The sequence below is a fragment of the Olea europaea genome, chromosome 14 (assembly GCF_002742605.1).
Source record: "Olea europaea var. sylvestris chromosome 14, O_europaea_v1, whole genome shotgun sequence".
Classification (NCBI taxonomy): domain Eukaryota; kingdom Viridiplantae; phylum Streptophyta; class Magnoliopsida; order Lamiales; family Oleaceae; genus Olea; species Olea europaea.
This window is the reverse complement of record NC_036250.1, coordinates 14,553,930-14,622,704: the sequence shown is the minus strand read 5'-3', so window position 1 is coordinate 14,622,704 and position 68,775 is coordinate 14,553,930. Positions and strand designations below refer to the sequence as shown.

The 68,775-nt window shown below is 34.1% G+C and overlaps 4 protein-coding genes and 1 pseudogene across 4 annotated transcripts; 3 read left to right on the top strand and 2 right to left on the bottom strand.

Moving 5' to 3' along the window:
• Positions 1-17,754: 17,754 nt before the first annotated feature.
• On the bottom strand, positions 17,755-19,377 carry LOC111409555 (annotated as a pseudogene).
• On the bottom strand, positions 17,755-20,984 carry LOC111409259 (wall-associated receptor kinase 2-like). Its single transcript, XM_023039276.1, has 3 exons — positions 20,049-20,984; positions 19,393-19,559; positions 17,755-19,176 (listed from the first exon to the last, which is right to left on the bottom strand). Exons 1-2 carry the CDS (start codon positions 20,826-20,828, stop codon positions 19,422-19,424), a joined length of 918 nt encoding a protein of 305 aa, XP_022895044.1. The 5' UTR covers positions 20,829-20,984; the 3' UTR covers positions 17,755-19,176; positions 19,393-19,421.
• A 10,683-nt stretch (positions 20,985-31,667) lies between these two features.
• On the top strand, positions 31,668-32,993 carry LOC111409258 (wall-associated receptor kinase 2-like). Its single transcript, XM_023039275.1, has one exon. It carries the CDS (start codon positions 32,040-32,042, stop codon positions 32,952-32,954), a length of 915 nt encoding a protein of 304 aa, XP_022895043.1. The 5' UTR covers positions 31,668-32,039; the 3' UTR covers positions 32,955-32,993.
• A 146-nt stretch (positions 32,994-33,139) lies between these two features.
• On the top strand, positions 33,140-35,853 carry LOC111409554 (wall-associated receptor kinase 2-like; the record flags this gene model as incomplete). The annotated part of the gene is made up of 2 exons (XM_023039595.1): positions 33,140-33,302; positions 34,444-35,853. Coding segments are annotated over 2 exons (1,371 nt in total), but the record flags the coding sequence as incomplete, so codon positions are not given.
• A 28,623-nt stretch (positions 35,854-64,476) lies between these two features.
• On the top strand, positions 64,477-67,879 carry LOC111409553 (putative wall-associated receptor kinase-like 16). The gene is made up of 3 exons (XM_023039593.1): positions 64,477-65,454; positions 66,258-66,333; positions 66,482-67,879. The coding sequence occupies exons 1-3, from the start codon at positions 64,537-64,539 to the stop codon at positions 67,687-67,689; spliced, it is 2,202 nt and encodes a 733-aa protein (XP_022895361.1). The 5' UTR covers positions 64,477-64,536; the 3' UTR covers positions 67,690-67,879.
• The last annotated feature ends 896 nt before the right edge of the window (positions 67,880-68,775 follow it).

Genomic DNA, 68,775 nt, shown 5'->3' with positions numbered 1-68,775 from the left:
ATAGATGAAAATGCTAGAAATTGACACGAATGTCTAAACAAGGCCTTATGGGCTTATAGGATGTCGCCTCGGTCAAGTACAAAAATTACTCATTTCCAACTTACTTATGGACAAGAAGCCATTTTGCCTATGGAAATCAACGTGCAATCGATCAGAATGTGTTTGCAACTTAAGTTAAGTGGTGATGAGTATACTGAATCACTAATTCAAAACTTATTAGAACTGGACGAATTAAAGTTAGACGTCCTAGATAGATTGCAAGTTCAAAAACGAAGAATGGTTAAATTTTATAATAAAAAAGTTATAGCCAAGTCGTTCAGCCTGGGCGAATTGGTTTGAAAAATAGTACTCCCTTTGGATAGCAAAGATCCAAAGTATGGCAAATGGTCGCCCAATTGGAAAGGACCATATAAAGTAAATAATGTGTTGCCTAATGGAGCCTATCATTTGGAAGATTTAGATGACACCAAGAATATGAGGTTCATTAATGGCAAATATTTAAAAAAATATGTTCCTTCCTTATGGGAAAGTGAACAAATAAAAGCGTAATCAAATCGCATTGAACGATTGTAGAGTAAAAAGGGCCAGAGCGAAATACGTTCAAAATAAATTCCTTTATTATCAAACGTTCATTACAAAGTTGCAAAATACAGAATAATAAATGCTCTACAAGTTACAATTAAGAGTAAATTAATCTCCCAGTCGATCGTCGAGTAAGAGGGTGAACTGGCCTTGATTGCCATCCTAATCGCACTGCTGCAAAGGCAAGCAGAGAGGCCGAAAAGCACCCCCAGCATGCAGAAGAGAAGAGAAGCACCCTCGCATCGCCTTCCTAAATGCATCGCTGTAATGAAGGGCAAGGACGCTGAGAAGCACTCTCAGCAAGCAAGATGGCCTGCAAGCACCCTAAAAATTGTCTTCCATCATCGAACTCCTTGTAGGAACGGAGACGATGGCAAAAACTTTGCTGCTGGCCAAAGAATATTTCCTATATCTCCCATACCAAAGGTGACATCAAGAAGGATGGCAAAATGGGCAGATCAGATGATCCATTTCCATGGAAAACGAAGATTTTGGATTGATTGTCAAAATGTTAAATAATGGCAGCAAATTGGTTTTTTGAAGAAGAAAATGGAAATGAAGATGGAAAGTGTGAAGTATACGTGCATTTATAGGGGGTGAAGGTGAAAAGACAGAATATGAATAGCCACATTCGTGCCTAGTAAATGGAATTAAGTGGCCCAAATTCTTGAAAAAAAAAGGCAGAAATATTAAGAGAAGATGTGGAAATTTTTTTAGCATAATGCAGTTAAATGCCTGAGCGATTGATGATTAAAAGACAAACGTCAATAAATACACAAGAAGTTAAAATAGTTATTCATTAACGATGATGGCTGCTGTTATGATCAAAATTAGCAATGAATATCAATACAAGGTTATAAAGGGAAAGTCAATACGAATTCTTTCCCTAAGTCTCCCCAAGTCCTCGCTCTGCCGAGAAGAAGTGATATTCAATTCAGCAACAACATCATCATCAACTTCCAGCTTCTTGTACTGCTCGACCAAAGACTTAGTTCGTTCAATTCCTTGGGAGGCATTACGCTTTTTAGCAACCCTTCTCGCCTTGCAGTCGTCCATATTGGCTTGAAGCTCCTTCATCTGTGCAGCCAAACTAGTCATCAAAGAGTCTTCAATCATGACTTCGGAAGAGATTTCTTTCAATTCATCCTCAGCTTTGTTGATCTCCAGAAGCAAGGAATCTTTTTCAGATACAGCGTGAAGATATTGAGTACTTTTGGCCTTCAGTTCAACATTTTTGGCCAGCAAGGAGAGGACCTCAGAATGGACAACTTTCAATGTCGCTTTAAAATCAGCAGAAAGATTGAGCGATGGAAGTGTCAGTGCTTGCTCCAATTTCGCATTAAAATGCTCAAACTTATCCTTATGCTTCGCAGCATTAGCCTTACCGATGTCCATATCCATGAAGGACACATACTCAAATATCGACTGCTTGAGGAACTTCATATCTTCCTCTGAAGAAGCAGAAGGACGACTGGCTGAAGCAAAGCGAGATGTCTTGACTTGCCCCCAGGAAGTGAACAAGTCTTGGATGGAACACACAATTTTATCAGCATCCTGCAAAGAAAGTTGCCAACATTGAAGGTTTCCACTACACTAAACAAAGTGAAAGTAAAGGTGAAGCAAAGGTTACCTCATCAGCAATCTTGGAAGGTGGCATATCCCCAGCCAAATCTACCACCTGTGGCTCCACCATTCGTGAGGACTTCCCCTTGTCTAAGTAAGAAGAGCTTGCCGCAACGGGCAGACTCATGGGAGCATCTGCAGAACTCAAAAAGCAACAAATCAAAGACCAATAGCACAAGCAAAGGTAAAGCATCAAAAAATGAATTACCTTCTGCTTCGATGTTTGGGGGTCAAAGCCCTGAGAAGAAGGTGGCTCATCCATTGGTTGTGATGAAGATTCTGAGACTGAAGATTTCTCTTTAAGCGTAGTCCCTTCATCAGCTGGATTGGACGAAGCAACCTCAGCAAAGGATGATGGAGCAGGAGCAGCAAACACCAAAGCCTTCAAAGGAGAGGCTGAACTTTTCTGAGAAATCCAAATAAACCATCAGCACATGGAAAAGTTTCAAGTATGGAAAGGTAAACTTGTGAGTAAACCAATTTAATTACCTTCCTCCTAATGATGAGAGGGGTGTCATCATCATCAGCAGCATCATCCTCCAAAATGGGAGATGCTGAGGCTGGCCGTTTACGGCTTGGGGCACTTTTAGCTGCAGTGGGCTTGGCAGGAAGAGAAGTCGATGGACGAGCAGACTGTTTACCATGAGCAGGGGAAGAGGGACTCCTAATGGACACAGGAGTGACCAAAACAGGAGAGGTGGAAGAAATGTTTGGCTAGTCCAGTGAATGGAAAGGGCGATTGGCATCAGTTGCAAACAATTTGCGCTTCACTGACGGCCAGAGTCGTTCAAAAAGGGGATGGATGGCACGACTAGGATTGAAGGGGGCTAATGAAAAGTTGCTCGTCAAAAGAATATTGCGAGCATCTATAGCTTCTGCCTCTGCCTTATTAATGGTGTGGAAGCGGTCTATCAAATTTCTTGAATAGCAAGGGGGAACGGGCCAAGTTTGGCCAAAACCAAGTTGGAGAGCAAAAAATTGGGAGCATATATTTCAACCCCAGCTTTGGCATTGGTCCCAGTCAAAATATCATGGAACAACTCCCTCCCGGTCAAAAACTGAATCCAAACGAATAGAGAGGTGTTCGCACTATCCAGAGTGGATGGAGGTTGCACATAATCTGGAGTCAAAAAGGGAGGAAAAGGAAAGAAGGAAGGGATTGAATCCAGAGTATAAAAGAATGAAAAAATGTCGTTTTTGGATATATTTACAGGAGTCAGGGGATCAATAGCTAGCTCATAGTAGCTAGCAGAAGGACTGGAAAAGGATGGAGCACCAAGCGATAGAAAATAGGCTCTCAGCCACATTTGAGTGAACCAAAGAGGCCCACTGCTAGTGGGAGATGCACCATTCTTCAATTGGGATTGAAGAGAAGCCATGCCTCTTTAGAGGGCAGCTAGAAAGAAAGAACACAAATTTAGAGGCCTACCACGCGCCAATTCGTGCGCTATGGGTAAATAGCTCATGGAGGGCTTCATGCTTGGCACACACAAAATGTATTTACAAAGCCAAATCTGAAGAAGGGCCACATGCTCAGCATGGAAAGGCTCAGTGCTCAAGTGGTTATGACAGGTTTGCAGGCTCAAATAAGACTCGGTGAGTTTTTTTATCAAATTTTGGGGCGACACCAGAAATCAAAATACCAGGAAAATGGTATCGCCCAAAGGTGGTAGATTTACTAGGGCCCCAACATCCCTTAAGATAATGGACATGGGACCAAGAGGGAAAACAAAAGTGTTATACTCAGAAGACCAAAAACTTAAAGCGATTGGAAAGTGCTGGGTCAAAAATAGGGGGTTAAAGAAAGATTTCTAAGAAATCAGAAATCCTAGCACTATAAAAAATTGCCTTAGTAGGACCATGGTCCACAAGGCGAGCATGCCATCTACGAAAAACGACATCAGATTTAGGCCAAGTGCGAATACCTCTTTCGCGAAATGGCCTTAGCGGCAGAGAGTTTAGAAACGGAGGGCCTTGAGTACAAGGGAACAGTTGACCGACCGCTGCTTGTTCGATGGCCTCGGCGTTGTTGAATGAAGGACCTAGTTAGAACTCATTGAGTTCGATATTGGCTGGTGCAAAGAAGTTCGGAGTTATATATGGCCGAGTGAGGAGTTTCTGGATGTCTTCGAAACTGAAGGAATCACCAGACTGGGATTGTGAAGCAGCCATTAGGAACGAAATAGAGTTTGTCGAAGTTTGCTTAAGAAACGTAGCAGAGAAGCAAGAAGATGAACAGTAATATTGTGAGAGAGAAGCGTGAAACAATGAGGCGTGATTGAGTGGTGCAATGAAATGGCGTATATTTGGGTGTTATAAGGGTTTGCAAATGTTGCACCTTTTCAGGCTATGGAAAAAGACAATGATTGAAATTCTTGGGAATTTCGAATGTTGCTGGGAAACACAAAGTGAATATGGCAAAAAATTAATAATTGGTATTAATTCTGCCAAATTGGGGGGTAATTGTTGACACACAAAAAGTTCAGCCCAAATCGAATAGCCCAAGGAATGAAACCCAATTAGAGGATCCCCAAATCAGATAACCCAAAGAACGGCCCAATCAGGCTATTCAGGATAAAGGCCCAAATAGGGAAGCCCATGAACACGGTAATACCATCGTCCAAACTTGCAAGTCACCCAAGATTTGAGCGAATGGATTGCTATGCAGTCGCCCAAAGCTGTGACCCTGTTCTCGCCCAAACTTTCGAGTCGCCCAGGATTTTAGCAAATATAAGATGTTATGGTTACCCAAAAGTGCGGTTAATGAAGCAGTTATTGAGTAGTCCTATGACGTTCCACGATTCAAGGAATTCAATTGAAGACGGTGGAACGACCAAAAGTAATGGCAACAGTTAGAGAAGGCAGTTCCATGACAAGTTGGCTATCATGAAGAAAGTGGGCAGTTATAAAGCGATCAAGCAGTTTTTAAGTGGTTGATCATGAAGAGATCATCCATGAAGTATAAAAGAAAGAAATGACATAGAGCAAAAGACCCCAAATCAAACACTCTTAAACAGAGAATATGTAACTTTCAATTTTTTAGTTTGGATTTAAACACTTCTTTTCAGTAACTCGTGTGCTTGCACCCCTTGGAGGCATTCTGTTTTATTTTTCCAATTGTAAAGTCATTGCCAATAAAAATACCCCTTTTTGGGACTTTGTCTCAAGAGGTTTGTCCCTTACACAATCGTCTGATCCCTTTTTAATTATTAGCGACTAACCCGCGCGAAACAGATTATGATAATTGATGAATACTGGAGTATATTATACATGAGAGATATGTATGAGAGCCCCCTTTGTGTATTCTCCTCTTGGGTATCTGTAATGGTCGAAAATTGGTGAAAAATCACGCCCAAATTAGTATCCAAAAGAGTTCCAATCGAATAAGGAAAGTTACATTCGTGCGCGAATTTTTTGTCTCTGCACAGCAGTCAGTATTTTGAACATAACTTTGTCTCCCGATATCCAATTGAGTTGATTCAAAATGCGTTAGAAAGATAACTAAAAGGAACACAATTTTCCTAGAAATAGATATTTTCCAATTCGGATGTTTACTATGCCAAAAATTGGTCGCAGTCCTTGAATAAAAATCTGAAAAATATATCATGTGATTGGAAGTCGATTTATGGTAATATTCTGATGATATTCCATTCCTTTTTTACTTCTAATTGCATCCAGTTGACTCCCATCAATCTTTAAAATATCTCTTATGGTCCAATTCAACCATTGGATATTTGCAATTTGGTCCTCAACTTTGTACTTCGCCATTTTTCGCTTCTTTCTTTCAATTTAGCTTCTAACCATTGAGTTTTACCTAATAAATGAAATATACAACAAATTAGGCTATAATTACTTTAAAGAACTATTAAATGTCTATATTTTTAGGTCTACATAAATGTATAACATACACTTATCAAATATCTCCAAACTTAAACATTTGTTTGTCCTCAAACAAAATCATAGCCTAACTTAACAAACACACAAATATGCAAAATATTTTGGTTGGATAATCGAGCTTTTTACATCAGGAATGGAGATCACCATATTAAATTTACAAACTGCTTCAAAGTCACAATACCAAACCAATATCCACTTTTTTTAATGCAAAAATCGACGTGTGTGTGTGTGTGTGAAGAACTAGGTAGACATTAATGACTTCACAAGTTTTTCCAATTTTCGACCTTCTATGGTCAAATTTATCCTTTCATCTCTCGTAAGATTCACATACCTACAAACTTATTTTTTCACTTTTTCCCCAGCGTATGATCTTAGATTGAGTTTTTCACTACTATCCTCACCCTCTCCAACTTGGGTGGACGTTACTAGTTGCAAGTCAACACATCAATAAATAAGTATTATCCAATTATTTGATTGCTTCGACTGCAAGACTCAACTAGGCTAATTATCCTTCATCGAAAGTCAAATTCTCTTGAACAAGTGTTAGGACTTAACAAGGCATTTAATGCAATTTATTATGATTTTATTTTTTTTTTTGTTTTTTTTTTTTTTCACTCTCCCTTAAACTTTCTAGATAACCCGTGTAGTAGGCTTTAGACCGATAACTCTCAAATCAGATAACTTTAGGACACCAGATTTTTAAACACCCCTTACAGGCTTAATAACCTTAGTCATAAAGGTTTCAAAGAGAACAATTATTATTATTTTTTCAATAGCAACTTCATCTCTAATTGCTTTCTAAATGACCCATGTAGCGAGCTTTAAGCCAATGACTCCTAAGTCAGATGACTTTAGGGCATCAGGTTTTAAGATACCCTTGCAAGCTTAATTGCTCGAGTCATAAAGACTTCAAATAGAAGTTTTAAATTCTAAAATATATGCCTTGATTAGTGCAATGCCCCTTATCATACACCTGTTCAAGAAAATTGACCTTCAACTCAAGACTTTCACCTAATTTTATCATGTTCGTCTAAGACAATCCACACAATTTTTTTTTTCACACAAGGAATCCCTGGCCACATCCGTATTTTCTTACAATAGTAAAATCACCCCAAACTGTGCTAAATTTGGTCTAAAGATAATTAGTTTAGTATAATTTGGATAAAGCATCTATGTCCAACTAAATCAACCTATCAAAAGCATGAAACAACTCATTTCATCATAATGTCAAACTCAATTCTAGTGTGCGTATAATCAAGTTTTACAAAGTTAAACTTCAATCACTCTAGCATGCAACATATCCACAGTTCATAAATTAACACTTAATCTCAATTTAGATTATCATTGCCGACCAGGCTATCCAACTCACACAAGTACACAACCTAATATTTTTTTTTAATTAGGAAACACAAAAAAAAAATTTGGTTTTTTTTTTCTTTTAACTAAACACACAAAAACTAAAAACTCATAGATTTTTTGCCACTCCCAAACTTAAACTCGACATTGTTCACAATGTCTTAAAGTATAATTAAGAATAAGGGGACGGGGGAAGAAAGGACGAAGGTACTCCCCGAATTTTTTTGTTGAGCGTAGAAGGGACTATGGGTGACGGCTAGACAAACTTCTTCATCATGCTTTTCCCTTGGTTTATGTTGGTTTGAATGTTCCACGACGTCATGTTTCTGCATATGGCAATCAAATCAAATTTTTTCAAAGAGAACAATTATTATTATTTTTTCAATAGCAACTTCATCTCTAATTGCTTTCTAAATGACCCATGTAGCGAGCTTTAAGCCAATGACTCCTAAGTCAGATGACTTTAGGGCATCAGGTTTTAAGATACCCTTGCAAGCTTAATTGCTCGAGTCATAAAGACTTCAAATAGAAGTTTTAAATTCTAAAATATATGCCTTGATTAGTGCAATGCCCCTTATCATACACCTGTTCAAGAAAATTGACCTTCAACTCAAGACTTTCACCTAATTTTATCATGTTCGTCTAAGACAATCCACACAATTTTTTTTTTCACACAAGGAATCCCTGGCCACATCCGTATTTTCTTACAATAGTAAAATCACCCCAAACTGTGCTAAATTTGGTCTAAAGATAATTAGTTTAGTATAATTTGGATAAAGCATCTATGTCCAACTAAATCAACCTATCAAAAGCATGAAACAACTCATTTCATCATAATGTCAAACTCAATTCTAGTGTGCGTATAATCAAGTTTTACAAAGTTAAACTTCAATCACTCTAGCATGCAACATATCCACAGTTCATAAATTAACACTTAATCTCAATTTAGATTATCATTGCCGACCAGGCTATCCAACTCACACAAGTACACAACCTAATATTTTTTTTTAATTAGGAAACACAAAAAAAAAATTTGGTTTTTTTTTTCTTTTAACTAAACACACAAAAACTAAAAACTCATAGATTTTTTGCCACTCCCAAACTTAAACTCGACATTGTTCACAATGTCTTAAAGTATAATTAAGAATAAGGGGACGGGGGAAGAAAGGACGAAGGTACTCCCCGAATTTTTTTGTTGAGCGTAGAAGGGACTATGGGTGACGGCTAGACAAACTTCTTCATCATGCTTTTCCCTTGGTTTATGTTGGTTTGAATGTTCCACGACGTCATGTTTCTGCATATGGCAATCAAATCAAATTTTAAAAATCAAGTAATCTAGAACATGTATTACTTAGCCCAAACAATCAAAATACCAACAATAAATTCAATAGCCTAAGTGGAGTATTATGGATGGTGATACCTTACAAATTAAAACGTGCCTAAATCTAATGCAATCTAGTAATCAAAGCAAATCTATATGCTCTGTGATACATAAAGCAAAATAAATAAAAGGGTTAGAAGATTGGGTTGCCTCCCAAAAAGCGCTTAATTTATAGTCTCTAGCTAGACTATACGGATGAATTTATTAAGGTGGCTTAAATAGGTGTTTTGAGCTTTTGCACTCCTTACAATTTTCGGCCTTCCATCCTCGTTTTGCCCTCCAAACTTTGAATTTTCCATTCTTCTCTCGTCCAACGCTCACTAGATGTTTAGGCTCCATTTCTCTTGAGCCTTGTTACACCTTTACAACAATATACTTGCACTCCTCCTTAGCCTTTTTGCTGATCTCTTCTTGTAATGGATTCTAAATAGTGTTGTAGATCTTAAACTTCTCTTGTTTATCTTCCACTCTCAATGTTAGTTCGCCACTTTCAAAGTCCATGACATCTCGACTTGTTGATAGGAAGGATCTGCCCAAGATAAGTAACGCTGCATCCCATGGTTCCTTTATATCTAGGACAACAAAATCAACTGGGAATATGAATTTGCCCACTTTAATGAGCACATTCTCAACCACTCCTCATGGGTATTTGATTGATCTATCTACCAATTGAAAGGAGATGGATGTGTCATTTAGCTCTTCCAATCCTAATTTCCTGTATACAGAGAAAGACATTAGATTTATACTTGCTCATGAGTCACATAAACAATTAAAATTCGAATCATTCCCTATTGAGCAAGGTATTTTGAGACTCCCTAGATCTTGCAGCTTAAGAGGTAATTTATTCTGTAGGATGGCACTACACTCCTCATTTAACTTCATGGTCTCAAAATCTATCAGCCTTCTTTTTTTGGATGAGATCTCCTTCAAAAACTTTTCATAGTTTGGTATTTGAGATATAGCTTCAATAAGTGGGATGTTGACATGAAACTTCTGGAAGATGTCCAAGAACTTTGCAAATTGTTCTTTCAACTTGCTCTTTTGTAATCTCTGGGAAAATGGGACCAGAGACGCATAAGGTTTGATAGGAATGGTTGCCTTGTCCTATAGATTTTCTAGGTCTTGAGATGGAACTACTTTGTTTAGTTGTTCAGATTTATCCACCTGCTCCTCATCTGTAAAAGGTGCCTTTTCATTTTCTATCACCCGTCTCTCAACTATAATTTCTGAAAGTTTAACCCCGCTACGTGTAGTGATTGCCTCAATCTCCGCACTCTCTATAACTTTTACTGCTATTACCTGCTGTTTAGGATTTGTTTCCATGTCGCTTGGTAGTGTTCCTTGCTGTCTTTCTGAGAGTCCTTTTGCTATTTGTCCCATCTGATTTTTTAAATTTTTTATAGCAACTCCCTGAACTTGTAAAGTCTTATCTGTTCTTTGCATGTGTTGAGTAAAGATCTCCGCCAATTTAGTAACAAGATCTTCCAATGAAGACTTATTTTAAACCTGCAGAAAACCTGGCGATGCAGTCTGTTGTGGTGTAATCTAAGCTCCTTGATTGTTGCTCCATTGAAAACCTGGGTGATTTCTCCAACTTGGGTAATAGGTGTTAGGATTCTGATTGTGCTGCTATCTTTGAAAATTTTGAGCATAATTTACATCCTCTAATGATTGAGCAAAAGGACTACCCACTGTGCAATAATCTCTTTCATGATTTCCTTCACAGTGCTTGCATTTTTGTCCGACTATTTGGATGACATTCATCTTATCCACCTTTTTAGCTAAAGCTGCCAGCTGTGTTGAGATTGCTGTTAATAGATCCATCTCATGTATCCCAGCTACTTTCTTTACACTTGTTCTTTCAATAGGTTACCGTGCACTAGTGAATGCTATATTCTCCATGATTTGATATATTTGATCAGCTGTTCTTTTTGTTATAGAACCATCGCATGCAGAGTCTACATTAGCCCTGCTAATCGGGTTCAAATCAAGTATTGCACTTGAAGCCACTTCTGCAATCCGTGTTGTGGGCACTGGCGAAGTAAACCATTGTATCGTTCTCAAGCCTCTGAATAGCATTCTAGGTCCATTTGCTGAAAAGTAGTGATCTCCTCCCTTAACTTTGCAATCCTTTCGGTAGGAAATATTTGTTAAGAAATTTTTGACTCAATTGTTTCCATGTTGTGATGCTTTGTGGTTGGCAAGTGTCTAACCATTCCCTTGCTGAATCTCTCAATATGTATGGGAAGAGCCTTAGTCTAATTGATTTGCTCGAAACTCTCGGATACTCAATTGTTGCACATATGTCCAAAAATCTCAATATATGAGCGTTGGGATTTTATGTAGCTTTCCCAAAAAATTGTAGTGCATTTTGAAACATGTTGATGACATCTGTTCTCGAGTGGAAGTTTGCCTAACCAAACGTCGGATATACAATACTGGACTGACTTTCCACTACCGGTGGAACCATATACTCTCACATGAGCTTTGCATTTTCATTCACTGTAACTATATTCGGTTCTGCTACTCGTTAATTAGCCCAATGGCTATTTGATTCGGATTTTCATTTGCTATGTCTTCCTCTTTCTATTTTTGGTGTGTTTCAAGCTGTTGTTTTCTTCGAAAAGTTGAATGTTCGTTCGATTTCTGGGTCAAATTGAGCAAGATCACCCATTCTCGAACTTCGCATACAAAGTCCTGAAAAAGAAAGCAAGAAAGACTGTAAAAAATTTATAAATTAATGAACTAAACTAAAAATAAAAATAAAAAAATTCAGATTAAAGTTAAAATTAACTAAAACTAGTCAAAAAAATATAGTCCCCGATAATGGCGTCAAAAACTTGATCGTTTGATTACCCGCAAGTGAACGGGATCGTGAACAAATAATATAATAGTGTGTAGAGTGTCGACCCCAAGAGGATCATGTTTTTGATCCAGTTAAAATTAATAATACCCTTAATCGAACAACAAAATCAAGTTGTGACTAAACAATATTAAATTTGGCAACTAAATTGAAAGCAAAGTAAAAATTTATCAAATTGGTGAGAAGTATTGCTAAGATGTGGAATCCCCCTTACTAATCCATTTTTGTTCGACAATTTAAATTGACAATTTGAAATCACGCTTGTTGGTCAATGTTCCAATTTTAATTGAAAACCTCTCTTGATAGTTATCAAATCTATTCCCCTCATGCGACCTTTCTATCCCTCGATGAAAGATGCGAACATGATAAATGCATTAATCGAATTAGAACATCTTATAAAAATCATATAAAATATAGATGTATATCTCTATCCTCTATCGAACCTCACAACATTTATTATTTTGTGCTAATAATCCTATTGTCTCTCTCGATAACAACAAAATTCACAAACAATTTAACTAGTTGTCAATTAATTGAAAAGCATGAAAACGATAATAAACATCCAAACAATTAAACAAATTAATGTCAATTAAATTATGTAAATTAAAAATTCATAACAAGGGTTCATTACATCCTAACAAATATGAAAAATTAGCCTAACATATTGAAATTACAAGAAATCATATATAAGTGGAAAGACATAACTTGAATTTTTGATAAATTGAGAAGATGAAGATAAATTTTGAAATCTTGAATCTCTTCAATGGTTTCTTAATAAATCTCTACTTGCGCTCTCTCCTCTTTGTCCAATACCAAGTATGAATCTTCACTTGATTGAATTCTTGCAAGTCCCCTTCAATTCCCTCACAAAAACAATGAATTTTCCTCCTTTGATGATGATAATTGATGAATACTGGAGTATATTATGCATAAGAGATACGTATGAGAGCCCCCTTTGTGTATTCTCCTCTTGGGTGTCTGTAGTGGTTGAAAATTGGTGAAAAATCATGCCCAAATTGGTTTTCAAAAGAGTTCCAATCGAATAAGGAAAGTCACATTCGCGCGCGGATTTTTTGTCTCTGCACAGTAGTCAGTATTTTGATCATAACTTTGTCTCCCGATCTCCAATTGAGTTGATTCAAAATGCATTAGAAATATAACTAAAAGTAATACAATTTTACTAGAAATAGATTTTTTCCAACTCAAATGTTTATATGCCAAAAATTGGTCGCAATACTTGACTAAAAATCTGGAAAATATATCATGCGATTGGAAGTCAATTTATGGTAATATTCTGATGATATTCCATTCCATTTTTACTTCTAATTGCATCCAATTGACTCCCATCAATTTTTAAAATATCTCTTATGGTCCAATTCAACCATTGGATATTTGCAATTTGGTCCTCAAGTTTGTACTTCGCCATTTTTCGCTTCTTTCTTTCAGTTTACCCTCCAACCATCGAGTTTTACCTAATAAATGAAATATACAAGAAATTAGGTTATAATTGCTTTAAAGAACTATTCAATATCTATATTTTTAGGTCTACAAAAATGTATAAAATACACTTATCAGCAATGCTGGTAGCTATGCACTAATGGAGATAGATTATGGTACTACAAATCAGCAAAAAGGGCAGCCTACGGCATCTCAATGTAGCAATGTAAGCATTCGTTGGCCCATATTAGTAAGGTGGGAGTGCCATGGCACCAATATAGGCACCATGTTGGTACCTATGGCAACTAAGTCAACAACCTATGAAACCCCCTAGGCATTCTTGTACTAGAATTAATGTTGAAAAACATAAGACCAAGACATGATGCATTTGAGGATCATGTAAATCTTTATAATTTTATAAGTATTGCAATACCAGGGACAATAATGGAATTTGTGGATCCAATAATACAACTAGAAAACAACCTTAGAAATAAAATCAATATTAGTTGGTATATTGAGCACTGGAGTGGCTTGTACAAAGGAATTCCTAGAGATCTCATGTCAATTACAAATGTTGTTACTATATTACACAGAATAAGGGCTAGTTTGAAATGATTTTTGAGAAGTTAAAAGGAGTTTTTGAGATTCAAAATATGCTTTTGGATTCATTTGATTAATTTTATAGAAGAGCTTTTAGAGAAAGTAGGCTAAATATAGCTTTCTCTAAAAGCTCTTCCACAAGATAAAACTCTTTTTAGAAATTAGTTTTCAAATGCTAATTAAGGTAATTTCTTAATAGGCTCTTCTATAAAAAATAGAAGCAAAAGCAAAAGTTCAGTCAAATGGACCATAAGAAGCACACGTCTAGCTGAAGGCTTGGGGTAATAGCTTCGGCAATCGCGTAGAGGCGACAACTAGTCGGGAACCAACTGACATGCCTAAATTATTTAGGCCAGCATGGGCCTCAGTTCGACTCGGGTCAGACGCGATGCCTTATAAATCATTTTTCTTGTATACAATTTTTTCTTCTTTTTATTAGTATTTGGACTAAACAGCAATGAACAAGATTAATCCACCATATGTTACAATATATAGTAGAGTAATTTACAATCCACTCTAACGAGTGAAAGTCACCGAATTCACAAAGTTTACTGTAAACTACCTCCATTAATTGATTCTATCTCTTTCTAGATATGCTAAAATGCCAGGGATAGTTGTATTTAGATCATCTGCCACCACCCATTGGTAGAATAATATGACCCCTCATGCCATCATATACAGTACCTATACTATTACCCTCACCATTTGCAAAGGTTTTCAATTCCACATAAAGAAGAGATTCCCTCTCTTCTGCATTGGATTTAGTTTATGTCCACGATATCATCTACTTGAACAAAAAAAATCTATAATAAACATGCTCTCCCCAAAACCCAAAGAATTTGCTTTCTCATACGATGGCAAAGTCCTATCATAACATCTGATGATACTTGATTAGTACATTTATGGTTGAGACTAAGACAATACTTGATCATGTTCAAACTCCTAACTTTCATTCTTGATATTAGTTCAATGGCATGTCCTGCACATTGATGAATTCCTTTTGCTCTCGAGTTTAGGCCAATTTTAACTTGATTGTAAACTAGATTCTATGATTGTTGAACGTTTTTAATGTTTGTTAATGTTGTTTTATAGGATTGTTGAAATGGTGAAAGACACGAAAGAGGTCGTCAGTTAAAGCTATTGGCATGGATTGAAAAGAAGTTGTGGATAAAGGGGTGAAAGAGGCAAAACAAAATTGTTGGACGAATAGTGGCCCGGTGTCGAAACAGTGACGCCAAGGCACCACAAAAAAAGTGAGAGAAACACATTTAGAGCACTGCGGTGTTATAGAAAATACAGAGCCTTGGTGCCTGGCTCATTGCATCAGGCACCGCGATGCCGTTGAATAACGCAACTAGGGCGCATTTTTGGCCCATTTGAAGTCCATGAAAAAACCTAATCTCTAGACACATGGGAAGGCACCTATAAATAGAAATTTCTCACACTTTTGGAGGATTCCACACATTGAGAGGCAAGATACACACTTTGAGATTAAAGAGAAGCAATTCAAGGGAAGAAAACAATAAGCAATTCAATGTTTGGAGCATTGAATGGAAGAGAGAGAAGATCTTGGTAGAATATTGATATTTTTTCTTCTACATCATTACTACAAATTTGGTGATATATTCTATGACGATTTATTACTTTCCCTCTTTCCTTATGAATATCTAAATCTCTTATTAGAGCGAATAATATAATCCAATTGGGATCCTTTATGTCTTTTAATTAAAATTCGTGTTCTTTATTTTTTTCATGTGTTGATATTACTATAAATTACTTGATCATTAATTTGATGATTTAGTGAATCCTTTACGAATCGAAATGTGAGTTTAGGCTCTAGACCATATAGTGAAATTCGATAAATTGGTATAACGTGTAGAGATACATATACTAATTAATGCGGTCATAATTGAATTTCTAAAACAAAGAACTCATTTAACTAAATTTGATTTGTATAAAGATATGGAATTAAATTAGTTAAATAGGTTTAATGAGAACTCGAGAGCGGTAAATTAAATACAATAGGAGAATTCAACCAAACACTACGTTAGATTTTCTAAATCTTGATTTAAGATGTAAAGGTGATCAATAGGTAAAATTATTCAACCCTAATATTTGTTCATTATTTAATTTCTAAACCAATCATGTATGCATCCAATTGTTTTCACGTATTTAGATTAAAAATTAAACCATACGAATTTTTATATACTTTCGTCAAATAGTAGTTAGAGAAAAATTGAATTAAGTGCTAAAGTATAATCTTGGTGGGAACGATAATCTGGACTCATAGGCCCATTATATTACTTGTTACGATACGTACACTTGCGGATATAAAATTGATAACACATGTTGCAATGCTTTGAGTGGGACTATGCAAGTGCTATGGCATGCCCATTGTGCTGCCATGCCATGGTGTGCCATGTGATTATGAGTACACAAGGACAGACCTGTACTTTATGTGGCACGCCATAACACCATGTGTTGGAAAGCAATGTAGGTAGCTATGCACTAATGGAGGTCGGTTATGTTGAACAAAATTGATGAAGAATGAAAATAAGTGCTTGTATGTCGTGATTATAATACACAAGGACATACCTGGTCCTTAGGTGGCACGCCACAACACCATGTGTTGGGAAGCAATGTAGGCAGCTATGCACTAATGGAGATTGATTATGTTGCACAAAGTTGATGAAGGATGAAAATAAGAGTTTGAAGACTTTATGGCAAATAGTTTGTAGAAGTAAACAAACCTTAATCCAAGTTTGAATCAAGCAAACAAAATTAAAAAAAAAAAGGAACTAAATAACAAAACTATAAAAACATGGTTTGATATTAGGTTTTGGATGCTATGGAATCAATTTGATATTTGTGATATAATTTCCAACATGAAAACCTTCAATATATATTGAACTACAATTACCATGCATGAAATAGTGTAAAAATCAAGCCAAAGGGTGTGAAACACTTCAAAACGACACCAGAATTCAAACAACCAATGGTTGGATTTTTATTATTATTATTATTCTTATTCTTTTATTGGACGACCGCCTAATATAAAATTGAGCGCCTATCCAATTCAAGAAAATGACCACCGTAATTACAACACAAGACTGGGTGGCCACGCAGGCCATTTTTCGACTTTAATTGTTTTTGTTTTCGCTTGTTTTTCTCATGGTTAACTGCTTTTATCACTTCCAAAATCACTCATCATTGTTAATTTGAACAATATCTAATGGATTATAGCATTGTAAATCTGCAAAGACGATAGCTTACAGCAACTTAATACAGCAATGTAGGCATTCCATGGCCCATAGCAGCAAGGTAGGGGTGCAATATCATCGATATAGGAATCATATGTGTACCCATGGCAGCTAAGTCGACAGCCTACGAAACCCTCGAGGCTATGAAAGGAGGTGAATATAACTATGGTATTCTTGTACTAGAATTAATGTCGACAAACATAAGACCAACAGATGATGCATTTGAAGATCATGGAAATCTGCATAATTATGTAAGTATTGCAATACCAGGCAGAGCAATGGAAATAGTGGATCCAATAATGCAACTAGAAAACAACTCTGTTAATAAGATCGCATGTTGATCACAAATGTTGTTATTATACTATACATAATAAGGGCTAGATTTAAACGATTTTTGAGAAGTGAAAATGAGCTTTTAAGATCTAAAAACAGTCTCATTTGATTAAAATATTATATAAGAGTTTTTAGGGAAAGCAGACCCAATATAGTTTCCTCTAAAAGGTTTTTTGCAAGATAAAATTCTTTTAAAAATTAGGTTTCAAACACTAATTAAGATAATTTCCAATAAGCTATTCTATAAAAATAGAAGCAAAAGCAAATGTTTAGCCAAATGGGCCCTAAGAAGTGCATGTCTAGCTAGAGGCTTGAGGTAACAGCTTCGCTGCTTCGGCAATCACGTAGAGGTGACTACCAGCTCGGAATCAACTGACATGCCTAAAATTCTCTAGGACTAGACCTGGGTCCAACTCGGTGCCTTATAAAATGTTTTTCTTGGATACAATTTTTTCTTCTTTTTATTAGTATGTTGGACTAAATAGTAATGGACAAGAGTAATCCAACATATATTACAACATTTAATAGAATAATTTACAATCCACTTCAACGAATGAAAATCATTGAATCACAAAGTTTGTTATAAACCACTTCCATTAATTGATTCTGTCTCTTCCTGGATATCCCAATGGTAGTTGTCTTTAGATCATCTGCCACCACCCATTGGTAGAATAATATGATCCCTCATGCTGTCATATACAGTACCTGAACTATTGTCCTCACCATTTGCAAAGGTTTTCAATTCCATAGAAAGAAGAGATTCCATCTCTTCTGCGTCGGATTCAGTTTGTACCCATAAGTGTTTTCCTGACAGTCTCAGACTTTCAAGTTCCATAGCTACTTCCTTCATACTAGGTCTATCATCTCCTCTAACGTATAAACACCTTTTTGCGAGCATAGCAACTGATATTAACTATTCACTGTTTCCTTCACACACAATATTATCATCAAGAACTTGGAATAAGTATCCTTGTTTCAATGTTAAAAGAAAATAGCTGGCTAAATTTCTCTTCTCCCCTGGTCCATCATAACTTAATGCCTTTTTTCCTGTTAGTAGCCCTACAAGGACTACTCCAAACCTATAAACATCACTTTTCTCAGTTAATTGGTTTGTTTGTAAGTATTCAGGGTCTAAGTATCCAAAGGTTCCTTGCACCATAGTAGATAATTGAGTTTTATTCATAGGAACCAATCTTGATGCTCCAAAATCTGAGACCTTTGCTGTGAAATTAGCATCTAAGAGAATATTAGCCAATTTGATGTCTCAGTGTATGATTGGAAGAGAAGCAGTAGAGTGCAAATATGTAAGAACTCCAGCACCTTCTGCAGCTATTGTTAAGCGTTTGTCCCAAGAAAGAATGCGTGCCTTTGTTTTGTTCTTTATGTGCTCAAAAAGAGTACCATTGTTGATGAACTCGTAAACTAGGAGAGGAACCTATGACTCTAAAAAACAACCAAGGAGCCTAACAACATTTTGTGGTTGATTTGGGAAAGAACAATCACCTCATTGATAAATTGGTCAATTTGGTTTGGATCAACTTGTTTGGACTTCTTAATGGCAACTATTCGATTATCTGATAAGAAGCCTTTATACACTGTTCCAAATCCTCCTTGACCAATAATCCTACTGTTATGGAAATTGTTTGTTGCCTTCTTTAGCTCAGTGGATGTGAATATTTTTGCTGTATTTGTTGACTTCTCTCTTTTAATGAGTTGTTCTTGCAACAATAACACACCATTTTGAAGAAAGAATTTTCACTTCATCATGACCAACTTTTTTCAATTGAGTTCCAAGTATAAACAACAGCCAGCAAGCAGAATAACACCGACTCCTGTAGCGATTCCTGTTATTAAGATTTTTACGGGGCCAAAATGGATATAGGTTAGCTTCTTTCCCCTACTTTTCATTAAACAAATAGGCCAAAAATTATTTTTTGGAAATATGAGAGATATTTAAGGTTGGGAGGGCCTATTCCTGCGATTCTATGGCAGGGATAAAAAAGAAGAAGGTGGAAATAGAAGAGGAAAGGTTAAGACGTCTGCATGGAAGTTGTACTAACCTGCAACAAGTTTGAAGACGAGCGATTGATCATTGCGAATGCAACCTATGCCATTTTTTTCCCATCACCATGATGACCTTTCGGGCAAACACATCTATAACTCCCCAATATGTTCTCACATTTATGTTCACAATCGTTGAGACTTGGATCTTGACATTCATCAGTATCTGCATAACAAAAATATTAATAATAAAAAAGAAAATGAAGTTAAAATTCATCCCCCATTTGGCCCCCATTAAAACACATTATTTGTCAATTTCTCACACTAATGCGGGCCCCATGTGTCATAAAGTTAGACAGTGCAATAGAATTCAAACGAAGGGTAACTGTTGGTCACAGTACTAAATGACAAAACTACCCTCCCAACCACTCCCCTCAATCGGTCATCTAGTTTTGATATTGGAGGGTGGTTTCGTCCATTGGTACCAACAATCCTTTTGAAAAAATGTGGCACATTGCAAATGATCAGGAAGGCAGCAGCATGGACCCCACTTGGGTAAAAAAAGGGGTTGAAAAGTGGCTGAAAAAAAATAAAGTGCTTTAATGGAGGCCAAATAAACGCTCATTAAATTGTAAAAAAAACGCTAGGCAATTCAATGAGAGAGTGGTATGTATGACTTCAAAATAATGTTGGAAAAAATTAAATATAGTCATACCTTTGCAACCATGATAGAGGTATGGGGATTTCCTTGATAACCCTCCTGGCAAAAACAACGATATCCATAACCATTAGCAGGTTCATAACACTTAGAATGTACACGTTTACATGCATAACTAGAAATGTTATTTCGAGCCTCCTCACAAGTTCCGTCTCCAACTGCCCAGTCAACCACCATAGGAAGCATTTCTACATTCCTTAGGCGGGAAAGATCACTTGTGGAAAAATTGAATGCACTTTCCTCAGCTCGAAAACCATAGCTGCAATTGTTGAAGTCCCACACATTTGTGAAATTATTAAAGCTATGCAATGTCACCTCAACTTCCCACACATGTTTCGGGATAGACATATGGCAATAGCCTAAACCAGAACATGAGCCATTGACCAAATCATCATTGTTGTCACACGTGGAACTATACCCTGTCTCGTAATTCCGATTCTCCCGAGAACCAAATAAATAAGCATAAGTATCACAACCAATGACGGTGAACTTATTGGCAGTATTATTGACCATGAAGCCTCTGGACACTGTTATCCAGGGATCTTGATATAACACTCTAGTGCCATTCCGAGAATAATAGTCTTTTGCTATGAATTGCAAGACACGCATTTGGCCTTCCTGAGATATATTTGTGATTTGGATGGTTGAGTTTGTCAAGAATGGTTTTGGAGGATCATAGTGGGTGTCATTACAAGTGACTAAGAATGTTTCGTTAAAGTAACAGCCTTCCCTAGCGCTGAAAGGGAAGGGAATACTTACATTTCCACAATGATCCATACAGTTTTTTTTTTTATATTGGGAAATTTACATCTAAGATAGAAATTGATATTGATATTGAGATAAATATAAGCAAAATTGTCGGAATGAATTGAGAATGCAATCCCATAGTGACCTGTGATTATAATTTTCTTCTATGCTATATTTGTAATTTTACGTGGTAGCAGAATTGGAGCTTCAAGAATGAATAAAACAAATTCCAATAAGAATGATTTTATAACTTTGGAAAGTCTCCTCTAAGTCATTATTTAATCATGTAAAATGTCAACTTTCAAGTTGGTGGAAGATCACTTTCCATATGTCAGATATTTCCTTTGAAAGGGTCAAATTATTAGTGTAAAACTTTGATCAATGTCAAAGGCAAGTGGTGATTGAGTTTTGCTACAATGATAGGTTAAAAAATAAGAGAACAAGTGACGCAATATCATTGAACAATTACGAAAAAAATAAATGAGTTATATGATACAACTGACCTTTTCCTGATCTCTAAGTATCGTTAGAGCACTGTGTAATTGACTTTCGATACAACCACTTGCTAATTATAAATGTTTCTTCACACAAATTTTTTACATTAATAAATTGTTTCCTTTCACGTATAAGATGAAATCGTTCAACATGATATTAGTAGTAAGTTCGGATCTCATCATCAACTATTTACTCAAAATTGCACGCGTGTCATAGTTTTGATAGGAAGAAACATACACAAGAGGTGTCTTGAAGACGAGAATTAAATGAATTCATATGACCCCGATTCTAACAAAAGACTCTCCTATCCTGATTTCAAACTTCTTCTCAACTTAATTGCAACGAAGCACCCATATCTCTAATACATGATATCACTAAACAAGCTTAACCAAACACTTATATGAAATCAAGAAACCAGTTCATCTTCAAGATAACAAAGATTCCGCTAAAGAGCAAACTACAATCCGCAAAAATTTACACCTGCTGTACATCTCTAAAGGTGGATAGCTGACCAGTTAACATCTTTTTACATGCAAATGAACTTAACTCAATGTTTTTAATGCGTCAGATGCATAAATCTCTATGGGCAATGACGTGCAAGAAGTTTGGCTAGTTAGGCATACAAGATATATGTAGCTCAAAATCCAAAGATTTGAGGGCCGATTATGGGAAATGCTATTCACTGGGTAACCACATATTATTATTGAGGCATTACGACAAGAGGTTGATCACTCTTTGCAGCGTCTTCTCCAACTTCTGAAGCAGAAGCTTCTTTCTTTTTCTTCACAAATTCAAAAAACTCTGCAACTTGGAGAGTATTCCTTCATAAGCAAAATTTATAATTTGGGCTTCATCTTTCCTTGCACGTTGTAACGTTTTGAGAGAGAAAAAAAAGTTAGATAAGGATCAAGAACTGCCAAATAGTATCATATATGACCTCCTTCCTATTGATAAAAGTACTTTCCCTCTCCTGTGTGACTCTTTTGACAAATACATATAATTTTCATTAGCATAAAATGCATCCAATATATTAAAGTGGTCTGGAACATTCTGCCATTTTTCAACAGGTTCAGGAACAATCCCCACAAGGTCTCTGAGCTTGAGAGTTTCATTAGCAATTTTCGTCTTTCCTATACTGATATTTCCTTCGACACAAACTAGTTCGCCTCTTGTGGGTCGACTTCACATTGTTGTCCTTCAATTGTGCAATCATGGGCTCACTTTTTAATCAAATGGAAATTACATAAAACTGCTACTTAAACTTTTAAATTCAAAGTTCAGGGGTGAAGTATAATTATGCAAAAATCGGGTATTATTAATTCTCCCAATTCAGTTAATAACCCTATTAATTTCATCCAATTTTGAAACCCGATTCTCGTCTCTTCCTTCTCTCTTCTCGGTGACGCATTCAACCACTGCAAAGGCGATGAAGGAAATGTGTTGGTGCTGGTGCCAGCGTAGCCGTGGAGAGGTGAAGCTGCTAGTTTTCATTTTGTTGGTTTGGGTTGTGTTTGAATGGGTCACCGTTTACAGCAGCGTGGCGTTCTGCTGTTCACAGTTGCTGTCGACTTCTTTTCTATTTTTCGATATGCTATTCTCTCTCTATACCCTTCTCCTATTGCCATCATCGTTGAGAAGCACCCGTCACTTGCTGTGAATGTGACTCTCAGTTCTGCAATACACAATGTGCAGCGCACAATCTAAACGCCGCTGTGTGAGCCTGCGAGGCGATAGGCAGGTACGGTCGTTGTAGTAGTTTTGTGTTGTTCTGCAATGGCTTGTGGTATTCTTGTGGCGGTTTTGTCGATGTTTCTTGGTGGTTTTATGGTGTTGCTGAGCGGTTTTGTAGAGGTGTGGCAATGTGAAGTCGGAGTGTGGTGGTGTGGCATCTGGTGGTGGTGTGTTGTGGGCGTGGTGGTGCTCATGATGGTGGTGGCAGGAAACAGTGGTGCTCATATTGGTGAGAAGATGGTGGTTCTGGAGGCGGTGGTACCCAACTATTGTGTGTTGTTGTTTGATGATGTTGGTGATGTGTTGTGGACGTGGTGGTGCTCATGTTGGTGAGATGATGGTGGTTCTAGAGGCCGTGGTGCCCAACTATTGTATCTTGTTGTTTGATGATGGTGGTGGTAGTGGTGGTGGTGGTGACGAGGGTGGGGTGTCTGTGACCAATTATTTAGATGCCTATGACGAAAAATTAGTGGTGGATCAGTATGAGGGTTGGATGTTTGATGCATATGACCAATTATTTTGTTATTTGTCACTAAAAAATAATTTGTGACCAACAAACTGTGATTTATGTGACCTATAAATAAAATGTGACTTGTAATTTGAATGATCAACTGAAATAATCTGTGACCTACAAAACTTTTGATTTGTGACCATGAAATAATATTTGATCAATTAATTTGACGATATATGACCTGTAAATAAATTTGTGATCTATAATTATGAATCTGTGATCATTAATCGAACAACTGTGACTTTACTATCTTTATTTAATAAATATTTTTAATTAATTAACTAATAAACCTAATTTTTGCATTTTATAAACTTAAAACCTGATTTTTAAAGTGTCCATACTTAATACATGATTTATGAATTTTTCCCTTTAATCAATTACCAAAGGCTCATAGGGTTGCCCAATAACGTTACCCACAAAGAATAATGGGGGCGGATGTATATAATTTTTCGACATTCAACAAACATTGTCGTGTGTTTATTCAACTAAAAAATATTTAATTTACCAATTATACGTTATTTATTTTCGTTGTCAAATGATTAAAACGATGAATTATAGAACATTAAATATATTATTGGAGTTCTAATATTTGTTGTTAACAAAAGAATAGCTCAATCAAATAAAATTATTTGAAGATCCAGTTTTTCATACATGGTTGCTTTTCATTTTTTCATTTTTATTTTTTGAAAAAAAAAGTTTAGATTTTTAAATAGGATAATTAATTTAATAATAAAATCGATAATATTCTTTAGCATGTTAGTTAATTAATTATGAGATTATATATAAGTTATTTCATACTAATTCGTAAAAAAAAAAAACAAAAAAAACAAAACAAAACAAAACCTTATGCATATGATCAATTTGGTAAAGAAAAAAAGAATTGTTAATTAAGTTATAAAAAAAAAAAACTATGGATTCATTTTCACCTTTTGCAAAGGTTAGGGACCCAAGTGTGAGTTTGTCTAATTAAAATTAAGGACACATTGGTCTGTCCCGAGAAGCGTACGTTAGAGACAATTTGCACACCGAATTCAAATGTTTGGGACCAAATTCACGAAAAGAAGGTGAAGAAAGTGGGATAAACCTTTATATATATATATATATATATATATATATATAATGAAAAGATAATGTTGTAAATAAAAAAATATTCTCAATCACTTCTGTTAGGTTTCTATTGTATTGACCATTTTTCAGATAAAAGGATTAATACAAAAAAGTTGTAAAAGTCAATGATTCTTTTGGATTTGATAGTATAATCATTGAAAGTGTCCAAGATATCCAAAAAGAACACACATGATCATTGGAATGTAATTAGAAGTCTAAGTCAAAGAGCCGCACAAGTTATGTTTCAATTCTCAGTCGTAACTTGTAATGCATTTTTCGCATAGAAAACATTGGAATTTGGATAAGGCTATTAAAAAAATGGTAGCCGTTTGAGTTAACTTTCCAACGCATTTCGAATTACTTCAATCGGATATCGAAAGAGAAATTTATGATGAAATTACTGACGACCACTCAGTTATGACTCACCTGTTGCTAGCTCCTCGCTTGAGCGACAGGTCCACGACCAAAATTCTGTATATGTAGTATAAAATGCATCCAATATATCAAAGTGGTGTGGACCAACATTCTGCCATTTGTCAACAGGTCAGGAACAATCCTTACAAGGTCTTAGAGGTCGAGAGTTTCATTAGCAATTCTCTTCTTTCCTACACTGATATTTCCTTCAACGCAGACTAATTCGCCTCTTGCGGGCCAGCTTCACATTGTTGTCCTTCAATTGTGCAATCCCGGGCTTACTTTTTAATCAAACCGAATCAAACACCATCCAATTTCACTATGCTTGCCTAATAACATTACCCACAAAGGATAATGGGGTGGATGCATATAACCTTTTGACATTCAACAAATATTGTCGTGTCATTCAACGTAAAAATGCTATAAAATATTTAATTTATGAATTATACGTTATTTCTTTTCTTGGTCAAATGATTAAAAACGATGCATTATAAAATACGAAAAGTACTATTGGAGTTCTAATATTTGTTGTTAATAAGCGAATAGCTCAATTAACGATCCAGTTTACACATGGTTGCTTTTCAATATATATAAATATTTTTGGGTGGTTATTGAAAAAAGAAAAAAAAAGTTTAGATTTTTAAATAGTATAACTATTTAATAATAAATTGATAATTTTCATTAGCATGTTAGTTAATTAATTATGAGATTAAATTTAAATTTTTTTCATACTAATTCGTAGAATATGCATAAAAAAAATAACTTATGTATATTATCAATTTGGTAAAGAAAACAAGACTTATTAATTAAGTTTTTTAAAAAATTAAAGCTATGGATCCATTTTCACCTTTTGCAAAGGTTAGGGACCCGAGTGTAATTTTCTCTAATTAAAATTAAGGACATATTGCTATTTTTAATATAAAACCGACCTATTACACTCCAAACACATAGTTTAGGGATGTCTGTCCCGAGAAACGTACGTTAGTGACCATTTGCACACCGAAGTCAAATGTTTAGGACCAAATTCACGTAAAGAAGGGTTGGGGTTTTAGGGCGAAGAAAGTGGGATATAAAACTTTTATTTTATTTTTATGTTGTTTGAATTTTAGAATATATAAATATTATTAGAATAAATTCTTTAATAATTTGCAAAGCAGAGAATTTACAAATATTTGAAAAGAAATTTACAAATACTTGTGCTTTTGTATTTGGGTATGAAATTTATTTTAAGTTCACTATCGTTGGTTATGATACTTATGCTTTCTCATTTGGGCAACAGATTAACCGGGATTACAAAGATAATTATATCACAAATGAATTCATCATTAATGATTATGATACTTACGCTCTTTATTTGGGCATTGGATTGACTATAAGTTCATTGTCATTGGTTATGATACTTGTGCTTTTGCATTTGGGCACCGGATTAATCGGAATTTCGAGACTTTGTGTACTGTCATGTGTGACAAGGACGATTTGGTCTATCGGAATTTTGAGACTGTGTGTACTATCATTTTTTGAAATGAAAATAGGTAGAATAGTGTTTTTTTGAAAATGAGTGGTTCGATTTACGTATATATTATTTTATGAAAAATTATGTGGTTGAAAATAAAAGAGAAAAAAATAAAATGAAATTTAATGGGGCCAAACGAGGCTATGAACACTTGAATACATTGATTTTGAAATAGAAATGAATAAAAGAAGAATCTGTCTATTCACTATGAAATAATGAACGACTGACAATAAATGAAAAAAAAAAAATTCTTTTTTTTTATTATTTTATTATTTTTTTCCTTCTAATTTCCATAACCAAATCTCGTCTCCTCATGTTTGTATAATAACATCGCTATTGTAATTCTAAATAATTTTGCAACCAAGCCATGACAAATGAATACACATTAAATATATGTATAGAAAAAAAAAATCAAAATGATTTCTTTCAAAAAGCTAGTTAAAGAAGTCTGCGATATGACTTAATCCATTTTTGCAATAGACATTGCCGTAGTCCATATATGTCAAGCCATTATTAATACTTTCATAATGAATGAGGATCTTATCATCATACATTGGTTTGTTAATTATTGGCCCACCTCAACAATAAACAACAAAAGCTTTTGATAACAAGGTTACAATTAGACATATTTTAGCACAGTCTAACCATATATTTGGTTAAATAACCTCCACCCAATATTTCTTGATCAAATGGCTTTCAATTTTAAAAAAATCTCAAAAACTATTTTCTTTTTTGATTTTTTTTTTTTAAATTTCCATAATCAAATCTCATATCCATGGCTCTAGGTTGTAAAATAACATCACTATTGTAAGTCTAATTATATGGAGAGAAAACGATAGGCACATTTCGTATTCACAAAAGTGAAGAATTTACATCTAAAATGAAGAAGATTTTGTTGATTCATTTCTAGATCAAATTGATACATTATTCATTTTGTATTGGAATTTTACAATCTAGCCATGACGAATGAATACACGTTAAATATAGGTATAGGGAAAAAAATCATAATGATTTTCTTCGAAAACCCAGTGAAACAATAGAATCGAAGTCTAAGACATGACATAGTCCATTTCTGCAGTAGGCACTATCATATATTTCAAGTCATGATTAATACTTTCATAACGAATGAGGCTCATAGCATCATATGTTGTTTTCGTAATTATCGGCCCACCTCCACAATAAACAATAGAAGCTTTGACAAGAGAACCAGGAATATTTTATCCTAGTCAAACATGTATTTGGTTAAATAACCTCCACCCAATGTTTCTTGATCTAATGGCCTTCAATTTTAAAAAAATCTCACAAACTAATTTTTATTTTTATTTCCATAATCAAATCTCATCACCTCATCTTCAGGTTGTATAAAAACATCACTATTGTAATTATAATTAAATAGAGAGAAAAGGATTGGCACATTTTCGCATTAACGAAAGCGAAGAATTTAGATCTAAAATGAAGAAGGTAAGGTTGATTCATTTCTAGATCAAATTGATACATATTTCATTTAGTACTGGAATTTTGCAACCTAGACATGACAAATGAATACACGTCAAATATATGTATAGGGAAAAAATATCATAATGATTTATTTCAAAAGTCAGTGAAACAATAGAAGTCTGCAATATCACTTAGTCCATTTTTGCATTAGGCACTACCATACATGTCAAGCCATGATTAATAATTTCATAATGAATGAGGCTTATAGCATCATACATTGGTTTCTTAATTATCGGCCGACCTCAACAATAAACAATAAAAGCTTTGATAAAGAGGTCACAACTAGGCATATTTTAGCGTAGTCAAACATGTATTTGGTTCCAATGTTTCTTGATCAAATGGCCTTCAATTTTAAAAAACTCTTACAAACTATTTTTTATTTTTTATTTCCTTAATCAAATCTCATCTCCTCATCTTCAAGTTGTATAATAACATCACTATTGTAATTCTAATTAAATAGAAAGAAAAGGATTGACACATTTTCGCATTAACAAAAGCGAAGAATTTAGATCTAAAATGAAGAAGGTACTGTTGATTCATTTCTAGATCGAATTGATACATATTTCATTTAGTATTGGAATTTTGCAACCTAGATATGACAAATGAATACACGTCAAATATATATATAGGGGAAAAAAATCATAATGATTTCTTTCAAAAGTTAGTGAAACGATAGAAGTCTACGATATGACTTAGTCCACTTTTGCACTAGGCACTACCATATATGTCAAGTCATGATTAATACTTTCACAATGAATGAGGCTTATTGCATCATACGTTGGTTTCTTAATTATCAGCCCACCTTATCAATAAACAATAAAAGCTTTGATAACAAGGGGCATATTTTAGCCTAGTCAAAAATGTATTTGGTTAAATAACCTACACCCAATGTTTCTTGATCAAATGGCCTTCAATTTTAAAAAAAATCTCACAAGCTAATTTTTATTTTTTTATTTCCATAATCAAATCTCATCTCTTCATCTTCAGTTTGTATAATAGCATCACTATTGTAATCCTAATTAAATAGAGAGAAAATGATTGGCACATTTTCGCATTAACAAAAGCGAAGAATTTAGATCTAAAATGAAGAAGGTACTGTTGATTTATTTCTAGATCGAATTGATACATATTTCATTTACTACAGGAATTTTGAAACCTAGACATGACAAATGAATACACGTCAAATATATATATAAGGAAAAAAAAATCATAATGATTTCTTTCAAAAGTCAATGAAACAATAGAAGTGTACGATATGACTTAGTCCATTTTTGCAGTAGGCACTACCATATATGTCAAGTCATGCTTAATACTTTCATAATGAATGATGTTCAGTGCATCATACGTTGGTTTCTTAATTATCGGCCCACCTCAACAATAAACAATAAAAGCTTTGATAACAAGGGGACAACTAGGCATATTTTAGCCTAGTCAAACATGTATTTGGTTAAATAACCTCCACCCAATGTTTCTTGATCAAATGGCCTTCAATTTAAAAAAAATAAAATCTCACAAACTAATTTTTATTTTTTATTTCCATAATCAAATCTCATCTCCTCATCTTCAGGTTGTATAATAGCATCACTATTGTAAATCTAATTAAATAGAGAGAAAAGGATTGACACATTTTTGCATTAACAAAAGCAAAGAATTTAGATCTAAAATAAAGAAGGTACCGTTTATTCATTTCTAGATCGAATTGATACATATTTCATTTAGTAATGGAATTTTGCAACCTAGACATGACAAATGAATACACGTCAAATATATGTATAGGGAAAAAAATCATAATGATTTCTTTCAAAAGTCAGTGAAATAATAGAAGTCTACGATATAACTTAGTCCATTTTTGCAGTAGGCACTACCATATATTTTAAGTCATAATTAATACTTTCATAATGAATAAGGCTTATAGCATCATACGTTGGTTTCTTAATTATTGGCCCACCTCAAAAATATACTATAAAAGCTTTGATAATGAGGTGACAACTAGGCATATTTTAGTCTAGTCAAACATGTATTTTGTTAAATAACTTCCACCCTATATTTCTTGATTAAATGGCCTTCAATATTTAAAAAAATCTCACAAACTATTTTTTTTAATTTCCATAGTCAAATCTCATCTCCTCGTCTTCAGGTTGTATAATAACATCACTATTGTAATTCTAATTAAATGGAGAGAAAAGGATTGGTACATTTTCACATTAACAAAAGCGAAGAATTTAGATCTAAATGAAGAAGGTCCTGTCGATTCATTTCTAGATTGAATTGATACATTTTTCATTTAGTACTGAAATTTTGCAACCTAGCCTTGACAAATGAATACACGTCAAATATATTTATATGTAAAAAAATTATAACAATTTCTTTCAAAAGTCAGTGAAACAATAGAAGTCTACAATATGACTTAGTCCATTTCTATAGTAGGCACTACAATATATGTCAAGTCATGATTAATACTGTCATAATGAATGAGGCTCATAGCATCATACGTTTGTTTCTTAATTATCGATCCATGTCAACAATAAAGTAAACAATAATAATTTTGATAACGAGGTGACAATAAGTGATGAGAATTGTGGAGGGCAAGCTAACAAGAATCCATTGTATATTTTAGATTGATACAGATCGATTAGAAGAGAAGATTATAAACCATTAGAAAATGAAAGTAATATGAAGTATGTGCAAAAACGTATAGGATGTACAAAAAATGCGTAAAACTTTTTGCTCGGTTGTTTGATTTTCAGCCATGACTACAATCCAGAAGCGTCTTTCGACTCTGCAAAAGTTTGACGGATGACTTTGTCTAACTTTGAGGCCAAAATCGATTGTTTAGGAGTCTATTTTTACATTTTTATGTTTTGAATTAGTTGAAGGGTATTTTCGTTATTTGTAGTATTTTAGTTTTATTCAGATTTCTTTTGTAGTTTTCTAGTTTATATGAATTTGTCTTTAGAATTAAAGTTTTGTTTCGATTATGAGTTTATTTAATGCTTATAAAAGGTACATTTCTTATACAATAAAGATATTAATTTTTTGAGAAGTAATCATAATGTGAAAATTTTCACTTTCTATATAGTCCTTAATTGAAGAGAACTTGTCAAATATTTTCAATATTTGTGGCATTCAAACTATCTAAATTTACCAAAGATTCATACTATTTGTGACATCCCACAATTTAAGTAACGTTGGTAAGTTTTGTGATCATGGGATTAAAATATTTTCTGTGATTGTCTTGATTCTTCGATCGAATAATTTATCGGGTCAAGTTTCAAAAATTCTTGGGTTGTGATTCAATCTTTTGTGGATTTTGGAGCTACTATTGTTGCCTGGGCTCACATCAGTAAGGCATATTTTTAAACTAGTTTGATTGGGACATCTAAGGGACTATGTGTAAATTAGAAGTTGATTTCTTAATTATCGACCCATCTCTGCAACAAACAATAGAAATTTTGTTAATGAGGTGACAACTAGGCATTTTTTTAAAAACTGGTTTGGTTGTCACCTCTAGGGTACCATGCATAAATTAGAAAGACAGTCTTGCAATAGTGTTAATTATGGCTTATAAAATAAAGATTAGTCATGTCGATACCCTTTTGCGAAGCTGGCCTAGCATATAAGTCATACGCTACTGATGGCCCTTCTTGATTCCAATACAGTGCTTATGAACTTGCGTAAAAAATAGTGCAAGTCCCTTCTTATTTCACCTGCCAAAACGTACAACACTAATGCAGAGTAGTTGCTTGTTGAACAGGGCCACGCTTCAACAGTTGGCGCCCAGCTTTATTCTGAAAGCATTGCCTCTTTAAACACTTCCAAAGGAGACTTTAGTCAAGATAAGATGTTCATTGACTTAGCCGAAGACTTACAGACTATATAAGAAATCATCTTCCAAACGTTTTTGTACAATGCTTAGGTTGTAATTCTGTTACTAAAATACAATCTAGGAAAAAGAATTATAACTAAATTCACCATGGGATTGCATATGCTTTTGCTGCAAGCCCACTTCTTTCTAGCAATGCTGCTTATTTTTGTCACAAAATCACAAACAAATTTCCAAATAGCAAAGCCCAACTGCACGGATCGTTGTGGAGATGTAAGTATTCCCTTCCCTTTTGGCACAAGGGAAGGTTGTTACCTTAGTGAAACATTCTTAGTCACTTGTAATCACACCCACTATGATCCTCCTAAACCATTCTTGAGACACTCAAACATAGAAATCACAAACATATCCCTGGACGGTCAATTGACTGTGTTGCAATTCATAGCGAAAGAATGTTATAATAGGAATGGCACCGAAGCACTCTCTAACAACCCCTCTATACGGTTCAAAGAATTCACAGTCAATAATACCGCAAATAAGTTCACTGTTGTAGGTTGCGATACTTATGCTTTCGTATCTGGGAGCCGGAATAACAAGAGTGGTTACCAGACAGGGTGCACTTCCCAGTGTGCCAGCAAGGATGATCTGGAGGACGGGTCATGTTCCGGTGTAGGCTGTTGTCAGGCGTCTATCCCAAAAGGGGTATGGGAAGTTGAGTTGACATTGAAAAGCTATTCTAATTTCACAGAGAGCTATGATAATCACACCACTACCGTCTGGGACGTCGATAATTGCAGCTACGCATTTCTTGCTGAGGAAAGTGCATTCACTTTTTCTCCAAATAGTCTTTCAATTCTGAGGAATGTAGAGGAGCTTCCCATGGTGGTTGACTGGGCAATTGACAGAGGAACATGTGAGGAGTCTCAGAAGAACATGTCTAGCTATGCCTGTAAAAGCACGAATTCCAGTTGTAAAGGAACCGATAATGGGTATCGTTGTTATTGTTCAGAGGGTTATGAAGGGAATCCATACCTCATTGATGGTTGTAAAGGTATTAAAGTTTGATTACCTGTGTATTATCTAGAAATACATCATGAATTGTTTGGCCACGTGTCTTTTAAGATTTTAAATTCAATTTTTCTTTCCTTTGAGATTTCAATTTCGCTTTCTTTCACGTTGTTATTTCTTTTTTTCTTTTTTTTTTTTTTTTTTTTATATTTTTTTTTTATAAAAAAAAAAAAAAAAAAAAAAAAGAATGTGAAAATTCAAATCTCAACATTTGTGAGAAGGACCGATGTCTAAACACAAATGGGAGTTTCAAGTGTTTTTGTACGAAAGGTTACAAAGGAGATGGGAAGAAACATGGACGGGGTTGCATCCGTGGTCAATCACTTGTATTCAAACTTGTTGCAGGTTAGCATGCTCTCCATTCATTACATTTCACCTAGGATTTAGAATTATCTCGGTCGATGATCCATTTTTCAAGCTGGGTGATTTTACAAAACATTCTTCCAACGAAAGTACACTCCTAAGTCTGTCTTCATACTCGAATTGGGTGCCTATATTGATGATGATTATAACAACGACATTAGCTTAAACTCATTCGTAAAATTGACTTGAAAGTGTAGTGTGTTCACGTAGCTATAAACCTACAAACCGATTCTTAGTTAGGGCCTGCTTGGGAGATTCGGGAGTACCGATTAGTAGCGATTTTTAAATATATGTCCCGTAGTAAAATTCTCAATTCATAATTTCTCGTGTGTGTGTGTGTGTGTGTGTGTACACATAAGTGATTTTATTTATAGGTAATTTTATATATATATAAGTTAACATTTAACTTAAAAAATTAAATAAAGTTAAATATTTACTTATGAGTAAATTTTATAATTATAAGCTAATTTTATACTTTTTATATAATTTTAGGTGGAACTTTTTTACTTATAAGTAACCTTATATTTAATAAGTGAATATTTATCTTATTTGTAGTACTTTTATTTTAAAAGCAATTTTTTTACATGAAAATAATTTTTTAATTGTAACGTAATATTTCTTATTTTCTAAGTAATATTTTACTTTTAAGCATTTTTTTTTAACTAAAATGTAATTTTTTTTGCTTATAAATAATTTTTTAGTTAATATTTTTTTATTTACAAGTTAATTTTGAAGAAAATATATTTGTTGAAAATGATCATTTTACAGAGTTTAAAATTAGAAGAGAATATGAAAACAGCCAAAACCCGCTAATTTGATGGGTTGAGAAGATCGATCAAAATTATATTCCATCAGTTTTGGGCGGTTTTTAAAATCTGTGTCCAAAAAAACTGGCAAGCACCAACTTTTTCAACTGCTCGTAAACGGTGCCACCAAACCCTATTGTTGTACCAAAGGAGTATTGCTTTTGGTATTGAAGTTTCATTTTTTATATTAAAATTGTCTAAACCGATGAACAATGTATCTAGCTTGCCTACATCATCATCATGTGTACCTTTTACTCTCCGGCTCATTTGTTTAATAAAGGGAAAGGATTGAAACTAACCTAAAATTTCAATTACAGGGATTTCTATAGGAATTACGGTTCTTATACTTCTTATCTGCTGGTTGCTCTCAATACTCAATAGAAGAAAGTTGAACACAATGAAGCAAAAATTCTTTCTTCAAAATGGTGGCTTATTGTTGCAAGAAAGACTCACCCAAAGACAGCAATTACCAGTTATTGTAAATATATTTTCTTCAGCGGAACTCAAGAAGGCAACGGACAACTTCCATGACAGTAGAATTGTTGGTCAAGGAGGCTATGGCACTGTATACAAAGGCTTGTTAGCAGATAATCGACTAGTTGCCATCAAGAAGTCCAAAGAAGTTGATCCACAGCAAGTTGAGCAATTTATCAATGAGGTGATAGTCCTTTCCCAAATCAACCACAGAAATGTTGTCAAGCTCCTTGGTTGTTGTTTAGAAACGCAAGCTCCTCTGCTAGTCTATGAATTCATAGAAAATGGAACCCTATTTGAACACATACATAGTAAAACAAAGGCGCGTTCTCTTTCTTGGGATATGCGATTAAGAGTTGCTGCAGAAGCTGCTGGAGCGGTCGCGTATTTGCACTCTGCAGCTTCCCCTCCAATCATACACAGAGACATCAAATCAACAAATATTCTTTTAGACACTAGTTTCACTGCAAAAGTGTCTGATTTTGGAGCATCAAGATTGGTTCCACTGGATCAAATTCAATTATCTACAATAGTACAAGGAACCTTAGGATACTTAGACCCTGAATACATGCAAACGAACCAATTGACTCAGAAAAGTGATGTTTATAGCTTTGGAGTAGTCCTCATTGAGCTACTAACAGGAAAGAAGGCATTGAGCTACGACAGATCAGTAGAGGAGAGAAGTTTAGCCAACTATTTCCTTTTAGCACTAGAGCGAAGCTGTTTATTCCAAGTTCTTGATGACAATATTATATGCGAAGGAAATAGTGAGGAGTTAACATCGGTTGCCATGCTTGCAAAAATATGCTTACATGTTAAAGGGAAGGATAGACCTAGTATGAAGGAAGTAGCTAAGGAACTTGAAGGTCTGAGATTAGCAGGAAAACACTCGTGGAACCAAACAGAACCCAATGAAGCAGAGTCCGAATCCCTGCTTTCTGGGAAAATGATAGCCTTTGCAATTGCAAATGGTGATGGTAGTAGTAGCACAGCTATTGGATATGATAACAGCAGCGATCATATTATTTGGCCTATGGGTGGTGGGAGATGATCTGTAGCATTAGAATCAGTATGGAGTAAGGTTATATAGAACTGGCAAGGTTAGCATTACTTTTGTCGAGTTATTTTATGAATTCATCTTTTGTTAGGTTATTAATCTATAAAATAAGGATGTGGATTGAGGTTATACTGAACCTGTAAGATTAGCAATATTATTGTTGAATTGGTATATGACTTCTTGTATGGTTATGATCTGATAGATCTTATTTTATTGACAGTATTCCTTGTTAATTAGTTTCTAGTATAAGCATATACTGTTTTTGAAATTATGGGCAGGTATTACAGCAAGGAGACAATAGCTCTCATTTGGCATGGACTTTCTTCAAATAGGCCAAAAACCATTTTATTTTTATTCTAGACTTGATTTCGACAAGTGGAAACTTTTCAACCTTATTATTCTCTGAACAATGTTTGTAACCAATTGATAGTGTCCAATACGTTTTCTCCCACCTTATATGTAAAATAAGAAAGCATCTAAACATGGTCGATATTGTGCTAAAAGTTCTTCTAATTTCTTCCTAATCATATTGAATAAACCATGGTCCCCCGTGGTTTGGCGTAACCATCAGTATTGTTATCTTGGAGTCCAATTGAATCCATAGTTCCTCTATCCCCTTGCAAGACACAATTTTAATACGCTTAGTTTCAAATTTCTGCCTCAGTGCTTGTCCCCATTCCATAGTTCAAATGATTGCATTAAATAAAAATGATGCTCTTATGTGTAATAAAACTAGAAAGTAAAAAAGAGAAAGCTTAAGAAATTGAGGAAACCTAAACCTTAATGTTTCAGATAATTTAATATCAAGACAAAAACATATGTTAAAAAATGCAAATTTATATCTAATTGACAAAGAAAGATTTTATTAATTTCTAGAAGGGAAAAATAATGTTAGTGTTTATCAAGAATTTTGGGCGTACATTATTCAAAATCAACCATACTTATGCTTTTGCACAGGGGCAAAGGATGAACCAAAAATATCGGACGGTGCACAGTCACGTGACAACGAGAAAGATTTGGAGAGCGGTTTGTTTTCTGGTTAAGGCTGTTGCCAGACGACTATCCAAGGAAGAGGTACGAAGAAACTGGCCAAAAATTTGGCCAGATTACAGACATGCCAGCACACCCACACCAGCAATCTTTCTGGCAGACAAACTGTGCCTGATTCAAATTTTTTCAGTTTCGGTTGATGAATTCTAGATTCAAATAGAAACTTATCGATGTTCTAAACTCTATGGAAAACAAGAACCTTGTTGGATGAAAACAGGTCGCCCATGTGGATTGACTCGATCCGATTTGCATGGACATGAATTTTGGAGGGAGCAGTTGAAAATTGAATTTGAAAATTAACCTTCTCTCCACCAATAACTCACAAGCAACTTCCATTACTCTATCATTATGAAAAGCAAATATAAAAATTCGGGTTAAGAGGAGTAGAAGGAATCTACATGATGAGAAACGCTTAATTTTGGAAATATTACATCTCAAAATAGGTTCTTAGATTGTAGCTATTAAATTCCTTCCTTATTGATCGAGTTTTTGACCAGAAGAAGAGTACTTGGTGAGTACACAAGGTCAAGAAGACAATTAATTCAACCTCTAGTTTTCTTAGGATTTCAAGGAAGTTTCGATACTCCAAACTCAATTATAAGCATGTAAGCACATTTTACATCGACATCAAAGTCAAAGTAGGTTATTTTCTTGCTTAAACACATGCTAAAAATGTTTTAGAATGATTAGAATGCATGAATTCCGATTTTTTTTCAAAGCTTCAATGTCGTTAATGGCAACTTTTGATATTCTTCATATAATTCATGAAATTTATACTGTATGTCCATGATATTATGGAGAATATATCTGAAAAATTTCACTTCGTTTGGATTTGTATTTTAGGAGAAAAATCAAACCCTAATTGAGAAAATCGAAACTTCATTCCACGATAATTTCTTTCACGTTAAGTTCCACACTATCCATTTTATACGGTTGGATAGATTTTCTAAAAACCTTTCAAACAATATAAAGAACATAATTTTTGGCTTTGAATAGAAGAAGTTATGGACTTCCGAAGTTTTGTCAGAAATGTGGAAAATCTATTTTTTTTATGACAATGAACAATACCCGAGAGGGGGGAAAAACCTGAAATAGAAACTGTTGCCGTATTGGTGTTAAAAAATTGCATGTTGGTCCCTCAAATATTTCAAGTGCAATTTGAAAAATTGCATGTTGGTCCTTACACTTTTGAATCTTGAATATTCCAAATGCCATTTGGAAAATTGTACGTTGGTCCCCACACTCTTGAATGTTAAATATTTCAAATGCCCGAAAGTATTTGATATACCACATTTTCTTTACGTTCATGAGTGGTGGATCTTGAATAGGTTATACAATCCATTGTGACTAGTTTTCAATTATTGTACTTGATCAGATATTGCTAATCAACGCACATTTTTAGCATCATTAGATGGGAAGCTATTAGAGCACGGGCTGTGAAACGTGTTGAAAAATTACATACTTATAGAAACTATGAAATGAATCCAGGACATAACCTAGTACAACACATAAAATATCCTAAAGTAATGCATCGAGAAGTGATACATTTAGGATGGCCTATATGTGAGATGGAAAGCAATGCTTCCTAAACATTGGTATGATGTTGCTATTGAAATTTTGAATAATTCACCACCTCTACGCTACAGTTATTTGACCAAGATCTTGAAGAGGAAATAGAATTCAGAAAATGAGAATTTTATAATTAATTTAGATATGTATGATTAGTACAAAATTGTTGAAACAATGTCAATATGAATTTTTTTCCATGTTTCATAGTTATTTAAAGATGTTTATTAAGATCGCATGTACATATTTGACATTTTGATATTTATGTATATGTTTCATATTTGTCAGATGTATTCAAAATGTCTTGCTTATTTTGTACTTGATTAATCTTTTAATTTAGTAAGAGTTTTAAGGTTGAAAGAAATTAAGTAATTCTGACATAAACCTATGATTTTGCACTATGAAATTAATTTTGTTATAATGTAACATTAGGATAATTGATGGTGATTGGGAACTTAGTTAACTTTCAACTCCATGTCTAGTATGAAATTATCATAAAGCTTAATTTGAAATAATGTGTGCATAAATGGATATTTATATAATTGTCTTTAAAATTTTGACAGGCCATGGCGTTTAAGAATATCATAGTTGGCCTTAATAAGGGTGACAAATTGAATGACAATAACTATGACACTTGGCGCCATAAAATTCGATATTTGTTTGAAGAACAGGATTACCTTGAGGGCATTAGCCATGTGATGAAAGGCCCAGGGATAAGTCAAAATGTTCAACAGAGAAGGGATCAGGAAACTTACCAGACGTGGAAAAAGAAAGATTCCACTGCTCATGCAATTTTGGTAAGTTTCGTGATGGATGATCTCATTCATAAGTGTGAGCAGTTTTCGACTGTTCATGACATCTGGACATATTTGAGAGAGAAATATGGTGGTATTAGTGTGACTAGACTGACGCAGCTGACTATTAACTTTGATACTTACAAGAAACTTCCTAATCACAACATCACACGGCATTTGAGGACAATGTCTACTATAATTAGGGAGTTGAAGTCGGCAGGGCACATACTCTCTGTTGAGCAGCAAGTTCAGGCTTTGATTCGTTCCCTTCTTGATAATTGGGAACATCTGAAAGTCAATTCTACTCACAATAATAACATCAAAATTTTTACCGATACTGCCCACTATGTGGAACTAGAGGATGAGAGCCTTAGTGCAGCTAAATCTCTAGGACAACCTTTTGTGGTTGAATCTAGTTCTGGGAAAGCTTCAAGCTTTAAGCGTAAGAAGAATTGGTTCAAATGCGGAAAAGGAAGGGAAAAAGAAACTGAATAGTGACCTAAAAAGAACAAGCCTAAGCGCAACAAGAAGGGTAAATGGTTTGGAAAGAAGAAAGATAAGAGCAAGCTTAAATGCTTCAACTATCAAGTATTGTATCACTTTGCTCGGGAATGCCCTAAGTCAAAAAAGGTAGCTCTTATAAATACTTCTTTTAGTGCTATTTATGTTTCAAGTACTATTATACTAACTAAATCTTATGATATGTGGATTATAGACTCAGGAGCGACAGACCATGTAACCAGGGATCGAAAAGCATTTGTGGAGTTGCCTTTCAAATTTAATTAATCTAATAAGGTAGGTTGATGAGGTGCTTTTGCTTTTATCCCGTTTAAATTATTTATTTCATGTTATCGAATTATTATGCTTATGAAAGTTTAAAGATATGATATGATATGTATGTTATGGCCATTCGGTGCCAAAGATATGATTTTTATTGAGCTCTTACCAGTTTCTAAAGATATGATGACGATATGATATTTTTGATGCATGATTTAAATATTTTTTATTAGGGATTACACCATGGTTTTTTGTATCTTGTTGGGTATTCCCATATACTTACCCTTTTGTCCCCCTACTCACAGGTTAGAAAGAGTCGTTGGTTGGTGGGCAATGAGGTGAAGTCATGATACTAGAAATTATGGAATTCAATAAAAATAAATTCCGAGTAACGCGACTATAGACTTTTATTTTCCACTTTACTTTTAATTTTTATTTTCATGTGAAATTTTTTATTTAGAATTTGGGACATGTTTCAATTGATTATTTTTAATATATATTTTATTTTTTTTATTGATAAAATTAAAAAATTTCATGTTGGAATGTTTGAATAATTTATGTAATTACAGAATGAAAGTTTTAGTAACAATTTAAATTGTTAAAATTTGGGTTATTACAGTTTTAATATCAAAGTTTAGATTCAATTTTTTGTAGACCCACATGTATTTTAATAATATGAGTTTTGAAAAAAAAAATTTAAGAAAAAAAAGAATGATAATAAAACGAGTTGTACAAAAAATTAAAAAAAATGACATGAACAGTGACGGTGATGTGACCCAAGAGTCGAGCCCGACGAAGGCAAGTGCGAGACGAGACCCGTTGATAGTCAATGGCGGACCGATGACGCGATCGAAGACGAGACGAGTCAACGAGGTGATGGGATTGCTCGTCAAGGCAATGCTTGAAGACATCATGTTCGGGACTCAAAATGGAGCAACTTTCATATTCGGGTCAAAAATCGAATCAACTTGGATCAATTTAATATCAAAGGTCAAAATCGGAGGGATATTTTAAGCCTGTACGGTCGCACAGGCATACATGCTCGTGGTCGCAGCACGGTGGTCTATCAAAACTCAAAGGAAGCATCTTGTTTGAACCATGCGACCGCATGGAATTGCACGTTGCGGTCGCATAGGCCAATTTTTGGGCGAATTTCTTATTTTTGGTATTTTTCCATATTTTGTTAGTTTTCGATTCTTTTCCATACTTTGGGAATTATGTTCGACTTTTGCACGATTTTTATGTTAGGTTTAGTATAAATGGAAGTTTTCGTTCAATTGTAACAACTTTTGACATAGTTGATATTGAATTAAAGTGAGGCGTATTGTCTTCTCTTCATTGTTCTTCATTGAACAATTTCGAACTTATCAAGTGTTAACTTGTGGCGTTCAAACAACCGGATTTAATTCTTGGATTGCGTGGCCAAGGGATCTTTCAAGCGTCGTTCTTGTTGGATTTTTTGTTCGACTTTCTTTTGGATTAATCCTAAACTTTTGGATTAATTTGGCTTTCTTGGATTTGTCAATCTCGTTGTGGGTTTTGCAGTCAACGTTGCTACGGGGTTCGCATAAGTTGGCATCAGAGCCAGGCTCCAAATTAATTGAAGGTTATATCTTTTTGTTACTTGTTAAATCTTTTCTTGTTTTCTTCATTCTTCTCAATTTCTATTATCGTTCCTCGTGTCGTTAAGTCTTTCTATTTCTTCTTCGTCGTTTGAATCATTCTTGTGTCGTTAAATTATCGTCAATTTCAATTCATTAAGTTATTGGTAGTTTAATCGTGTTTTTTACAAAGGGTCAAAAAAATTCAAAAAAAAAGTATTGTTCATCGTACGGTTACTGTTCATCCGTATAGTACACAAAAAAATTGATATTATTATTTCTTGTTTTTAATATCAGCGCAAAAAAAAAACTCTCGAATTGTGTGATTTGGGCTATTCCATTGTGTCAATTCTTCACTTTACTATTGAGTCTACTCACATATTCTTATCAAAACAATCATCTATTCTACCTAATTCAATTCCTTGAGTCTCGGGTTCTTAGTTATTATTTGGTTTGTTGAATTCCCGGTAAAACACTTGATTTAGTTCACTTGGTTCTTTGAAGTGCTTGGAGGGAGACTTTGGGTGGTAAGAGGCCGAGTGGTGAGTTTAATGAGGGAAAAGCCATATTGAGTGTTTTCGAGTGATTTATTTGTGAGGTATATAAATTTGTGTGACATGATGTCAGAAAGAGAAAGTTCTAAATCAAGCTGAAATGGTAATGACAACAATGCATCGAAAGACATGATACGGAAGTTTGAACTAGTACTTGGTGGTGTTAGGGAGAAGGTGGATAGGCAAGGGGAATAGATGGGGCAAATAGGTACCACAATTGCTAATCTTAGCCGGGGACGACGCAAACAGGTACCACAATCGCTAATCTTAGCCGGGGATGAGTGGAGATGTCTAATGCTAGGGGGCCGGGTAGGCGTGAATCTAGGAGAGGAAGGCGGGATGAGTATCGTAATGATGAGGATAATTTTGATGAAAATGACATTGATATGGGTTGAGCAAGGCATAGGGACGATAGGATGGAAAGACGGGGTAGAAATAACTTGGGGGATGAAGTAGATGGAAATTTGGGGAGTATTAAAATGACTATTCCACAATTTAAGAGGAGAAGCGATCCGGAAGCATATCTAGAGTGAGAAAGGAAGGTTGAGATGATTTTTGAGTGCTATAATTATTCAGAGGAGAAAAAGGTAAAATTGGCGGTGCTTGAATTTGTGGATTACACGATATCTTGGTGGGATCAAGTACCTACATCACGGCGTAGGGGTCAGGAAATGCCAATTAGCACTTGGGATGAGTTGAAGATGTTGATGAGGAGGAAGTTTGTTCCGAGTCACTATTATAAGGAGATCCATCAAAAATTGCAAGGTTTGTATCAAGGGTCGAAAAGCGTAGAGGATTATCACAAGGAGATGGAAATTCTTATGATTCGCGCTAATGTGGAGGAAGATCGGGAAGCTACCGTGGCACGATTCTTGAATGGCTTAAATCGGGATATTGTAAACGTTGTAGAGTTGTAACGCTATGTGGAAATCGAGGACATTTTACATGTGGCAATAAAGGTTGAGAGGCAATTGAAGAGGAAGGGGATGTCTAGGAAACCGTTGGGTACTTCGAATTCTAATTCAACATGGAAATCGAAGTGGGATGACAAAAACAAAAACGGGGCTGCACCTAGAGGTAAAAGTGATTGGTAAAAGGGTAAGGACGAAAACGCTAACAAACCAATATCAAAATCGGAGGCACAACTGTCGTACATCGGGACATAAAATGTTTTAGGTGTTTGGGAACGGGTCATATTGCTTCTCAATGCCCAAACAAACAGGCGATGGTGTTGCGGGATAATAGGGAGATAGTGAGCGATAGTGATGGCGAGTTTGATGACATGCCGGTGTTGGAAGATGTTAGTGAAGAAGAAAAAGTTGAAGGGCCAGTTGGGGATCTACTACTCACAAGACGAGCTCTAACTACTCACGTCAAAGCAGATGATTTGGAGTTGGAACGGGAGAACATTTTCTACACTCGATGCCACATCAACAATACGATATGTAGTGTTATAATTGATGGTGGTAGTTGCACTAATGTAGCTAGCGTATCTCTTGTAGAAAAATTGGGTTTAACATTGTTGAGACACCCGAGACCTTATATATTGCAATGGTTGAATGACAGTGGCAAGGTGAGGGTGAATCAAAGAGTGTTAACTAATTTGTCAATTAGGAGTTATAAGGATGAGTTAGTGTGTGATGTGGTGCCAATGCAAGCAAGACATATTTTATTGGGGCAACCATGACAATACGATAGGAAGGCTATGCATGATAGGTACAAAAATCGATACTGTTTCATTAAGGATGGAAAGACCATTACTCTTGTGCCATTAACACCGGCGCAAGTCTATGAGGACTAATTAAAATTGAGAAGTGAGGAAGAGAGGAAAGCCGAGGAGTTAGAAAAAAAGTAAAAAAGTGGTGAGTTAGAGAAAAAGAGAGAGAAATCACAAGAGAGAAAAGAAAGAGAGTGTTCTGAGAGAAGCGAGAAAACACGAGCGAATTTCTTTGTAAAAGTGAGTGATTTGAGGAGGGTGGTAGTTGAGAGAAAAGAGATGATCTTGTTCGTTTATAAGGAATCACTCCTCAATTTTGAGGAAACTAACCCACCCCTCCCTAGTTTGTCTAAGTCTTTGTTGTAGGAATTCGACGATGTATTTCCAAAGGATGCACCAAGTGGATTGCCACCTATTCGAGGCATTGAACGTCAAATTGACTTCATACCCGGAGCTGTCATTCCAAATTGATCGACTTATCGAAGTAATCTCAAGGAGACTAAGGAGCTTCAAAGGCAAGTGGAGGAGTTGATGAGCAAAGGATACGTGAGATGAGTCCTTGTGCGGTACCGATTTTACTTGTGCTAAAAAGGGATGGAACATGGCGAATGTGCATGGATTGTAGGGCTATCAACAACATAATGGTAAAGTATCGTCACCCTATACTTAGGTTAGATGACATTCTTGATGAATTACATGGTGCTTGCATATTTTCTAAAATTGATTTAAAAAGCGGGTATCATCAAATTCATATGTGAGAGTGTGATGAATGGATAACGGCTTTTAAAACTAAATATGATTTATATTAATGGTTGGTTATGCTGTTTGGACTCACAAATGCACCTAACACTTTTATGAGCTTAATGAATCATGTTTTACGTGCCTTTATAGGAAAATTTGTTGTAGTTTATTTTAACGACATCTTACTCTATAGCAAAGACCTAGGAAAGCATTTGAAACATTTAAAATGTGTGCTAATTGTTTTAAGGAAAGAACAACTCTATACTAATCTTAAGAAGTGCATGTTTTGTATGGATAGAGTTATATTTCTTGAATTTGTGGTTAGTGCTAATGGGGTAGAAGTAGACGATGAAAAGATAAAAGCTATTAGAGAGTGGCCGACACCTAAAACCATAACGGAAGTTAGGAGTTTTCATGGTTTTGCTAGTTTTTATAGGCGTTTTATGAAAGATTTTAGCACTATCACGCACCACTCAAGGAAGTAGTTAAAAGAAGTGTAGGTTTTCATTGGAGTGATGAACATGAACTTGCATTTAATACTAGTAAAGGTAGATTGTGTGAAGCACCTGTTTTGGCATCACCTAACTTTGGCAAAACATTTGAAATTAAGTATGATGCATCAGGAATAGGGGTTGGAGCAATTTTAATGCAGGATCGGAGGCCTATAGCATATTTTAGTGAGAAATTGAGTGGAGCTGCTTTAAACTATCCTACATATGACAAAGAATTTTATGCACTTGTTCGAGCTTTGGAGACTTGGCAACATTATCTATGGCCGAGGGAGTTCGTAATCCACACCGATCATGAGTCGCTAAAGCACTTACGGGGACAAGATAAATTGAACAAGAGGCATGCGCAGTGGATGAAATTCATTGAGACATTTCCATACGTGATTTGATATAAGCAAGGTAAGGAAAATGTGATGGCGGATGCGTTGTCCCCGAAGGTACGTATTGCTAACTACTTTTGATTTTAAGTTACTTGGATTTGAACATATTAAGGAACTGTATGAAAAGGATGTTGATTTTTCAGATATTTATTTGTCTTGCATTAAAGGATGTTGATAGGTTCTTTAGACATGAGGGGTATTTATTTTGGGAAAATAGGTTATGTGTTCATAATTGTTCTATTTGGGAGTTAGTAAGGGAGGCACATAGTGGTGGATTGATGGGACACTTTGGGGTTCAAAAGACTTTAGATGTATTGAAGGAGCATTTTTATTAGCCTAAAATAAAAAGTGACGTTGAGCGAATTTGTAGTTGATGCATCGGTTGTAAAAGGGCTAAGTCTAAGGTTTTACCTCAAGGTTTGCACACATCTTTACCTACACCTAGTGAGCATTGGGTTGATATCTTGATGGACTTTGTTTTGGGTTTACCTAGGCCTAAGAGAGGTCGGGATTCTATTTTTGTGGTTGTAGATAGGTTTAGCAAAATGACACATTTTATACCATGTCATAAAAAGGACGATGCCACGAACATTGCTGACTTATTTTTTAAAGAGATTGTGCGTTTACATGGGATTCCTAGAAGCATTGTGTCAGATCGGGATGTCAGATTTTTAAGTCACTTTTGGAGAATTTTGTGGGGATAAGATAGGCACTAAATTACTATTTTCCACAACTTGTCACCCACAAATGGATGGGCAAACCGAGGTAGTGAATAGGACTATGACACAATTGTTGCGCACAGTAATCAATAGAAATTTGAAAAGTTGGGAGGAGTGTCTACCATTTGTTGAATTTGCATACAATCGAGCTGTTCACTCTACTATGTCATATTTTCCATTTGAAATTGTATACGGTTTTAATCCACTTACTCCTTTGGATTATTATCCTTTACCTGTGAATGAATGTGGTAGTTTAGATGGCAAAAAGAAGGCGGAATTGGTTAAGTCACTCCATGAAAAGGTAAAAGGGCAAATTGAAAACAAAAGTAAGTTGGTTGCATCGTAGGCGAACAAAGGTAGGAAGTGCGTGACATTCGAGCCAGGAGATTGGGTTTGGGTGCACTTTAGGCAGGAGCAGTTTTCGAAGCAAAGGAAGTCCAAGTTGCAACCGAGGGGCTATTGTTCATTTCAAGTTATTGAAAAGATAAACGATAATACATACAAGTTGGACCTTCCAGGTGAGTTTAATGTTTCGGCTACTTTTAATGTATCTGATCTCTCTTTGTTTGATGCAGATTCAGATTCGAGGACGAATCCTTTTGTAGATGGAGGGGATGATATGACCTAGGAATTGAGCCCGACGAAGGCAAGTGCGAGACAAGACTCGTTGATAGTCTATGGCAGACCGATAACGCGATCAAAGATGAGATGAGTCAATGAGGCTATGGGATTGCTCGTTAAGGCAACGATTGAAGACACCATGTTCGGGACTCAAAATGGAGCAACTTTCATGTTAGGGTCGAAGGTCGAATCAACTTGGATCAATTAAGGAAAATTTTAAGCCTGTACGACCAAACACGCTCGCGGTCGCACGGTGGTCTACCGAAATTCAAAGGAGGCATCTTGTTTGAACCATGCGACCGCAAGGAATTGCACATTGCGGTCGCATAGGCCAATTTTTGGGCTAATTTCCTATTTTTGGTATTTTTCCATATTTTGTTAGTTTTTGATTCTTTTCCATACTTTGGGAATTATGCTCGACTTTTGCACAATTTTTACTTAGTTTTTAGGTTTAGTATAAATAGAAGTTTTCATTCAATTGTAACAACTTTTGACATATTTGATATTGAATTAAAGTGAGGCTTATTGTCTTCTTTTCATCGTTCTTCATTGAACAACTTTGAACTTATCAAGTGTTAACTTGGGGCGTTCAAACAACCGGATTTAATTCTTGGATTGCGTGATCAAGGGGTCTTTCAAGCGTCGTTTTTGTTGGGTTTTTTGGTTCGACTTTTTTTTTTAGATTAATCCTAAACTCTTGGATTAATTTGGCTTTCTTGGGTTCGTAAATCTCGTTGTGGATTTCGTAGTCAACGTTGCTACGGAGTTCGAATCAGACGGGGATTTTTTTTTCAAAAAAAAGGGAAAAGTGTTGTAAAAGGAAAGTTTATTAGGGTTTAGAGGTGAATGACAATTACACCCTCGGAACTCTGGAAATAATTATTGTTGTATTTCTGATTCTGTCCTATAAATACATGGCTTTAATTCTTAATAAAAACACACAAGTTTATTAACTTCTCTGTTCTGTTATCTTTACTTCACTTTTATAATACGTTATCAGCACGATAGCTTAATTTTTCAAAATTTAGTGAAGGTAATAATTTTTATAGACAAGAATATTTATCATGTGTACCAAAATTAATTTGGTAGCATGTGAACTATTTCAACATACACATGCATCATAATGAGGTTGTTTCTTCTTCTCTACTTTTCATCGGCATGCATATTAATCATAATTCACGTTTGTATGTGTAATCTAAATACATATTAATTCACATTTTTTTATTCATACACGGTCATTTTTTCCACATATTATTCAGTATTAATTCTGTCTTTTGAATCTGTTACATATTAGTTCTACCTTTAATTTCTAGATATGTGAAATTCACATGCATGTTTAGTATCTTTTGCATGCTTGTAAAAGATTTAGCCAATAAGGGATTTAATCAATTTTGTTAACTTCTATGTATGGATATTCTTTTTCCTAATACATGTTTGGTAATCAATTTTAAAATATAAATTCATATATTATCTATTTGGTAATTAATTTTTACTTCATATCCTATTTGTATAGTAATTAAATATTCTTTTCATGTGTATGCTTGGAGTATTTTTTTTCTTTACTTATACATTTTTCGTGATTATTTTTTAAATTCATACCATGTCTATATGGTAATTAAATATTTAGATGTTCTTAGATAAACTTTAACTTAACAATTATCAGGCTGTTGATCCTAATGTAGCACAACATTTTAATTAATATTCTAAAAGCATATTAATTTAAAATCTATCTATTATGTATAGTTTGTTGAAGCTCCTGAAGTAGCACAATATTATAATTAAGATTCTTGAAGAATATTACTTGCTCCTGAAGAGCATAAATTATAATTTTCAATATTCTAAAAGAATATTGACATATTACTCTTGAAAAAGTAATAGTAAAATATAATGTGCTCCTGAAGTAGCATTTGTTTCGAAAACATATTATTTTAGTGTTTATCCCTAAAGGAAAACACATAACTTATGTTATGAGTAACTATTATGTGATGTCTAATCATATTCTTCAAAACTAATTGTATTTTCTTTCGCTTTATTTTGTAGTTAATCAAATGGCAAACATCACAAAATTTGAGTTTGCTGCACTTCACATCTCTAACAAAAACTATCTATCATGTGTACTTGACACTGACATCCATCTTGTTTGAAAAGGTTTGGGAGAGACAATAAAAGAAGGAAACAAAGAATCCCTACAGGATTGTGCAAAAGCACTCATATTCCTTCGTCATCATATTTACGATGGACTGAAAATTAAATATCTCACTGAAAAAGATCCACAGGTTCTTTGGAAAAATTAACTGAATGATTTGATCATCAAAGGACTATAGTCCTCCCCAAAGCCCACTATGAGTGGATGCACCTTCGTTTGCAAGACTTCAAAACTATTAGTGAGTACAATTCTAAATTGTTTAGAATATGTTCAAAGTTGACATTGTGTTGAGAAAAAATCACTGATGAAGACATGTTGGAGAAAATATTTTTCACATTTCACGCATCGAATGTGCTTCTGCAACAGCAATATCGCGAGCGTGATTTCAAAAAAATACTCAAAACTTATATCTTGCCTTCTTATTGCTAAACAAAATAATAAACTGTTGATGAAAAATCATGGATTACGTTCAACTGGTTCTGTACCATTACCTGAAGAAAATGCAATATCAAGACAAGAACAAGGACGTGGACGTGGACGTGGATTTGAACGTCGACGTGGATGTGCACGCGAAGTAAACCATGAATGAAATAATCAACAAAGTTATCAACAACAAGACAACAATTTTAAAAGGCACAAAACAAACGATAGTAGCATATCCAAAAAGGTACACGATGAAAGTTGCTTTAAATGTGGAATGAAAGGATATTGGACACGTACCTGTCGTACAGCAAAATACCTTGTGGATCTTTACCAAAAATCGATCAGGGAAAAGGGAAAAATGGAACAAACTTTGCTAACTATGATGTTTCAATTGATGTGATTCATTTGGATGTCTCAGATTTTTTTGCTGATCCAAATGAGAATATTGACCATTTGATTGAGGGTGGTGTGATGTAAGATATAGATTAGTTTTTTTTTTCATACTAATATTTCCCTTTATTTTAGAAATTTAGATTGAAATATGTTTTTACTTTTCGTAAAAATTTTAAACTTTATTATGAATGTTTATCATTTTAAATTTAAATTCAAGTTTTAAGTATATCTATTTAGTTATATCGATAGATTTATGATGGATTGTCAAGATACATACTTGATTGATAGTGCAACTACAAATACTATTTTTCAAGACAAAAAATACTTTTTGGACTTAACATTAAAAGAAAATAATAACAATACAATATCAGGTGTATCGAATATCATTGAAAGCTCTGGAAGAGCTTGTATTATTTTACCAAATAATACGAAATTATATATTGAAGATGTACTTTATATTCTAGCAAATCCAGAATAAATTTGCTTAGTTTTAAAGATATCTGTCCTAATGGATATTATATTGAGACGATGCGGGAAAATGATACTGAATATCTTTGCATAACTTCTTTTGTATCTTATCAGAAGCAGATAAAAGAAAAATTTTATACACTCTCATCTGACATGTATTATACATTTATAAAAATGGTTGAAACAAATAATGTTACGAATCAAAAGTTCGTTGACCCAAAAGGCTTTATTCTTTGGCATGATCGATTTGGATATCCAAGAGCTATAATGATGCGTCGAATAATAAAAAATTCACGTGGATATCCTTTAAAGAACCAGAAGATTCTTTTACCTAATGATTATCCATATGTAGTTTGTTCGCAATGCAAGTTAGTCATTAGACCTTCAACTACAAATGTCAATATTGAATGTCCAACTTTCTTGGAAAAAATTTATGGAGACATATGTGGGCCAATACACCCACCATGTGGACCATTTCATTATTTTATAGTATTAATTGATTCTTCTACTAGATGGTCACATGTTTGCTTGCTTTCCACTAGGAATGTAACTTTTGCTAGACTACTTGCTCAAATTATAAAATCACAAGCACAGTTTCCCGATTACTCAATTAAAATTATTTGCTTTAACAATGCTGGTGAATTTAGATCATAAGTATTCGATGATTATTGTATATCAATTGGGATTGTAATTGATCATTCAATTGCACATGTCTATACACAAAATAGTTTGGCAGAGTCGTTTATTAAACTTCTACAACTTATTGCTAGACCATTACTTATGAAAACAAAACTTCCAGCTTTTGTTTGGGGTCATGCCATATTATATGCTACATCATTGATTCGTATTAGACCAACTTCCTATTATGAATATTCATCTTTGCAACTAGCATTTGATTATAAACCTGATATTTCTCACTTACGGGTCTTTGGTTGTGCTGTCCAAGTCCCTATTTCACCTCACAATGTATTAAAATTGGTCCCCAACGAAGACTTGAGATTTATGTGAGTTTTGATTTACCATCAATTATTAGGTATCTTGAGTCTTTAACTGGTGACTTATTTACTGCACATTTCGTAGATTGTCATTTTGATGAAATGACTTTCCCAATTTTGGGAGGGAAAAAAATAACATCCTAAAAAATAAGGTAAAATTACTTGGAATAAAGCAACTCTATCTCATTTTGTTCCTCACAGCAATCAATGTGAGCAAGAGGTTGAAAAAATCATTCATTTGTAAAGAGTTAAAAATTAATTACCTGATATATTTGTTGACACAAGAAAAATGACAAAGTCATATGTTCCAGCAGAAAATATTTAAGCAAAAATTGATGTCCCTGTAGGACAATTTGCTGTAGCAAATGAATCTCAAATATGCTAGAAGCGTGATTGACCAGTTGGTTCAAAAGACTTTATACCTCGAAAAAGAAAGGTACATGAGAAAAACCAACCAAAAACTTCAAAAGAAATCACATTAGAAAAAATTGATCAATCAGATATTAAAAATACGATTCCTGAACAACCACAAGTGTCCAAAAATAACGAGATTTCAATAAATTATGGGCTTGCTTGGGAGCGATTTTTTCCCCCAAAAAATTATTTTTTGACTGTTGTTTCACTATTTCAGCCATCATATTTGACTTCTTCTCTCATAGGTGGACCCCACTTTTCTTCTAACGGTCAAAAAATCAATTCTCAAAATCACTCCCAAACAGGCTTTATAATTATCTCATAAATTATGGGAACGAGATAATGTTGTTATAGACAATAGTTTCGCCTTTAATGTGGCTCTTGATATTGTGAAAAATAAGGATCCTGAACCACAATCGGTTAAAAACTGTCAAAATAAAAATGATTGGCCGAAATGGAAAAAAGTCACACATGTGGAATTGAATTCTTTGGAGAAACGAAAAGTGTTTGGACCTGTAGTTCGAACAATTGAAAATGTAATCCATATTGGATACAAATGGATTTTTGTACGAAAGATGAATGAAAATAATGATATCACAAGGTACAAAACCCGACTAGTAGCTCAAGGTTTCTCACAAAGACCATGAATTGATTACGAAGAAACATATTCTCCTGTAATGAGATTTTTAATTAGTTTGACTGTGTCACAAAAGCTTGATATGTACCTTATGGATCTAGTAACTCTATATTTGTATGGTTTACTTGATACCGACATATTTATGAAAGTCCTTGAAGGACTTAAGGTGCCAGGAACAAACGATTCATACTCAAAAACCATGTTCTCAATTAAATTGCAAAGATCATTATAAGGATTAAAACAATCAGGACGCATATGGTATAATCACCTTAGCAAATATTGGTTGAATGCGGGTTATAAAAATGACGCTATCTGTCCATGTGTTTTCATAAAAATACAAATAGTGGATTTGCAATTGTACAGTTTATATTGATGATTTAAATTTAATTGAAACTCTTAAAGAGCTCAACAAAACTGCTGATTATTTGAAAAATGAATTTGAGATGAAAGATTTGGGAAAAACCAAATTTTATCTTGGATTGCATATTGAACATTTTCCAGATGGATTATTTGTTCACCAATTTACGTATATAGAAAAATTTTTAAAACGCTTTTAAATGGATAATGTACATTCATTAGCATGACCTATGGTTATTTGATCACTTAATGTGAAAAAAGATTTATTTCGTCCACTTGAAGATAGAGAAAAAGGTTCTTGGTCCTGAAGTACCATATCTTAGTGTAATTGGAGCATTAACTTATCTTACAAATTGCACTCGACCCAACAAAGCTTTTTTTGTAAATCTCCTTACAAGATATAGCTCTACACCAACTCAAATACATTGGAATAGTGTTAAACATATTTTTCGTTACTTAACAAGTACCACTGATTTTAGATTATTTTATTCTCAAAAATCGGGAAATGCTTTAGTGAGATGTGCAGAGGTAGGTTATTTATCTGACCCAAATAAAGCTAAATCACAAACATGTTATGTATTTATACGTGGAGGAATAGCTATATCATGGAGATTTGTGAAGCAATTATTGACAGCTACATCTTTAAATCATTCTGAAATTATTGCAATCCATGAAACAGGTCGAGAATGTGTGTGGTTGAGAGACATGACCCATCATATCCAAACATCATGGGACTAGCTTCAACAAAGGATAGTCCAACAATTTTGTATGAAGACAATGCAACTTGTATTGCAAAACTCAGATGAGGTTATATCAAAGGTGACAGAACGAAGCATATTTCTCCAAAATTCTTTCATACACATAAGCTTCAAAAAAATGACGACATCGATATCCAACAAATTCGCTCAAGTGACAATGTGGCCAATTTATTCTCAAAAGCACTGCCAACATCTACATTCAAGAAATTAGTTCATGAGATTGAAATACGTCGACTCAAAGATTTTCAGTGATCAACATCAGGGGGAGTAGCTGTACTTTTTTTCCTTCGCTTATGTTTTGTCCCACTGTGTTTTCTGAGTAAGGTTTTAATGAGGCAGCATTTATTTTTAGTACTTCAAAATAACTGTACTCTTTTTCCTTTGTTTTGATTTTTTTCCAATGGATTTTTATCAAACAAGGTTTTAATGAGGCTGATATTTTGTAAAGTTTCATTCAAGGGAGAGTGTTGTAAAATGAAAGTTTATTAGGTTTAAAGGTGAATGACAATTACACCTTTGCAGCCCTAGAAATAATTGCTATTGTATCCCTGATTCTGTCCTATAAATACATGGCTTTGGTTCCTAATAAATCACACACAAGTCTATTGACTTCTCTCTATTCTCTTCTATTTTCTTCACTTTTATAACAAAAAGGGTGCTGTTTAAATGGTTTGCATTTATGTGTGTGTATGTATTTGTAAACATTTTTTGAAATACTTTCCTTTGTACAGAAAGTTTTATCTTTAACCACAATGATCATTAAATTAATTAGTTACTAGCTTTTCCAATTTGTGAAATTTCATAATAGTCCTTGCACTAGTATATTATATTTTCTAGTTATTGAAATTACGAAGTAGTCCCTATAATAATAATAATAATAATAATAATAATAATAATAATAATAATAATAATAAATATTTTATTAATTTTAATTGTTGTGTGTAATAAATGATTACATGCTTAGCTTGAAATTTTCATGATATTTGTTTGATAATTAATATTTTTAAGAGGTATAAGTTTTAAAGATGATAATTTTTTTGGTAAAAAAAAGTTCTTAAATACATAAAAATATGAAGTACTCTTGGTACTCAACAACCACTGATCAGCCACCATCCGACGACTTTGAGGTATGTAATGTGGGTAAGAAAATAAATGATCATTCAATTTTTTTGTACAAAATTTACATTTTCTACTTGTCTCCTTACATATTTTACAATATGCATGTTTTTCTCACTAAATTTATAATTTATATCTCAAGTAAAACATGATTCATTTACTGTTATATGCGAGCATGATGTACGTTTTGTTACCATAATAAGAATATGAGCATGATATGTTTACCATGATAGAATTTTACTATAATACATAAAAGATTGACATGGATGATATTATTTTTTTTTCGAATGAGAAGTTTAAGACCAAGTATTTAGAACTCCACGATTAGCCAAACAAAATTTCGAGGATGAAACTCTTTTAAGGAGGGGAGATTGTAATGCCCCAAAAATTTATAGAAACTTTATTTGTACTATATGATATGTTTTTATATTTTGAAAGTTGAGCGGTTAAAGTGCAATATATTAAATTCAATTTTATTCTGGCCAAATAATTAGATTTTGTTAGAACGATATTTAGTATATTAATATGGGACTCGTTCGATAGCTTGTAATTAGTCGTGTGTATTAGGCTCGAGAAAAAGAGCAAAATCAAAGTTATTGAAGTTGAAAGACTTTTTACTTTGATATAATAATGCATTATGTTTAGTTATTAATGAACCTTCCAATGAGCTCTACGTGTTGCATTCTTCGGATTGAAGCAATATTTTAATATAATATTATATTACTTTTTATTAAATTTTACATTCTAATAACGTATGGAGCCACGTATAGGAGTTGTTGGGATTGAGTTAAAGTAGGTTGTTTTATTTGACATGGATAGAAGTTTTGAGTAAATTGGACTTCCACTTTCTATAGGACACTTGTCCTATATTTATCTATTTATGCAACCAATTTCTTTATAGAAAAAGTCAGATTTCCGTTCACTATACTATATAATTTTTATAAACATGACAGCAAACTGAAAATAAAGTTGGAACGTGATTTCGATTTTGCTTTTCGAATTTAATTGATCTAATAAGATAGGGTAACGAGGTGCAGTTACTTTTATCCCGTTTAAATTATTTATTTCATGTTGTTGAGTTATTTTGTTTATGAAAGTTTAAAGATATAATATGATATGTATGTTATGACAATACAGTACCAAAAATATGATATTTATTGAGCTCTTACCGATTTCTAAAGATACGATGCCGGTATGATATTTTTCAAGCATTTAAATATTTTTATTCGGGATTGCACCATGATTTTTCGTGTGCTATTGAGTATTTTCATGTACTCACCCTTTTGTCCCCTACTCACAGGTTAGAACAAGCATTGGTTGGCGGGCGATGAGGTGAAATCGTGATGCCACAAATTATGGAATTTAATAAAAATAAATTCGGAATAACATGACTGTACTTTTATTTTCAGCATTATTTTTAATTTTTATTTCCATGTGAAATTTGTTTTTTAGGAATTGGGACATGTTTCAGTTGATTGTGTTTCATACATGTTTTATTTATTTTATTGATAGAACTAAAAAATTTTCATGTTGGGATGTTTGAATAATTTATTTAATTAAGGAATGAAAATGTTAGTAACGATCTAAATTGTTGAAATTTGGGTCATTACAAAACAGGTTGAGATTTGTTCACTCACACATATAATCGTCTCAGACATTTTGAGATGTGCTGAAATGAGATATAGTGCCCCCGTTTGGCCCCCATTCTTATTCTCATTCTCATTCTTTTTTTTTCTCTCTCTCTCTTTCTCTCTTATTTTCAACAACACAATCTTCCATAAAATAATATTACACACAAATAAAAAACTTTTCATTCTTTTTCAACCACATATTATTCAAAAAAATACTATTCCCACCATTAAAATTTGGCAAGAATGGGGACCAAATGGGGTAATAATCGTATTGTGTACATGATCCAATAGCCTTGATAAGATATCAAGATGAGATTACAACAAGTAATCAGTATGGATATTTTTTTGCTGTCCATTAGACCTATTCTATAGCCAGATAGAGTTCTTGATTGAGATTGTATAGAGGAATAAATATAAGGAGAAATCAGGTAGATATTAAGGGATATCTGAACTATGATCTGTATGGTGTATTTAATTTGTAAGATTAGACATATGTCCTAAAAAATGAAGAAAATATTGTGGCTAGTGTTTCATACCACGTGTGCTTCAATGATCAATAAGAAATGAAAGAATTGATCCCTGCATCTTCATTGTGTGAGTCTCTGAGGCACATATGACCTCACTTATATACTCTTATGACTTTTGACTGTTTTTCAACATTTTTATTTTGGTGATTGCTACTTTTGCATTTTGCCAATAACTTTGGTTGATTAGATTTGACGGAATGTGTCTAGGAAAGCAGCTGAGTTGAATGAAGGGATTCAAATAGGAAATGAAAGCTATTTTATCTAACACCTCAACTTGTATTCACCGGCCGGACAATTGTGTTAATTATTTGAGTTTTGTGACACAATTGTGAATACAGTATAAATGAGAAAGTTGAGTATGTTCTTAAATAAATTGAGGGGTCAGAAGTACTCAATTTGTTGTTACAATATATGTTTAGGGTATAGCGAGAAATATATTTCCTCTTCTAGAGCTACTATATATCCCTAACAGGTGTATAGTGTCGTGTGCTCTTAAATTAACTCGCTGGTCGTATGATCCATTTACTGTATAAATTTGGAGATGTTGAGATTAATATAATTGATATTATAATAGAATTAGGTCAAGCCAATCATGTAGGAGTGGGAGATGTAGAAAGAAAATAGGTCACCCATGTAGGTTGACCCGACTCGATTTGCATGTAAATGAATTTTGGAGGAAGGAGTTGAAAATTGAATTTGAAAATTAATCTCCCCCACCAATAACTCCCATACAACTTCCATTACTCTATCATTATGAAAAGAAAACATAAATATTCGGGTTGAGGGGAATAGAAGAAATATACATGATAAAAAAGGCTTGATTTTGGAAATATTACATCTCAAAATTGGTTCTTGGATTATGATTATAAAATTCCTTCCTTTGTGATCAATTTTCTGACCAGAAGATGAGTACTTGGTGAGTAAATGAGTGGCAAGAAGGCAAGTAATTCAACCAATCGTTTTTTTGGGATTTCAAGTAAGTTTCAATACTCCAAACTCGATTATTAGCATGCAAGCACATTTTACAATATAGATTCAAGTTTTCTTTGATGTGAAAAGTGATAAAACATCGTTTTTGTTTCTCTCTTCCATCTTCTATATTTGCATGCCTGGGACTTTCTTTTGTATATAAAATTCAAAGTTTATATTTGGTAACAGAAACAGAATATAAACTCTCTTGCATTTGTTTATCAAGTTCCCGGTGCTCTAGATGTTGTCGTTAACTGCATAGACGCCAACAAAATTTCAAGATATTCCATTATAATTTGGAGGATATGTTTGGTTTCGCAAGTGCATTCATATTTGATGAGGGATAAATTTATCTTAAGGAAGACAACATAGTAACTTGTCTTGGAATCAAGAAGTTATGTTTTTCAAGTTATTACAAAAGACATTCCACCCACAAATTCCAAGTGTTACAAACCTGATAATGATTATGATTACAATTATGGCTATGACCGTTTATGTTTAGAGGGTTATCAGAAATATCCATAGCTTCCTAATGATTGTCTACGTATGATATTCAGATGCATGTATAATACTTCTTCATCTAATCATCTAGATGATCGTGATTATTGTGTTATTAGAATAAAATAATTTCTTTCATGATTTTCTAGCCAGACTGCAAGTGCACTTGATGACGATGAGTATCGATTTCCAATTTGTTTTTGCAGAAAATGTTGAATGCCAAGATCCAAGTCTCGATAAATGTTAAAAGAAATCTGTGAATGCCATGGGGGTTACGAATGTGTTTGCCTGAAAGATTACCATAGACATGGAACGAAAGATGGACAATGTTGCTTTCATGGTCAATCACTTATTGATGCAAACTAAACCTATTGAAGTCGAATTAGAATCCTTTAATGGCAAGCAATTTGATGGGTATGCAGATGTTGAGGGTAATAGCACTAGACATGATATCACAAGCGATCTATAATTTTGGCAATCTACTGGTAATAACAAATAACTATTGTGATATTAGTGCTTTGATGGTTTTTCAAAGCCTTATTCTGTAACATTATGTGTATATTTGCTTACATTGGACTTGTAAGATTAGTGATATCGTTTTAAGTTAGTTTACGATTTTATCTTCCTTTAGTTTCTCTATCTATAACATAACCATGTAAATTAAGGTTGCATTAAACTATCTAGATTAGCATGTACTTATCATCTGATGAGTTGTATTTTCTTGAAAGTATCTTTGCTAGTTATAGTCTATAAAGTAGTTTTGAAACTATGAGTGGGTAACATTATCTAAATTCCATTCACTTCCTAGAAACGATTTTCTCCACAACTATACTCTTGATCATGTACATTTTGGGTTTAACACTTTCAGCAAAGAGTTGACAGCTTTAATTTGGAATGGATTTCCAAGAATTGGATAAAATGGAAAAAAAAAAATTAGTTTTTACTTTAGACTTGATTTCGACGACTCTGTTCTCTCGTGCAATTTTTTCAAATGATTATTCTTCTTAATTGATGAACACGTCCAAAAGCAGTTGCAAGTTTTTCTAGCTTTATTGAACCATGTATGAAATTTTTTCTTCTCTCTCAAGTATTGAGCAGAGGATTATTTTGTTCAACTTGAGAGTTTGGGTTGGGTAGAGAGGCGGAGGAGATGAGATTTTTGGGGTTTTGTAGGCAATAAGGTAGCAAAGTCACATAGAAGAAACAACCGAAAGGTCTCATCAAAAAGGGGGCTAAAGTGTTAAAACCATTTGTATGTATTATAATACCTCAAAGAGCACAAATATATACAATACACTTTAGGTCAAGTATATGGGTTGGACCCTAAATGCAATAATCAGTCAAAATTTTTTAGTCGGTTACCATATGTGTGTTATTGTGTTTTCCATGTTAAATAATCTCAACAATAAGTTCCAAACTAACTATATGATTTTAATCCGATCCGACAAATTCTTCATCACCCCGAATATATTGTGTATCAAAATACCTAATAAACCTTTACCTTAATGCCAAATGCACCTGCAAAAGAGAAAAAAAAATCTAGTTTAGTAGTCGTACAACATGATTTCAAATAAAATTAAAACATCACATACTTTTACAAATGTTTAGAAAGTGCATGTGAACTTCTAAACTTTACTAACGGGAAGTGCCTTAGTGCTCATATTTGTAGGGTTATAATTTGAATGTGCTTTCTCAAGTTTTATCAAATTTTGAGACACTACATCTCTAATAAAATGCAACCTAATATCAATATGTTTAATGCATTAATGAAACATATGGTTGTTACATAGATGAATAGCAAATAACTATCGAAGTATACAATCACATTGTCACTTAAAATACCTAGTTCATAAAGTAAGCCTCTAAAGCTTTTGTGGCAGCAATATACTCAAATTTAATGGTAGATATAACAACTATATGTTGAAGTTGAGAGTTCCAACCACACAAGAGTTACACAAAGTAAACACATAAGAGAAAGTACGTTTCTTATTATCTTTATCATCACGATAGTAACTATTTGTGAAACCTCTAAGTTTCATACCCTCATTAGCATATTAGGTACCCTTCATGTCTCTAAGTAACCACTCTAATGCTTTATGATATTTAGGACTAGGATTAGACATATACATGCTTAAAACACTTACAGTGAAAGCTAAATCTGGTCTAGTACAAACAATAAGGTACATGACGGAACTAATGATATTTGAATAAGGAATATTATTCATAAATTCTCTTTCTTCATCATTAGCAAATGATTTTTCTTTTGATAAAATAAAATGGTTTCCAAGAGGTACAGAAGCAAGTTTGTAATCAAGCATGCCAAATTTCTTCAAAACTTTAAGCATGTAAGGAGTTTGATGCACATATGGGCAAGAATTAGACTTATCCCCATTAACCTCTATATCAAGGATCCTCCTAGCATGTCCTAGGTCTTTTCACGTCAAATTATTTTCCTAAATCCATTTTAGTCTTGTTTACCACCTTCTTGTTAGGTCCAATTAACAACATGTCGTCCATATAAAGTAACTAATATACACACTCTTTATTAGTGCTATAGTGCAGGTAATACAAGTAATGGTCAAACTCACTCCTCTTAAAGCCAATAGACAACATATAAAAATCAAACTTTTTATACCATTGACGTGAAGACTATTTTATCACATAAAGAAATTTCTTTAAAAAGCACACATTCTCAAGTTTAGACTTACTTTCAAAACCTTTGGGTTGATTCATAAAAAAACTTTTTAGCAAAGTCACCATATAAAAAAGTAGTTTTAACATCAAATAATTCAAGTTCTCAGTTATAATAAGCAACAAAAACAAGCATGATCCTAATAGTGGTATACTTAACAATTGCAAAAAGATCTCATTATAATCGATCCCTTCCTTCTGTGTGCACCCCTTGACTACTAGCATAGCCTTGTGTCTCACGGGCTCACTCTTAGTGGTTCTCTCCTTAATCTTATAAACCCTTTTGCATTCAACTACGAATTTATCCTTAGGTCTAAAAACTAAATCTCAAGTTTATTTCTTAGTAAGAGTGCTCATCTTTTCTCTCATGGCACCTAGCCACTTCTCATAGGTATTAGGCTCGTTATTAACTAGTTCTTGATAACTGTATAGGCTACAATATAGTTAGACATCCCTTAAGGTTCTCTATATAGTCTCCTCTTGCTATCTCTAGCTAATTGATAATTAGTTAGAGGGTTTTAGTCGATAGGGTTATCCTTAACAACTTCTTCATCATCTTCTAACTTTGTGTCCTGTCGATTTTGTGTGTTACACTCCATCTCTCTTAAGATGATCGGGATGTGAATACTCATGAGCTCCACCTTAATAGGGAATTCTTTCCTAACAGTTTCTTACTGTTCTTCACTTTTTTTACAAAGCATCCCATACTCGTTAAAAGTTACATCGCGACTTATGATTATTCTCATGCCCTTCTAGCTTCTATCTAATAATATACATTCCTTAACTTCCTTAGGGTAGCCAAGGAAGACACATTTCTTACCTCTAGGTTCTAATTTTTCCTCAATTTGATAAGAAAAAGTAGCACAACCAAAGATCTTAAGCATAGAATAATCATCACATTTATTGTACCAAATCTCGTATGGAGTTTCACCATTTAAAGCTGCACTAGGAGTCATATGAGTCAGATAACATGCGGCTATAATAGCTTCACCCCAAAAAGAGTTACGAGCACCAGAACTTAACATCACACATCTAACTTTATCAAGCAAGGTACAATTCATCCTTTTAGCAACCCTATTTTACTAGGGGGTGTGAGGTATAGTGCTATGTCTAGTGATGCTTGATTCATTGTACAAATTATCAAATTTAGCATCGCAAAACTTGAGACCATTATCATACGCAAATATTTCACTTTCTTACCAGTCTGATTCTCCATCTTAACTTTTCAATTTTTAAGATAATGAAAGTTTTAGATTTATCTTTAGGCAAATAAAAGCACACACAACTGGAGAAATAATCGATAATAAATAGAAAATATTTATTACCACCAAAAGTGGGAGGGATTGCTCCCTAAACCACACAAATCAGCATGAATGTATTCTAACAGTATAGATGTCTTGTATATGCTTACAAATGACATCATACGATGTTTAACAAAATGGCATGTTAGACACCTGATCCTTACCAAACATACCTTTGTCATTAGAAAACTCAAGTCCTTTAACATTAACGTAAGCTAACCTATTGTGCCACTTCGGGATCAGTGTCAGTGATAGTGGAATTTAAACCATCCATTACTTCAGCATATTTGATGTAAATACCATTGTTTCTAGTAGCCTCAAAGGCTATAATTGCTCCCTTAAAAACATTTTTAGCACTCCATCATCGAGAACACAAGTGAAACATGTATGCTCCAACTTTCCCACGAAAATTAAATTCCTACCCATATGTGGAATATACTTGAACGTCTTTTATTGTGTGCACAAAATCAATATCAAAACTGTGCACAAAACCATTGTCAAATCTGGCAGTTACACTATCCACGCCCGTGATCTTATATGCAACTCCACCCCATGCAATTGTATGTCCATGATCTTATTTATGCAAATGATCAAACTACAATTTATTTGATATAACATGAAAAGAAGTATCGGAGTCATGAATCCACTCATGTATATGGAAGTTAGTAGACTGGTTTATTTCAACTGGTTCGGTATGTAAGAGCATGTAAACCTCACCAGGTTTATGTCTCTCGAGAACAACGTTAGCCCCACTGGTCTCACCACTTCTTTGATCTCTCAACGTTTTTCTTTTCTTTTTGACAATCAATTATGAAATGTCCTTGTTTCTCACGACCGTAACATTTCCTTCATATTAGCCTTTCCCTTTAACTTAGATCCTCCTCTCCACTTTTCTTGCCATCACTCTTTTGTCCCTCCCCATCTTTAAACTGAATCCTACCCCTTGTTTGTTGAATATCTCCTATTTTTCTCTCATTTTCCTCTCCTTAGTCTTACTGAATCGACGACTATATTGGATGTAAGGGGCCGTCCTTTCATATTTGATTGCATTCTTGACGTCCTCATAGTTATTAGGAATTACATTCCAAAGAATAATATATTTATATTCATCAGAAATCTTTTTACCACAATTTGTAATATCTTGAACCAATTTATAGAAAATGTCGACATTGTCATATAAATCTTTTGAGGGATCAGATTTGAAATTGAAAAATATTCAAGTAAGAAAAGTTTGTTGGCGTGGACTGAATCAAATAAAGTTCCTCAAGCTTTTTTCAAAGTTTTTCGACGGTGTCATATTTGCTAACTTTTTGCAAAACCGTATCAGATAAGCACAAAATAATAGAGGTATAAGCAAGTTCATCAAACTAATTTTTCTAATCCTCAATCACAGTTGTAGGAAAAGAATTATCAATGGCTTTCAGCGAAGGGAACGACCAATCAGAGGAGGCCAAGTGGTACGACCACTTAACATATAGCAGCTTTGTAAAAAATATAGAATGGTCCCTAGATAATCATACTAACGATAATCACGTTTCTTCACATTAAAAAAAAATAATAAAAATGTTTAGGGTTAAAACATTATAAAAAGACTTGAACTCAAACTTTTGATTAAGGAGACAAATGTCTAGGGTTAAAACAATATAAAAGACTTGAACTCAAACTTTTGATTAAGGTGGTGACAAACGTTTTAGAGTTAAAACACTATAAAAAGACTTGAACTCAAACTTTTGATTAAGAATTAGTATTCACGTTTTCCAAGATAATAATCAACCTTTCACACTGCAAGAGTACCATTTGGAGACCTTATCTGGCTTCCACTAACATATAATTCATGAAGAAAAGTTGCGAAAAGAAATTAAATAAAGAATTAATTCTACTTTGTACCATGCATGTTTTTCCCGAGAAAGAGAAATTGAAAAAGTATACTCTTCAAATATTATGGTGTTAAGAATATATTTGTTAAGACGAGTATATTTGTTACGTAATACTAAATGTTGGCCTTTTGCTTTGAGGTGTGTTGTCCTCCTGAACTCAAGTTTAATACGTAGGATTCAACATTAGTATAGATAAAATCGTAGTCTTTTTCAAGCTGTCAATTTCATTTTATCGAAAAGGAGAACACATTTTATGGTCTTAAAGTTGGCTTTTTAAAAAAGCAGAATGAATAGCATGCCTGGTTACTTTTTAGTCAAGATGATACGTTCATTGACTTAGCCAAAGACTTATAAAAGGCCTGCATGACACACAATTTTCCAAAAAAATTAAAAAAATTAAAAATTAAAAATAATTTGACATCGTTTCAATTACATATTTTTCAATAAAATAATACTATACGTAAATTCAAAAATTTTCTTTATTTTTTAACCACACATTTTCATCAATATACCATTTAAAAATGTATTCTTATGAAAATAATGTAGTTCAAACAAGGGCTATAAAAGAAATCATCTTCCAAGTATGTGTTTGTACAATGCTTAGATTGTAATTCACAATCTAGGAAAAAGAATTATAATTAAATTCACCATGGGATTGCATATGCATTTGCTGCGAGCCCACTTTTTTCTAGTAATACTGCTTATTTTTGCCACAAAATCGGTTTCTATACAAACAAATTTCCCAATAGCAAAGCCCAACTGCACGGATCGTTGTGGAGATGTAAGCATTCCCTTCCCTTTTGGAACAAGGGAAGGATGTTACCTTAGTAAAACATTCTTAGTCACTTGTAATCACACCCACTATGATCCTCCTAAACCATTCTTGAGACACTCAAACATAGAAATCACAAACATATCCCTGGACGGTCAATTGACTGTGTTGCAGTTCATAGCGAAAGAATGTTATAATAGGAATGGCACCGAAGCACTCTCTATCGACCCCTATATACGGTTCAAAGAATTCACAGTCAATAATACCGCAAATAAGTTCACTGTTGTAGGTTGCGATACTTATGCTTTCGTATCTGGGAGCCGGAATAACAAGAGTGATTACGAGACAGGGTGCACTTCCCAGTGTGCCAGCAAGGATGATCTGGAGGACGGGTCATGTTCCGGTGTAGGCTGTTGCCATTCGTCTATCCCAAAAGGGGTATGGAAAGTTAAGTTGACATTGAAAAGCTATTCTAATTTCACAGAGAGCTATGATAATGACACCACTACCGTCTGGGACGTCGATAATTGCAGCTACGCATTTCTTGCTGAGGAAAGTGCATTCACTTTTTCTCCAAATAGTCTTTCAATTCTGAGGAATGTAGAGGAGCTTCCCATGGTGGTTGACTGGGCAATTGACAGAGGAACATGTGAGGAGTCTCAAAAGAACACGTCGAGCTATGCCTGTAAAAGCACGAATTCCAGTTGTAAAGGAACCGATAATGGGTATCGTTGTTATTGTTCAGAGGGTTATGAAGGGAATCCATACCTCATTGATGGTTGTAAAGGTATTAAAGTTTGATTACCTGTGTATTATCTAGAAATACATCATGAATTGTTTGGCCACGTGTCTTTTAAGATTTTAAATTCAATTTTTCTTTCCTTTGAGATTGGGAGTCCTAAGTAGTAGCGATTTTTAAAGCTATTCAACCTCTGCTTAGAAGTTTATTATACACCAATTTTGAAAGTTTTTAAAAAGAATAAAATTAAATATATGTCCCGTAGTAAAATTTTCAATTTATAATTTCTTGTATAAATTTTTTTTTACTCATAAGTGATTTTACTCATAGGTAATTTTTTTTATATATATAAGTTAATATCTAACTTAAAACTTAAAATTTTAAGTTAGCATATTTACTTATAAGTAAAATTTATAATTATAAGCTAATTTTATACTTTTTATATAATTTTAGGTGGAACTTTTTTACTTATAAGTAACTTTATATTTAATAAGTGAATTTTTATCTTATTAGTAGTACTTTTATTTTAAAAGCAATTTTTTTACATGAAAATAATTTTTTATTTGTAAGGTAATATTTCTTATTTTCTAAGTAATATTTTACTTATGAGTATTGTTTTAACTAAAATGTAACTTTTTGCTTATAAATAATTTTTTAGTTAATATTTTTTATTTACAAGTCAATTTTGAAGAAAATATATTGGTTGAAAATGATTTTTTTCTAGAGTTTAAAATTAGAAGAGAATACGAAAACGGCCAAAACCCGCTAATTTGATGGGTTGAGAAAATCGATCAAAATTATATTACACTAGTTTTAGGTGGTTTTTAAACCTTTTAAAATCTGTATCCAAAAAAACTAGCAAGCACCAACTTTTCCAACCGCTCGTAAATGGTGCCACCAAACCATATTGTTGTGCCAAAGGAGTATTGCTTTTGGTATTGAAGTTTCATTTATATTAAATTGTCTAAACCGATGAACAATTATCTAGCTTGCCTACATCATTAACATGTGTACCTTTTACTCTCTAGCTCATTTGTTTAATAAAGGGAAAGGATTGACACTAACCTAAAATTTCAATTGCAGGGATTTCTCTGGGAATTACGGTTTTTATACTTGTTGTCTGCTGGTTGTACTCAATGCTTAATAGAAGAAAGTTGAACACAATGAAGCAAAAATTCTTTCTTCAAAATGGTGGCTTATTGTTGCAAGAAAAACTCACCCAAAGACAGCAGTCACCAGTTATGGCAAAGATATTTACTTCAGCCGAACTCAAGAAGGCAACGGACAACTTCCACGATAGTAGAATTGTTGGTCAGGGAGGCTATGGCACTGTATACAAAGGCTTGTTAACAGATAATCGACTAGTTGCCATCAAGAAGTCCAAAGAAGTTGATCCACATCAAGTTGAGCAATTTATCAATGAGGTGATCGTTCTTTCCCAGATCAACCACAGAAATGTTGTCAAGCTCCTTGGTTGTTGTTTAGAAACACAAGTTCCTCTGCTGGTCTATGAATATATAGAAAATGGAACCCTATTTGAACACATACACAGTAAAACAAAGGCGCGTTCTCTTTCTTGGGACATGCGATTAAGAGTTGCTGCAGAAGCTGCTGGAGTGCTTGCGTATTTGCACTCTGCAGCTTCCCCTCCAATCATACACAGAGACATCAAATCAACAAATATTCTTTTAGACATTAGTTTCACTGCAAAAGTGTCTGATTTTGGAGCATCAAGATTGGTTCCACTGGATCAAACTCAATTATCGACAATAGTGCAAGGAACCTTAGGATACTTAGACCCTGAATACATTCAAACGAACCAATTGACTCAGAAAAGTGATGTTTATAGTTTTGGAGTAGTCCTCGTTGAGCTACTAACAGGAAAAAAGGCATTAAGCTACGACAGACCAGTAGAGGAGAGAAGTTTAGCCAACTATTTCCTTTTAGCACTAGAGCGAAGCTGCTTATTCCAAGTTCTTGATGACAATATTATATGCGGAGGAAACAGTGACGAGTTAACATCGGTTGCTATGCTTGCAAAAATATGCTTACATGTTAAAGGGGAGGATAGACCTAGTATGAAGGAAGTAGCTAAGGAACTTGAAGGTCTGAGATTAGCAGGAAAACACTCGTGGAACCAAACAGAACCCAATGAAGCAGAGTCAGAATCCCTGCTTTCTGGGAAAATGAACGCCTTTGCAATTGCAAATGGTGATGGTAGTAGTAGCACAGCTATTGGATATGATAACAGCAGGGATCATATTATTTTACCTATGGGTGGTGGGAGATGATCTGTAGCATTAGAATCAGTATGAGTAAGGTTATATAGAACTGGCAAGGTTAGCATTACTGTTGTTGAGTTATTTTATGAATTCATCTTTTGTTAGGTTCTTAATCTATAAAATAAGGATGTGGATTGAGGTTATACTGAACTTGTAAGATTAGCAATATTATTGTTGAATTGGTATATGACTTCTTATATGGTTATGATCTAATAGATCTTATTTTATTGACAGTATTCCTTGTTAATTAGTTTCTAGTATAAGCATTTACTGTTTTTGAAATTATGAGAAGGTATTACAGCAAGGAGACAATAGCTCTCATTTGGCATGGACTTTCTTAGAATTGGCCAAAAACCATTTTCTTTTTATTCCAGACTTGATTTCGACAAGTGGAAACTTTTCAACCTTATTATTCTCTGAACAATGTTTGTAACCAATTGATAGTGCCTAAATACTTTTTCTCTCTCGTTATTTGTAAAATAAAGAAGCATCCAAACATGGTCGATATTGAACTAAAAATTCTTCTAATTTCTTCCTAATCATATTGAATGAACCATGGTCCCCTATGGTTTAGTGTAACCAGCTGTACTGTTATCTTGGAGTCCAACTCAATCCATAGTTCCTTTATCCCCTTGCAAGACACAATTTTAATCCGCAAAGAAAGTTGCAAACTTCTGCCTCAGTGCTTGTCCCCATTCCATAGCTTAAATGATTGCTTTAGATAAAAATGATGCTCTTAAGGGTACCGAGAGAGAGAGAGAGAAGGATAGAAAGTAAACAAGAGAAAAAGAAAAAGTGAGGAAACCTAAACCTTAATGTTTCAAATAATTTAATATTAAAAAAAATGTAAATTTATATTAATTGATAAAGAAAGACTTTATTAATGTCTAGAAGAGCAAAATAATGTTTGTGTTTATCAATAATTTTGGGTGTACATTATTCAAAATCAACCATACTTATGCTATCGTACAGGGGCAAAGGATGAACCGGAATTACCAGACTGTGCACTATCATGTGTGAGAACGAGAAAATTTTTGTAATACGTTAAAAAAAAATGTCGAACTTGTCAAACAAAAAAAAAAAAAAAAAAAAAAA

Bases quoted from the DNA above. Each gene is read 5' to 3' on its own strand.
- LOC111409259 (XM_023039276.1), bottom strand. From the start codon at position 20,828: ATGGATCATTGTGGAAATGTAAGTATTCCCTTCCCTTTCAGCGCTAGG. The intron at 19,560-20,048 runs GTATGACTATAT...TTTGTTATGCAG, and splicing joins CCTCTATCATGGTTGCAAAG to ATACTGATGAATGTCAAGAT.
- LOC111409258 (XM_023039275.1), top strand. From the start codon at position 32,040: ATGGGATTGCATATGCTTTTGCTGCAAGCCCACTTCTTTCTAGCAATG.
- LOC111409553 (XM_023039593.1), top strand. From the start codon at position 64,537: ATGGGATTGCATATGCATTTGCTGCGAGCCCACTTTTTTCTAGTAATA. The intron at 65,455-66,257 runs GTTTGATTACCT...CAAAAAAACTAG, and splicing joins ATGGTTGTAAAGGTATTAAA to CAAGCACCAACTTTTCCAAC. The intron at 66,334-66,481 runs GTATTGAAGTTT...TTTCAATTGCAG, and splicing joins CCAAAGGAGTATTGCTTTTG to GGATTTCTCTGGGAATTACG.